This window comes from Pteronotus mesoamericanus, unplaced genomic scaffold, assembly GCF_021234165.1.
Source record: "Pteronotus mesoamericanus isolate MK-2021 breed Mesoamerican mustached bat unplaced genomic scaffold, CSHL_Meso_final scaffold_118, whole genome shotgun sequence".
NCBI lineage: Eukaryota > Metazoa > Chordata > Mammalia > Chiroptera > Mormoopidae > Pteronotus > Pteronotus mesoamericanus.
Window position 1 is genome coordinate 4,273,606 of NW_026555301.1, and position 70,695 is coordinate 4,344,300.

General features: G+C 46.4%; 2 protein-coding genes and 1 pseudogene across 5 annotated transcripts; 2 read left to right on the forward strand and 1 right to left on the reverse strand.

Annotated features, from left to right (window-relative positions):
- Positions 1-5,270: 5,270 nt before the first annotated feature.
- MCM2 (minichromosome maintenance complex component 2) lies at positions 5,271-26,954 on the reverse strand. The gene is made up of 16 exons (XM_054587498.1): positions 26,866-26,954; positions 25,801-26,033; positions 22,029-22,204; positions 21,652-21,912; positions 20,701-20,920; positions 20,189-20,396; positions 18,427-18,561; positions 17,916-18,107; positions 11,154-11,247; positions 10,002-10,252; positions 9,762-9,888; positions 9,065-9,177; positions 7,907-8,152; positions 6,938-7,120; positions 6,532-6,687; positions 5,271-6,057 (listed from the first exon to the last, which is right to left on the reverse strand). Exons 1-16 carry the CDS (start codon positions 26,869-26,871, stop codon positions 5,947-5,949), a joined length of 2,712 nt encoding a protein of 903 aa, XP_054443473.1. The 5' UTR covers positions 26,872-26,954; the 3' UTR covers positions 5,271-5,946.
- On the forward strand, positions 11,982-14,991 carry LOC129081692 (farnesyl pyrophosphate synthase-like; annotated as a pseudogene).
- A 114-nt stretch (positions 26,955-27,068) lies between the features above and the next one.
- TPRA1 (transmembrane protein adipocyte associated 1) lies at positions 27,069-57,760 on the forward strand. 4 transcript variants are annotated; one of them, XM_054587504.1, is made up of 13 exons: positions 42,826-42,934; positions 43,148-43,413; positions 49,489-49,539; positions 51,016-51,156; positions 51,314-51,446; positions 53,973-54,059; positions 54,154-54,226; positions 54,338-54,417; positions 54,995-55,105; positions 55,227-55,287; positions 55,485-55,587; positions 55,681-55,761; positions 57,065-57,760. In XM_054587504.1, the coding sequence occupies exons 4-13, from the start codon at positions 51,032-51,034 to the stop codon at positions 57,306-57,308; spliced, it is 1,098 nt and encodes a 365-aa protein (XP_054443479.1). In that variant the 5' UTR covers positions 42,826-42,934; positions 43,148-43,413; positions 49,489-49,539; positions 51,016-51,031; the 3' UTR covers positions 57,309-57,760. The 4 variants fall into 4 exon arrangements, with proteins under 4 accessions (XP_054443476.1, XP_054443479.1, XP_054443478.1 ...); XM_054587501.1 differs by lacking the exons at positions 42,826-42,934; positions 49,489-49,539 and adding an exon at positions 27,069-27,436 and having other exon boundaries at positions 43,148-43,225; XM_054587503.1 differs by lacking the exon at positions 49,489-49,539.
- Positions 57,761-70,695: the final 12,935 nt, after the last annotated feature.

Genomic DNA, 70,695 nt, shown 5'->3' on the forward strand with positions numbered 1-70,695 from the left:
TTTTTCTCAAGTTAGAAATCTGGTCATCATCCATGGTTTCCTCTTTTCTCCCACTTCTTATTCATTACTAAATCTTGTCTGATCTACCTGCAGAATATACCTAAAATATGTCCACTCTCCCCATCCCATAAGTCTAGACCACGACCATCTCTAGGCTACACCACAGACTTCCATTGAACTCTTCCTCCTTTCTTCAGTACAATTTACAGTAGCCAGATGCGATCATCCTATAAAATACATTGGGCCATGTTCCTCTCCTGCTTACAATCTGAAGGGATATTTATTAAAGTCAGTCTTTACTAGGCCTGTGTGATATTACGATAGTCAGAAATATATATTTTGGTCTTCGTCTCAGCTCCAGGTCAGAACTCCTAACACCCTTGTAATTTCCTAAGTGATAAGAACCATAGAAACGTCTTTTGTTGTAATATTTGGGTTTTACCATGGTTCCTGAACCAGCTCTGAAAACAGCTCTAAAGTAGTAAAGGTGGTGTCCTTTGTTTTTTAAAACAAATGCCTTTCAACCACACCTGAGTTTATTATGTTAAGGAGGTGTCTTTAGGAAAGCCTCTAAGGGTGGGGACTGGATGCCAGGGGAACTGATCCTGTGATTGAGGGGTTGGAACTTTTAGCCCAGCCCCTGGCCTCTGGGGAAAGGAGCTGGAGTTTGAGCTCATCACCAATGGCCAATGATTTAATCACCTTGTCTACCTAATGAAACCTCTATAAAAAAGCCCTAACTGAAAAGCTTTGGAGAGTTTCTGGATTAGTGAATAAGAACACATCCATGTTCGGGGCAGGTGGTGCATCTCAAACTCCCTAGGTGAGGCAGTACAGTAAGAAGTTAAGGAAATTCCTTGGCAGGTGGAATGGGGAAATTGAGACAGCTGATTTAAAACTGGCCTCATCTAGCACCCTGACTCACTTGCCTCCTCCTCCCTTGCATGACTACTCCCTTAAACATTAAGCCCTCAGAACAAGTGAGGTACTGATCAGCATCAAATAATCTTAGGAACAAAGCCTTGGGTCTGTTGACCACAGAGACAGAGTTTTGGTTAAATTAGAGATAAAGTCTAGGCCTCAGTTGTATTTCAGTACCAGGTCCAGAAAAGCAGCAAAACCAGATGAAGCGATGCCATGGCTGACATCATAACAGGACACAGCCAGGGCCCCCCCAAGGGGATTTGTAACGGGGTCCAGAAATTGGGATGTCCAAGAAAAATATAGAATATTCTTACCTCCCCCTCAAGGTGGGCTGCCATGGGGGATGGGAGACAGGGAGGAGGGCCAATGACAGTCATTTTGCATGTCAATAACAGGCTGAGGGCTATTGAGAGTTACTGTGCATGTAAATAGAATAGCTTTGTACTTCATATGCAACGATGGTTATTTTGCATATCTACAAGGCTAACCAGGAAGGTTTGTGTAACTTTAACCCTGAAGGGAACTGGGAAGCAGCCCCCCCCAGCCCCGCCCCCTCCGCCGCAGTTACAGCTACAGCTACAGTGTCTGCCTAAGACGTTCGAGATGGGGTTGCAGGGGAGGATTCACACAGATGTTAAAAACCCAGGCGTGGCAGCCATGGTAGAGGCTTTTTGACCATGCAGCTTAGGAAGTAGGATGTAACTGGGAAGTGGGGACAGGGCCTGCGAGAGAGAACATGGGACACAGACTCTGGGGAACAATGTGAAGACCATGCAGGAGGGAAAGGGGAGAAAGGACTCTGGCTAGTGGGCCATGAGAAGGTGCTGCGTGGTTTTGGATTAAGAGCTGGAGATTGTGGCGACACAGCTGATGGCGCTGGGAACTGTGCGAGGCCTGCCTAGCTGAGCCCCAGACTTACGTTATTTTTCTTCTGAAAGACGGTACCTGTGACTGGCCTGACTAGGCAAAGGGGAGAAGGCACAACTGTGTGTGTTGGTGGCTGTTTTAAAGGGATTTTGAATTTTTAACAGTGACATTTAACCATTATTCAAAACTTGTATAACTTTCGAATAGTTCTTTTCCTTTTCACCAAACTCTGCCATTGGGAGCCATAATTTTTAAGGGCAGCGGGCAAAGGACTTAGAATTGAGGGACCCCAGGGAAAGGGGGGGGGCGTTGTTCCAGTAATAGCATCTGAGGCTCCCCCTACAGTGGGGCCATTGTTCAGTAACATCAGGACCAGATGTAATGACCGATGACCTCCTATCATAACACCAACCAATCAATAGAGACCATGACCCTGACCCTATATTATACACTCATTTTGGTAGATGAGCATATTAAAGAACACACCTGGAAAGCTGATGAATATTCTATTGAGATCCTCCTGAGACCTCCCCTAAAATTCCCCCCTCCAGAAAACAGATAAAAACTCTTAAGACAAAGGACCTGTGTATGTGTCCACTCCCAGGGGTACTCGCTTTCTCTGTTTTTCTCTCTCCAGTATGCCCATGCCTTCCCCCTCTTCTTTCCTAAGGAGCTTCTCCAAGAGCCCTTTTTTTTCCCTCAGTAACTCGTCCCCTGGGTCCATACTGCTCAGCTGGCTCACTTTTTCTGTCTCTGTGACTCTCCAAAGGGCTAAGGCAGCCACACTTAGGCTTGACTCTTCCTCAGGTTTCCAAAGGGCCAAGACAGCTCGCTCAGGCTCACTCCTGTTGCTGATTTTGCCTCTTCTACCTCAAGCCCTCCCTTTGTTTCACTGTCTCTGGCTTTAATAAATGTACTCTCAAAATCACCTGGACTTCATACTGTGAAATCTTTCCTGCATGAAGTCAAGAACCAAGAGCCCAGAATGTCAGTAACATAGGGACAGAAGCTCCTATCTTGGGACATCACCCTATGTATCTCTTCATCTGGCTGTTCATCCGTATTCTTTAATATGTCCCTTGAAGTAAATCAATAATAGTAAGTAAACTGTTTCTCTGGGTTCTGTGAGCCTTTATAGCAAATTATCAAACTGGAGGGGAAGCATATGGAAACCTATTTGTAGCCAAATCTGATAGATGTTGCGAGTGACCTGGGTGTGTCTGAAATGGGGGCAGTCTTTTGGGATTGAGCCCTTAACCTGTGGCCTCTGTGTTGACTCTTGGTAGTGTCAAACCTGAGTTAAACTGTAGGATACCTGGTCTGGGACCACAGAATTGTTTGACTGGTATGGAAAACCCACACTTCTGTTTGAAGTGTTCTGCATGTAGAAATAAAAGCTTTCCTTTCAGCCTGCAAAATCAGCGTGGTCTGGTTCCACCCAACTTGGCCATCACCTCTTGCTCCTCCTCTGCTTCAGCCACATCCACTCCTTGTGGTTGGCTCCTTAGTCTTCTTAATGAGAATTCCAGCTCCACAAGGAAAACTTCCAGTCATTCCTGCTCAGTTCAGCCTCATAGTACTGGAGTGCTTCCATACAGCCTTCCTTCTCTTCACTGACTGTAGTCTACCCCAGTCCCAAAACAGGCAGAAACCATGTCTGATTCGTCCCCATCAGGGCCTGGGGCTTATTAGACTCTCAAGATGGATTTATGGAACTGAATGAGAGAATCAGACATATTCATCAAATATCTCCACGGCTTTCATAGGAAGGGTTATCTTGGAAGGTTACAGAAGGAAAAACTTGGACAAGAGATCTTTCAGGTAGATGTTTCTGCTAAACTGCAGGTATTGGGTTGGCCACAGGTTCCCCCCACCCCCCCAAGATGGCTCTGGTAGTGCTCAGTTGTCTTTAACTTCATCCAAAACAATTTTGTTAGATTGTATTGTTACAGCTGTCATATCATTGTGCTTTAAGAAAAAAAAATTGTGAATTTTTACAGCCATTTTAATATTGATGGAAAAAATATGCAACATTTTCAGCATATTGGGTTTTATTATTTCAAGAAAGATAAAAATGCAACTGAAATGCAAAAAGAAAAAAAAAAAGGTTGTGCAGTGTATGGAGCTGCTATGACTGATCAAACATGTGACAAGTGGTTTGCAAAGTTTTGTACTGGAGATTTCTTGCTGAGTTAATCAGGTACACCAGTGGAAGTTGATAGCGATCAAATTAAGACACTAACTGAGGGCAACTGTTATACCACACAGGAGATAAGGCAATATACTCAAAATATCCAAATCGATGGTTATTGGTGAAAATGAAAAGTATCTTTTATTTTACAGAAAATACCATACGGACTTTTGGCCAACACAATTTAAAAAACAAACCAACTCAAACCCTTAAAACTGTGTGTCCACCCATCCGTAGAGCAGCTGATCAAAGCTCAGCATTCCCAGGCAGGGGCTGGATGGCCACACTGATGAGAAGTTTGGACAAAAAAAGGGCCATATACTAAACCTGACAAGTTCAGCAGATGCCTGCATAGTAGACCTTACAAACTCAAGAGGCCTGGAGTAACTGCACAGGATGGTCTAAAATTAAAACTGCCTAAAGGCAAGGTCATGGTGAGTACTCATATCTTAGGCCTGTCTTAACAAAGGTCTATCTTTAACTATTAATAAGAGTCTATTGTCCTTTTGCATCTACCATAACATACCTTTGGAATATTAGACTAATTCCCTTTTATCCAGACGCTTCAGGAGTCTTCCACCAAAGTACCCAATCAGGAACCCTTCATTGTTATCTTGTTGCCCAATATGCTGTATCTCTATGTGTTGTAAATGTTTACTGTCCTATACCCACTAAAGTAAAAATACTTGTCTGATTTTACTCTTTACTCAATCTCAAATTTCCCAGCTTTGCTTTTTCCTGCCTCCTTAACCTCCACCAATGAATTTAATGTAACCTTTCTTATGCCTCCTCGTTTGATATATAATGTATGGAATAAACTGCAAAACTGTTATTCTCCAGAACATTTCCTCAATTTGTTAAGATTTTGCTTCCCAGTAATTGTCATTAGTTTGGTTTACATAAACTCATAAAAATTCTCTACAGGTTTGGACATTTCTGACATCAAGAATGTTGCACAATCGAAAACAAGACCAGGTTACCTCCAATCCTTCCTAGTGTACAAGAATGTTCTATGCTTTCCATGGATTCCACAGAGATCATACAGAGAGCAACTGCCAACTGAATTCCCTAGGGAGATCCATAGCATTTTGGCTTTCTTCATATTCACAAACAAAACAGCTCTTCTAGCCTTATCTACCTCTTTCAGAACACCACCAAAGGCAGAAGATGAAAAGGGCCTTCAAAGGAAGTCCAGGAAAGCCTGCATTATGATATGGAGACAGAATTGAGACCAACAGATACCAGTATTTAGATTTTCATTTTATTAAAAATTTAAACCACAGAAACAGAATGTACAAACAATGAGAAAATGGGGAAATGATCAGGTAGGAGAAAAAAGATTTACATAAGCAGGGTGGGTGGTATCCTTAATTACCTTATGAACCCCTCTCACCCCCCTTCCTGCAGGAAACCAAGCTGTGTCATTAGATGGTAGAGGGGTTGACACCTTTTTCTGCCCGCACGATTTCTCCACTCACAGAAGCCTAGCTATACCTGCCGGACAGAGTTCAGTAAAACACTACCAATGCCTTGAACTTGCTCTTTAGCCAAAGTGGCAAAGCATAAGGACATAGAATTCAAGCCAAAAAGGCAATAGTTCTCCTAACACCCTTATATGCTCAGTCACTTAAAAGACAGTGGGTATCTTGTACACACCAGACTCCATCCAGGATGAAGTGGAAGCAAACCTCAAACGGTGGGTTACTGAGCAGCTGAAATAGAAAACTTTTTTCAACACAGACAAATCATGCCCATCCATGATGGGGAGAAAAGAAGAAAGGGTGATCTATATAAATAACAACAATCTCAAGCCCAGCAGACTTGGGGAAGCCAGATGGTTCAGCTGCCAGCCCTGGCCCCACACTGTGTGTCCCCCAGTGGTTTGGTTTGGTGTCCTTGAAGCACAAAGTGAAGTTAGCACTGGAATTAATTCCCAGCCAGAATGAGGAGACTGCTGTGGAGGCTCAGAACTGCTGGAGGATCATCTTCTGCTTAAGGTCACGGCTAAACTTGTTCATCCGAAAGAGCTCACTGTCATAAAAGGCAGAGAGGTTGTGGATGTTGATTTGACGGGCCTAAAAGGAGAAAAGGTCAAGTGAGTTGTGGAAATGGACTCTAGAATGCCCAAGTCTACATAACCTCAGGTTCAGTTCATTTTCTAAGGCCCATGCACTATAAGCCAGGCAGGGTTGCCATCCCCATTGCAGAGAAAGCCAACCAGGGCAGTGGCTGGCTGTGTCATGGTCTGGAGCTAGACACAGGCTTGCCGTCTTAGCTCTGTCAACTGCCAGTGAGCTCAGGTAAGCTACTTAGTTATCCTGTGCTGTTTCCTCTGTAGGATGGAATGACAGTAATAGGACTTACATCTTTTGGCTAATGTCAAGATTATGAGTGCATGGAACACAGCTCAGCACATTATAAACACTTAATAAATGGCTCTCATCCAAAACCCGCCTACTCAAGGACAGAGCAAGAACCATTTGCTCCACAAAGGACTGACAGCTCCTCAGGTTGCCAACCTGGCCCTGCTCTCCCATCTGTGCCCATACCTTGTCCACCAAATCCTTCTCAGGCACTTCAATAGTGTCCTGCTGGACCCCAAAGCGGTTGCGTTGGTAAGTCACCTGCTCTGCCACTAACTGCTTCAGTATGAAGAGCAACAGCTCATTGTTATCACGCCGGAACGAAAGGTAGCGGGCAAATGTCTGCATAAGAAAAGCAAAAAAATCACCATCCCTCCCTACTAAGACACTCAAAAACACTACAGGATGTGGATATCCCACTCCTTGCCATCCTCCCTTCACCACCAGCAAAAGCAGCCAGATCGGAAGCCTCTGATGCCAGGCAACACAGCAAAGCCCAATGTCCAGGCCAGCATCTGGGATGCCCATGTGTAGCCTCCTGTGTCAAGGTGTCCTTTAGCTCCAAAGAGACTTCGCCTCAGCTCACACCTACCTTCCGCATGCTGCGCATGACACTAAACTTCTGTGTGTCAATAAAGCTCTCCAGCATCACACGGATAGCCATGTTGACGTCGTCCTCTATCACATAGTCCCGCAGGTGGATGCGTGCATGGGCCTCTGCCATGCGGATCATGGACTCAATGTGCCGCACTGTGATTGGGATGCTGCCTGTCGCCTAGAGAGAGTAGCACCAGATTTCCTCAGGCAGGAGAGGCGAGGAAAATGAGTGGCAATGCTAGCAGCCCAAATCCAGAGGGTACATCTCACCCCGCTATGGGAGAAGTGCTCAGGAGAGCCACAAGGTGAGCTCACTTTCTGTTCCTTCTTAAAGTGTGGAAATAACCAGTGGATGCCTATGCTACAGCCTGCCACTATCATGCCTGCACATTCTGCTTCCACTAGTTCACTTATATGTATCCCAGAGTCTATTATACTTGGGGCCTGCTGTCTTTGTTACTGTCGTGTACCAAGACCTGCAAAGTCCAATGCAGCATAAGTGAGAAAATAAGCTGCTGTTTCTATGAAAACTAAGTTGAATGCTCTGAGAAGACGTGATGAAGTTAAAAGGTTAAACAGAAAGAAAAGCTGCTGTCTTAATTAGGTGGGTGAAAGGATGAAGCTACAAGGATTCTGCATTCCGAATGCTTGCAAGCTGCCTTTAAATCCTTACCCCACCATGGAAGAATCAAAACTAGTTCAAAGCACCTGTTCCAAGTGAGATTTATGCAAGTCAAACATGGAACTTATTCAGTGGCCATCAAAAGACCTTCTCTATACCCACAGAACAAATGCATACACATTTAAGTGCCATCTGAAACAAAACTCTTTAGGCACAAGATATGCAAGTTTCTTTTGTAAGGCTTTCCCGCTTTAGCACTTTTTCAATTAACTGACTACCAGGGTGAGAAAGCTGCTGCCTGCTTCCTGCCCTGCTTGGCCCTCCAGCTCCCCAGGCCTGTACCATGGATTCTTTCCTCAGGTCGCTGTACATCTTGGCCACCTTGTCCTGATCCATCTGATTGAGCTTCGGGTGGACCTTCTCCTTGGCATAGATGATATACTTCTTCAGGACTTCCTGTGGCAGGGGCTCCACACCATATGTGTTGGGCATGGTGGGCTCTGGGGTGCTGCCCAGCCTCTCCTCCTCCTTGTTGCTAGGGTGGTGTCTAACGTGGCTGCCAACCACAAAACGGGCCAGCATCTCATCCTAAGACAAGATGGAAGAGGGAAGGTCACAGGGGGAGTCTTGTGGCCTTGTGGAAGTCAGCTGGCTGAAAGAAGTGCAAACTGATGTGCTTCAGAAGAATATTCTCTCAGCACTTATATCCCACACCTATTATGTGCAGCTCCAGGTACCCGGGTCCATTGGTAAATGTGACCAAGACCTCATGGAGCTTACCTCTTAGTGAGGGTAGAGAAGATAGTTTTAAAAATTAACTACAGAAAGTAACATGTGCTAAGAAGAGAAATGGGACAATGGGTGAGGGTCTGGAAAGACTCTAACTCTGTCATCTGATAATCCCCGAGAACTGCATTCCAGGAAGAAAAAAAGAGCAAATTCAAAGCTCTGGCAACTTTAAGGTGTGGCTTAAGTGAGGGAGCAGAAGGAGAAACAAGAGCAGAGATTTCGTAGGAACTGCAGCAACAGCAAGGATGGTGGATCCTCTGAGAGTTATAGGGAAAGCTGCCAGCAGGTTTCTTAAGGGAAAGTATGACATGACTTATGCTTTGAGAAAACAGGCTGGTGCTCTAAATGGGCATGAGAGTAGAAGCCAGGAGACAGACTACCACACACCACACTTCAGTCAGAGCAAGAGAAGCTGGGTCTCAGGCTATAGCAGAGTACAGCAGAAAGTGGATGAACTCAGGCAGCAAGACCATCGGAACTTGGTGGCAGAGTGTGGACTGTATTGGTTGTGCTGGGTGGGTAGCTGGGAAAGGGGAGCCAGTGAAGGAAAGAGAAACCAAGGATGACTTTGGACATGAAAACAAGAGTGGAAAACTTACCATGGTCCATGTGGTAGCCCCTTTCCTTGTGCCTGGCACACCACTGGCCCCAAGCTGCACTAGAGGTCCCCAGAACTTACTGCATGGAACCTGGGATGGGGGGGTTAGGTACCTGGACTGGGTCCACTGTGTCCCTCACCACACACAGGATGTCGAAGCGGGAAATGATGGGCTCTGTGAGGTCCACGTTTTCCGAGAAGGTCAGTGAGGGGTCGTAGCGGCCCCCTGTAACACAGAAGAACCTCTCTATCAGGGTGCATACTCCCAAAGATGCTCTTTTTGAACCACAGAAAGTTCTCTCCAACCCCAAATTGCTTCAGTGACAGAAGGGGAAGAGAACTTTGGTAGAGGAACTAGAAGATGATGGAGATTCTGTGCCTGCTCTCTGTAAGGCATTCCAGATGACAGAAAGAAAAGGGCTTTCCCCAAGCAATGGCCTAAAATAGCCTTGAGACAGAAAGCATACTTGTCTCCTGGCAGGAACAGCTAACCAGACAGGCAAGGGTGCCTGGTTGGGATCAACAACCAACTGTACCCCCAACTTAAGACAATGAACTAGATTCTGCTCTCGGGTCTTATGAGAAGAACGGCAACAGGTGGTTCTGAGAACTTAGCTCAATCCAAGGGTCCCCACTTCCCAGTCTGGCAGGATACAGATGAAAAAATTGCCTTCTGTTGCTTAATTCCTAATTCTGATCTGCCACTGGATGAGTGATGATGCAGGTTCTTGATTCACAAAGCCAGGGTCTCTCTGCGTCTTGTCCCCCTTGGCAGGCCCTGTGCCCCGCCAGCTATCGTGCCAGATATACCTATGGGGTTGGCAGCGGCAATGACGGTGCAGCGAGCCTGCAGGGAGGTGACGATGCCGGCCTTCGAGATGGAAATACTCTGCTGTTCCATGGCTTCGTGGATGCTGGTTCTGTCTTGGTCATTCATCTACAAGAGCCAAATACATGATTCTCCTTGACATGCCACAGTAACACTTGTCCCCCACTGAGGGCTAAACCAACACACTTTAAGTCCCATCACCTATAAGGTCCAGGACCCACCTTGTCAAATTCATCAATGAGACATACTCCTCGGTCAGCCAGAACCAGGGCTCCAGCTTCTAAAGTCCACTCCCGGCTGACAGGGTGCCGCTGGACATATGCTGTGAGGCCCACAGCCGAAGCCCCCTGGCCCGTGGTGAAGATGGCGCGGCTAGACACTTTCTCAACATATTTGAGGAACTGAGACTTGGCTGTGCCAGGATCTCCACACAAGAGCACATTGATATCGCCTCGCACCTTGTGCTTGCCCCCTGGAGGAGACAAGGATGGCAACAGAGGGAATAGGGACAAAAGGAAGGATATAAAAATTTGAGGGATATAGGGCTTATCTCCAATTTCTCAGCTTAATATGAATGGCAAAGGAATATTCTCTCCAAAAAGGGATGCAATACCCTAGGCCCAGCAATCCCACTTCTGAGCGATGAACCCAGAAAAATGGATACACAGGAAGGTGAGTATAAATATCTTCTTTATAAATGTAAAAAACTGAAAGCAATTTAAATCTTCTTCAACAAGAAGGGTAACCAAATACATTATGCTATGTGGACCACGAACAGTAACAAGCATGAACTTGCTCTGTATATACTAATGCCAAAAGATGTGTTGCTTGAATGATAAAAAGTAACCCAGATATTTTATGCAGTCATTTATACACACATACAGTAACTGTAAATAGAAATGTGTGTTTTACAAAATACTGTGTTTTCTAAGTATGCATGTTAAGTCTATGAACAGCCATACAAAGGACTGGGAGTGCACGTACCACACTGACTAGAGGAGTGACCTATAGGGACGGGACTAAAATTAAAAAGGGTGGTCAACAGTCACTGGCTTTTCTGGGACTCTGAACAATTTAAGAGGATGTAACATAAACACAAATTCATGTATTATTTTTAAGTTAAAACAATTTTTAAAAGATAAAATTTTAAAAAATAAGAGACGCAAAGATGTATTTGCTCATTACAAAGGAAGGCAGTGGTAGAGGTAGAGACATGGCAACACCGAAGACGCCATGCCTGTGGGCTATGTTCTCCCTGTGATGACTGAGCCTACATGGTCTGGCCACCTCTTAACACACATTAAATATAGACTCCTTCCTTGTCTGACATGTAGAACCTGGTTCCTATTAAATTCCCTGTAGAGGCTGCTCACCTGGGTTTTTGGGCTCCCCTCCAAACAGAGCGAGTGCCAGGCCTCTCTTGATATCTTCATGCCCGTAGATGGAGGGAGCAATACTGGCAAAGATCTGAGAAAGCGGAGAGGCATGGGTACGGTCTGGACAGAAAACCCACCTGTTCTGGTCTCAGGGGATGGGGAAGTCTCCAGCACCAAAGCACCCACTCCACAGCTGCTTAAATTCCACAAGGCCCCAGCATTAAGTGCTGCCCACTGACTACGGGCATTGCCATTAGCTGGCTCTTTCGGAAACTCAGCGAACTTTAAAATTTAAAAGAACTTTTTGGTTAGACCCCTTTATGTTGTCCCAGTTCAGAAAGGACTACCCTAAGGTTACAGATGAAGAGTAGAAAGGGGACAAAATCCAGGTTCTGACATTAGGAACACCCCTTACAGGATTTCTGTAGCCTGCCTCAAGCCTCAGTTTCCTCTAATGGAAAAGTAACACTACCCAATTCACAGGTGTTTGTGAACTCTAAGTGAGGTGTTTATACAAGTGTCTGGCTCCTGACTGGGCTGTGATAGAGAAATAGAATACAAAGCCAGGTCTGGCATGGAAAAAACCCAAGTGTCCTACAATGGATGGATGAATGAAAAAAAAAAATGTGGTATACATACACAGTGGAATACTAGTTAGCCATAAGGAGGAAATACTGCTATTTGCAGCAACATGAATGGATCTTGAGAATATCATGCTAAGCAAGGTAAGTCAGAAAAAGCAAAGAACCATAGGATTTCACTCATATGTGAGAGATAAAACAGAAAGCAAGAAATGAACAAAATGATCAAACAGAACTCACCAACATGGACAACAGTATGGTGGTTACCAGAGGGCAGAGGTGCAGGAGGGATTGAAGAGGCTGAAGGGGGTCAAATATATATGGTGATGAATGGAAGCTACATTTTGGGTGATGAATACATGATGCAACATACAGATGATGGACTATAATTTTGTACACTTGAAACATAAACACAGAGTATCTGGAAGACGAGGCCACCAGAAATTCAGGTCACTTCAACTGGTGAGCCAATGAAACATTCTCCATTTCTCTACGCAAAGGAGAGGGGAGAGAGGGAGAAGACTGCAAAATCTGCTGAATGTTAACGATGAAACTAGAGACATTTCTTGCTGATGGGAGCCGGCTTCCCCCTACACATGTGGCATGGTTATACCTTCACTGTTCTCTACCTTTCCACCCCTCTGTAAAGCACTGCATCTTCACAGGTCAGACTGAGTGACTTGGGAAGCACCAGGCTCTGGGGGAATGAGGACTCCGATGGAAAATCAGCACTGGAAGTGCTGAAGGAGAACCCACCCCCAAAGCACTGGATCCAGATGTCTTGCCTCTGCCAACGGCCAAGGGGAAGTTACTCTCTCTGGCTTCTCTGGAAGCACGAAGATGGGGGAAACCCAATTCTGGGCACTGGTGCTGGGGCTAGGGGCCTGTAGTACAGCCACTATTTTGTGTACAGCCACTCTCCACCACAGCCAGGAGTGTGACTGGCAAAACCTCCTGGAAACAGGACCCGCTGGCACCACTCTGGTTCTGTGCTAGAAATGCTTCCTGCCACTATTCTATGTAATATATTAGGAGCGGAGGTCTGTTTCCACAGTATTATAACTTTTCTGATTCTTTATTTGGCCCTAAAATTTACTGTAAAACCTAGTCCAAGCAGAGGCTCTCAGCACTGTTAGCATTAGTGGCTCACAGTGGTCCAGGCCTAGTGCATCTAGAGGCTAACGTTCCCAAATACTGTTTCCCACTGAAAGGAAAGAATACTTCCCACAGGGTGTTTGGAGAAATAGCTGATTCCAGGTCTGGAGAAGGAAATATACAGTGTCTGGCACAAATAATGCCCCCTTTTTATTACAAAATCTTACGATAAGCATGTAATTCTGTAACATGTCACACTCAATCACACCATAGGACATTTTGTTCCAATTTTAAAACTATAAATTATAACACCGTATTATTACCCTACCAATCACACTCAAGCAGGTGTTAATTCTGCTGGGCCATGTACAAGAGGAGCCTGCAATAACAGCAACAAAACCTCAATGACATTAAACCCTACAACTTTATAATGACAGTGTCACCTCACAAGGTAAACAATTCATCCTTTTGAACCAATTCATTATTTTGAAAATCACTAAATAAAGGGAAATCAAACATCCTGCTTTCCCTATAGGAGTTCCACCCAGAGATAGTCAATATAGTTAAGAAGAGCAGTTTCTCTATGTAGAAGTATTCCAGCAAATAAATGAAGGAAGATTTGGAATTAGAGACTGTATTTTGCACCCCTCATGAATGGTCAGATTTAGCCAAGGATCATCAGTGGCTGCTAATGTCACAGCCCTATGCACTATGCCTCCTGGGGGAAAATTGCCTCTGCAGGAGTCTTGCTTTGGCCCCCACCCAAAAAGGAAAAAAATTCAAACACAAGTCTGATGGAGCATCTATATCTGATCCCCACTTTACAGAAAACAAGCAACAAGATTATGTTCAACAAAGACGTAATCAGCAAGATCTAAACCATGAAAATGAGACAGGACAAATGATGCATTGTCTTGTTCTTTAATGACTGCGAGAAGGGATGAAAAGGAGATGAAAAATGACCAAGACAGATCAACCAATCCCAATGTGTAGACTTTACTGGGAAACTAACTCCAAGAAACTTTAAAAAAAACAAAACAGTAAGATAGTTAAGAAAACGTAGGCCAAGAACCTGTATCCAGCAAGAGTACTTTACTCCTCCCTCAGAATGAATAGATCAGAAATTGGATGGTTATGACCAAAAAATGAAGGCTTTCATCCAGCACCCCTCCCCGATTGTCAAGGTGCCGACTGAGGATGACATCGGGCACCTAGAAATAGATGCTATGGCCCATCTAAAGGAGGTCCTGGAGTACAATGTTGTCAGAGGCAAGTACACTAGGGGCATGACTGTGCTGACAGTGCTACAGGACCTGGTGGAACCAAGAAAGGTGGATGCTGACCGTCTCCAGCAGGCTGTGACTGTGGGCTGGTGTGTGGAACTGCTCCAAGCTTTCTTCCTGGTGTCTGATGACATTATGGATTCATCCCTCACCCGATGGGGAAAGATCTGCTGGTATCAGAAGCCAGGCATAGGTTTGGATGCCATCAACGATGCTATGCTTCTGGAAGCATGTGTCTACCGAGTGCTGAAGTTCTGCTGCCAGGAGCAACCCTATTACCTGAACCTGATCGAGCTCTTCCTGCAGAGTACCTATCAGGCTGAGATTGGACAGACCCTGGATCTCATCACAGCCCTAAAAGGCAATGTGGATCTTGGCAAATTCACTGAAGAGATACAAATCTATTGTCATGTGTAAGACAGCTTTCTACTCCTTCTACCTTCCTGTAGCTGCTGCCATGTATATGGCAGGCATTGATGGGGAGAAGGAACATGCCAATGCCAAGATCATCCTGCTGGAGATGGGGGAGCTCTTTCAGGTTTAGGATGATTAACTTGACATCTTTGGGGACTTAAGTATGACAGGCAAAATTGGTACTGACATCCAGGACAACAAATGCACCTGGCTGGTGGTTCAGTGTCTGCAACGGGCCTTTCCCGAACAGCGCGAGATCTTGCAGGAGAATTATGGGCAGAAAGACGCTGAGAAGGTGGCCTGGGTGAAGGCGCTGTATGAGGAGCTGAATCTGCAGGGTGTGTTTCTGCAGTATGAGGGAGACACAGCCACCTTATGGGACTCATTGAGCAGTACTCACCGCCCCTGCCCCCAGCCATCTTCCTGAGGTTAACGCACAAAATCTACAAGTGGAAAAAGTGACCTAGAGACAACCAGGGTAGGGAGGGGAGGTTCTCGACTGATTACAGTGAATCCCCACTTAATGTCATCTATAGGTTCTTAGATACTGTGACAAAATTCTGCCATTGGCTAATTTATGTGGACACGAGTTAACTTCCTAGAGCTTATTTCTGGTCACAAAAAAACCATCCAACAATGCTAATATTAAACACTGAAATGTGAGCTGTACACACATTTAAGGAATGAATAAAAACAAGATTAAAAAAAAAGTAAACACAAACCAAATAACTGATACAAAGGAATTGCTAATTATTTTGTAAAGTGTGACGGAGGTATTATGACTAGGTTTTAGTAGAGTCTTTTAGTGACACATACTAACAGTTTCAGATACAATACTGGCACTCGCTTGGAAATACTTGAGTGGGGAGTGGGTTTAAGTAGAGGAAACAAGCCTGGGCAGACTGGGACAACTGGTGAAGCCGAGTGAGTGATGTACAGGGGTTCACTATACCATTTCACAAAAACTTATGAAAATTTTTGAAATGAAGTTTAAAAATATGGCTCACAACTTGTGCTAGGTATCCCACATAACCCACAATAACTGGATACTCATATGCACCCATCCAAACTGATTACTGTATGGAGGGAGCAGAGTGAAGTCATTGGGAGACTCTGAAGCCAGATTGCCTGGGTAGAAACCCTGGCTCTGCCACTATTAGCTATGTGATGTGGGCAACTTATTTAACCCTTGTTCCTTAGTTTATTCATAATCAATAAAATGGACACAAATGACACCTGGATTATAGGATCATTATTACTACCTGGAAATTACCTAGACAATTGCCAAGCAGATGCTCCGTGCTCGATACATGTAACAATTCATTTATTAAGCCCTTATATGCATTGGGAATATTGGGAGATGGTCTTCCCTGGATCTGCCATCCTCCAACACGTTGTATGGGTGTGCTGAAAATGTCTGTCTGTGATCTCTTTATGCAGACCACTTCTTAGAGCTGTTTTTATAGTGGGCACCCTTGCAGGGCGAACTCCTGTCTCCCCCCAGCACTACAAGCAGCAGCCCAAGTCCCGTTTGCTGTGCATGGCAGGTTCCCAGGCTGTTACCCTCCTGTAAAGCATCCATGCATACAGGTGGGCCTCCCTGTGGAGCAGGAAGGCAAGGAGCAACTGTGTTAATGTTTACACTGCTTAATGTGCCCTATGGCTGACAGTTATATTAGAAGGTATCAGGCCAACTTAACAGCTGGTATGAAGGATAAATTCAAACCCAAACCTGCCAGGAAGTTATCACAGTGCTTCCCATTAATTATTTCACTTAACCCTTAAGCTCATGCTCTTACTTCTCTGTGTGCACTGCCCATTACCCCTCTGAACACCTACCCACCCACCTGTATCACCGCTGTGAGCAGGAAATAATGTGCTGGAAAGTGTACGGTGCCAGGCCCCAGGCTATTTTTATCCTTGAACTGGTCCTTTATGCTTTTTAAACACACTATCCTGGCACCTCCATCCAGTTTTTATAAACTGTCAACTTTTTAAACAACTATAATAGTAACAACAGCTAGCTGCTGAGCACTCCACACTCCACTGTGTTCATCTGTTTAATCTTCAGTAACGACTCTGCGAGTAGATACTATTATCATCTCATTCTTAGATGGGGCAGTTCATCTGATCATACAGGAGATTATGCCAAAATTCAAATCCTGATGAAAATATGAGCCCCATGAGGGTAAGGACCACGTCTGACGTTGCACCAAGATCCCAGAATGTGGCCCTGGAAGGTATTCCAAGACTGAGTATGTTGATAGAATCGAAGTCCTTGTCCTCCCGAGGCTGGCAGAACATCTGTGACTCCTGTGGGTGCCCCAAATCTTGGCAGACTAAGAAAGGCTGCCTAGACAAAGGTGAGTCCATCAGACTCTGGGAGCTTACAAAGGGAAGGATCCCATTTGTTAAATAAGCCACTAGAACCTGAACTGATTCACCTAAACTGAGGACCTGGCTCTTTAGGAGCAGAAGAGCAGAGGCCAAACTGTTCTGCATTAAAAACTGAATAGAAGTGGAGAGCTGAAGCAGAGAGAGAATGGAAGGAAAAAGAAATTAAGAGAACTGTGAGCTTGAGAACACACCCTTGGCAGATGGTGATGCCTGAGCAGGTAAAATGGCAGAGGGCTTGTATGAACAGAAATTAACATTATATTTGTTATTTGTGTGCCTATAATATTAATCCCCTTCTTCCCAAACTTCAGTAAAAATGTCTACATTAAAAAAAACAAACCCTGCCCTGGCTGGTGTGGTTCAGTTGACTAAGCACCAGCCTGTGAACCAAAGGGTCGCTGGTTCGATTCCCAGCTAGGGCACACGCCTGGGTTGTGGGCTGGGTCTCCAGTTGGGAGTGTGCGAGAGGCAACCGATGGATGTATCTCTTGTATGTCGATGTTTCTCTGATTCTTTCTCCCTCCCTTCTCCTCCCTCTAAAAAATAAAAATCTTATTAAAAAAAAAAAAAAGAGGTAGTGCTCTTCCTGGAGAAGACTGTGGGTAGGATAGAGTCTGACACCTAGGGACGCCAACATGAGATGAGTTATTCTTACTGCTTTGCTTCCATTTCAATGTTGAGCCTGGGCTCCACACGTATGATGAATCCTTACAACCCTCTCCTAACAGGAAGGGGAAACAGGCTCAGACCAATCCCTGATGCCAATATTGAGTGTGGGGACCCCCATCAAAGCAAGTTTATTGAGCTCCCACTGGGTGTAAAATAAAAAAACCCCTCAGTTTCCAATACCTCGCAATCAAGACTGAGGTTTCAAGGCAGGCTTGGAATAGCAGCCTAGGCTTGGGCAGCAAACCCTGGGCACTCACAACACACTCAGCAAACCTCTGGTTTCCTCACAGAGCACAGCAGCCCCAAGGCCTTCCACTTGCCTTCTCCCCAATCTGCTGGTCCTTCGAGAGGCTGGTGATCATCTTCACATCTTCATCAGTCAGTTCCCCCACGGCAACCTTGTTGTCCTTTTTGGCCACGTGGTTTGCTAAGATGACTGTGGCAAAGACGGGGAAGCCATTAGCAGTGTTGAGGGAACCGTCATAGTTGTTGTGGTAGATACCGGTCAGCTCCTAGGGAGAGAGATCACATGGTCAGGGAGAAACAACTTCAAAGTGGGAGCTGGGCCTACCTTCCACACCTGGCTTCATCCAGTTGCTTCCCTTCTAAGTCTTCCACACTACAGACATCAAGATGAGAAACTCAACAAAACCAAAGCACAACCAGTCCTCAACTTCGTGTTCCAGATAGCCAGTCCACTACAAGGGTCCTTCAAGAACTCATCTCAGCCCACTCCCCAAATGCCATCAATCCCTCCCTGGCTTGCCAGAAACACTCACACAAATCTTTTTAGCAACTTAGTTCCCTCCCAGCCCACTCCTGGCCACATACTATCTCGTCTCCTGGCTTGCAGCTGTCCACCAGGTCGGCGAGGAGAATAGCGTCTTTGGAACGGGGCAGCCGGCCAGCCGCCACTTTGCCAGGACTCTCCTGAATGCGAATGCGTTGGTAGTTCTGATAGATGGTCTGTGAGGGACAAACAAAAAGTCATGGGATCTGTCCCTTTGAGGCAGACTTCATATTCCTCCAAGCATTGAATTATGTCATCTGATCTTGACTGCAGCCACACGAGGGAATCAGCAGTGTTGTTATTCCCATGTACGGACTAGGAAACAGAGAACCAGAGACAGCAAGGAGGGATCTCACTGTAACCAGCACATAAATGGAAAGTCCCTGCTCCAGACACCACCACTCAGATTCCTCCTGATTGCTGAACAGTCAAGCAACTGTTACATGCCACAGAGCTGAGCCCTCATGTATATGAAGCCAGGCTGCCTAGGTTCAGATCCTGGCTCTATGGTTTACTCTGTGTGATCCTGGGCAAATCGACAGCCTCTCTGTGCCTTATCAGCAGAATGGAGATGCTAATATTGCCAAATGCAACCTCCCAGTGAGGGTTAAATCAAGTTACATGCAAAGTACTTAAACTGATGTCAAGCAACAAACAGTATTAGATTATCAAGTATGTGCCAACATTGTGCCACGCAATTTAATGTCCCTTATTGCACTTACTGTCTAGAAAAGAGACCACATAACAGAGCAGTTTGCTCTGGGTCAAAATGCCTGACTTCTAATCCTTTGAGTCACTTCTGGGCTGATCCCAGCCAATTTCTTCAATTGGCAAAACAGGGTAATATTGCCTTCCTTATAGGGTATGATGAAGACTACATAATTTTCACCTGGCACCTGAAAAGTCCTCTAGAAATGTAGCCTCAAGCTCTGCTCCTGTGCAAGAGATTTTTGTGAAGGTGGAATATATAAAGTAGAGAAGTTAGACAGGGCAGGGAAACCTCAGGAGAGGCATAGGCTCAGGTCAGGTACAATCTGGCAGCTGTCTCTCACCAGCAAGCCGTACCTGAACTTTTAAACAGGTCAGTTTTTGGCTGTGGGCTATCACAAGCATGATTTCCCAGGCATTTTCTGGCAAGGCAGCTCTGGAAAGGGAACTTCTCAGAAGTGTAGAGCAGTAGAGGTTAACAGCCAACGCTTGGGGCAGCAAGGCACAAAGGCGATCTGTGCATCCACTGCAGGTGCCGTGACTTTACAGATGAAGTTGTTGAAGTACAAAGGCATATGTAACAAGCCTGGGGTCGTAAGGCACAGAGGCTTTCAGCAGCATCTCTCGATATGCCACAGCAGTGTCTAAGATAGTTATAATCCAGAGGCCCCAACCAAAGGCCCAGAGAGGCAGGTACCAGATATGTCAAGAGGAAGTCTCAATGGGACTAGAGGTGCCCCATGTAAATGATGGATTGAAAAGCAGGTGCCCTGCTAAGGGTGCAGGTGGGCAAGAAGTGAGGCCAGTTTAGCCAGATCTTCCCATTTTTTTAAGAGAAGCCATAAACTTTTGTCTTAAACAAAAATTGTCCAATTTTTAAATACTGGCTTGAGTTTTTGAGAACACTATGTGGGCAAAACAGGCTGGCCAGACAGATGTGGTTTGCCCTATGGTGTGCCCAATACACAACGCCTTCTTGCTTCCCTCAGCTGCCTATGCTGGTTTTCCAAACTGCCTAAAGTGTCAAGCAGGCCCTACACACCAGGGACTCCTGAGAAGGGGACAGCCAGCAGCCAGTGCTGTGCACTTGCTCACCTCTTCCATGTTGACTTCAAAGGGGCCAGCTGATTGGCACTCAGGGCAGGAGCCAGGCTTCACCTCTTGGTTTTGGGACTGACAGAAAGGCCCCAGCACGAAGCTACACTTGTTGCAATTATACTTGACCATGCTGAGTTGGGGCAGGACGCCTGTGCAGCTGGTCACCACCCCACTTGTACGGATCAGCTGGTTCAGGTGCAGCTGCCTGTGGAGATGAAAGGGCACATCAGGGGCCTGGAGTCCCGATGCTCCTCCCATGCACTCCCTCTGTAGAGGTGAGGACTGCACGTGAGGAGTGCCATTGTGAGGTACCAAAAATCTGGGGCCTGGCACCACCAGATCAAATCCATTACACCTCACGCTGTGCAAGCCAAAACTCATGGCTAAGGGCTCTCCTTGGCTGCACCTATCTGCCCATACTACTGCCCTGTCAAAGTTCTCTGGAATGATGCCCGAACCAGAGGGTGTCGAGGACTGGGCTCTCAATCCCCACCCTGCCCTCAGCTTACCTCAGTGAGCGCAGCTCTTCCACCAGAGGCAGATGGGAGATGCGCACATGGATGTGGCTAGCAATGCGGTCATACTTGGGGTACATGGCCAACACGACCTCCAGAGCAGCCTCATCAAAGATCTGCAGCATCTCTGATGGTGCTTCCGGCAGGAAGTATGCCAGGACATGCTCCCTGGCCGCCAGGTCCTCATAGTTCACCACCAGGCTCTCACGGTTCTCTAAAGGCAGAAACAAAACTGAGCGTCAAGCCAGAGAAGGCAATTTCCATCTCACTGTGTAAGCAGAGCCTGGCCCACTCAAGTCCTTGACTTCAAGCTGGAAAGCTCATCTTTCATTTCTAAGTCTACCTTGTTTTGGCTATGTGACTTACATTAAGTGACACAGCTTAAGCCTCAACTTGCCAATCTCTAAAATGAGAATGTCACAGACTATTAAGTCACTGGGGAGATTAAGAAAAATAACACCAGTAAAGTGCCTAATACAGCAGGGTTGCAAACTGAAATGCCTGTAAGGGCCAGGAAGAAGACCAAGGAATAAATTGTGTCAAATGTTAAGACAAAGGGAGTGGAGGGAACAGCAGGAAACCAAGTATCGCATGCCTCCTTTTAAAATAATTCCTGTCACAAAGACACATGTGAATATTTTCTGATGAAAGTAGTATTTTTACATACAACCTGCCAAAGTTTAAACATGTTAAAATACACTTCTGTGATATAAATGTGCTCCCTGGACAGTCGGTGGAACATCCTACCTCAGAGCCGCAATACTTTTTGTATTTGTCTGAAAGACGGACATGGTAGGCTCCAGGCCCTAGCTCCTGTCCAATAACAGGCAAGTTATTTAATGTTTCCTGTATTTCAAGTCTCTATTTAATGTGCTGTTACAGGGTCAAAGTGCTAACTTTCTGCAGGAGAGTTTTGCAAGGTGGACTGGTGAGCAGAAGCCGAACCTTTGCACATGTCACTGATTCGCTCCTTGAAGACGTTGTGGCCATGGCCATCCACATGGGTGCGCAGGAAGTTCTTGAAGCGGTGGTGGATCTCCAGTCGGGGGCCTGCCATGCTCACCCACTCGCGCACAGAGTGGCCCTTAAGGTCCTCCAGGTTTTCAATGCTCTCGATCATCTCCTCATCCTCTTCACCATCCTCTGTGGCTCGTTCCACCTGACGGCGCTTCCGAGCAGGGCGATCCTCATCCTCCTCATCGCTGTCTGGGGATAAAAGGGACATACATCCTGGATAGATGTCTTTCCCAGCACTCTTTCCAGCACTCAGAGGCTCTGGAAGCAGGACTAGTCCCGTCAGGGTTGCAGACATCTCAACCTACCATACAAGAGCCCACGTCGCATGCGACCCAGGCCCCGGCTGGCCTCACGATCACGCTGCCGCATGACTCGCTCCGCTGCCTCCCTCTGACTGGCTGTCAGTTCCTCTATATCCTCATCATCCAGTGCCAGTCCGTCAGCTTCATAGGTGTCTATCTCTGGGATAGCACGGTAGTCCCTGAGAGAACCCCAAATGAACCCTATTAGCATTGAAAACAAAAACAAAACAACCCAAACTCCGCCCAGGAACCAGGCCTGTTCCAGAAGGCTCAGAAGCCCTGGCCTGGGTATCTCTGAAGAGTCTCCAGGCCAGAAACACAGAAGGCTCAATAGGATACTACAATATGGATGAACCTCAAGGACATTATGATCAGTGAAATAAGCCAGTCACAAAAAGACAAATAATGTATGAAATCCACTCTGGTAAGAGGAGAAAATTCTGGAGATGGTGACAATGGTTATGTAACAATGTGAGTGTACTTAATGTCACTGAACTGGACACTTAAAGATGGTTAAGATGAGGAATTTTATGGTATGCATATTTTTCCACAATAAAAAAGGGCTTCCCCAACCTAAATGCCCATCAGTAGATGATTGGATCAAAAAATTATGGTACATATACACAATGGAATACTATGCAGCAGAAAGAAAAAAAGAACTACTAACCTTTGCGACAGCATGGATGGAAATGGAGAGCATTATGCTAAGCAAAATAAACCAGGAGGCAAAGGACAAATACCATATGATCTCACCTATAAGTGGAACGTAACCAACAATACAAAGATACAAGGAAAATATGACCAGCAACACTGAAAGGAAAAGAAATCAACAGAGACAAGAGGGAAGGGGGGGGGGCGGGGAAAATGAAGGGAAGGGGAAAGTCAAGGAACATATAGCAAGGACTCATGGACAAAACCAAAGGGGAAGAGCTGAGGGAGGGAAGGAAGGAGGGGGCAAGGGAAAGTGGTGGGGGGTAGGCAGAGACAAATGTATTTGAAAAAATAAATTAAAAAAAATAAATAAAATCAATACTTAAAAAAAATAAAAAAGGGCTTCCCAAATAGCGTTAAGCACCCAATAAGAAAGAGGAATTGGAGGAACCACAAAACCTTCACATAGAAAGGTCTGTCAGAGAGCCAACCCAAACTCCCCCAGAGGGCAGGAATTTCCTCTCTCAGATAATGTTGCCTCAAACCCCTTCAAGTCCTGGGGAGGATCTTTATTCACATCAGCCAAACCAGCCTCTCTGATTTGCCCTCCAAAGGCTCAGGTCTCCTGTTCTCTAAGACTACTAAGTACTCATTTTCTACAATGTCATCTATGTGCAATTTGAAGGGGAATGATTCAGAAGATGAGGAAATGAGCATTAGAGGGTGATATGACTTTTGCCAATGGGTGTCAAAATACAGCCCAACTACAAATTGCAAAGTTTTTTCCCTGATACCACACCGCCTCCCTAAGATAATCCTCTTGAATTCTTCCCCTTTTCAGTTAAGTGGTAATTAGTGGAACTGCTACTATTTGGGGTTTTCTGGTTGTTTTTTTACTGTCAAACTACATTCTCAGCACAAATAATCCTATACTGCTGATGCCAGAAACAGAAGCCAGAGACAGGTACATTTCTAAGCTCATCTATTCTCAGGGAAATACATTCTCAGGGAAAAGGTACCTGACTCTTTTAGAATTTTCAGTCACATAAAATGTCCTCAGAAAAATTCTAATTAGTCCATAAGAAATTGATAAATCGGACTTGACCAAAATAAAAAACTTTTGTTTCAAAATAAACCATTAAAAAAAAAAGACAAGCCACATATTGAGAAAGTACTTGCAAATCATGTATCTAATAAATGACTTGTATCCAGAATAAAAATTTTTTAAAATTCTTACAAGTCAAGAAGGTAAAGGATCTGAATAGATATTTCTCCAGATATACAAACGTCCAATATGCATATGAAAAAATGCTCCACATTAAGTAACAGAGAAATGTAAATCAAAATCTCAATGAGACACTATCTCACACACATTAGGAAGGCTATTATAAAAAAACCAGAAAACAGGTGTTGGCAAGAATGTAGAGAAATGGGAACCCTCATACACCATATGTGGGAATGTAAAATGTTGCAACTGCTTTGGAAAACAGCCTGGCAGTACCTCAAAAGATACCACAGAGTTAGCATATGACCCAGCAATTCCATCCCTTGGTATTTGCCCAAGAAAACTGAAAACACATGTTCACACAAAAACTTCATAGCAGCATTATTCTTAAGCAACAAAAAGTGCAGAGAACCCAAATGTCCATCAAATGACCAAGGAGTAAAAAAAATGTGCTCTGTCCCTGCAATGGAATATTCTTCAGCCACAAAAAGGAATGAAGTACTGACATACACTACAACAAGGATGAACCTTGAAAACCACACCAAGTAAAAGAGGCCTGTTGTGAAAGCCAGTCATGTATTATGATTTCATTTGTGTGAAATGGCCAGAATTGGCAAATCTAAAGAGACAGATTATTGGCTCCCTAGTGGTAGGGATGGGAACCAGGATTAACTGGTAAACAGGACCAAGGGGATGAACATTCCCAATAAGGAAATGTTCTAAAACTGGACTGTGGTAATGGTTGTCAAACATAGTAAATTGACTAAAAAGCACTAAGTTGCATTCTTACAGAAGTAAATTTTAGAATATATTAATTATAGCTCGGTAAACATGAATGTTAAAAAGCCACAACAGCAAAGTCTAATTGGGCCCAGCTAGCTCAGATACCTCTATCCAGAGGCCACTGCAAAGGACCTCTCCTCTTGTCCTCTGCAGGGAAGGGGAGGCAGAAACAAAGGGTAGAGGATGATGGGGAGGGTTGTACTGCTTGAACAACTCCACAGAACACAAGGACCTGCCTAGGACTGATCTGTCCCCAGACTCCTCATTCTTCCACAGCATGGAATGTACTGCACACTAGGTTTGATTGTCCTGGATGACAGTGCTTAAGGCAAAGATCCAAATGGTCTAGAGTGCACTTGACAGTCCATGGGATGGCTCACAAAGGGCACTCCCTGCCGACTGTGGGATGGTCTGTACAATCCTCTCACACACACTAGTCTTGGAATCCCAAGTCCCAGAAAAGAAAGACCCGAAGCAGACTCCTCATGAGGCTCCTGGGCATTCATATAATTCTATTACTAATACACCTACCAAACGCTGGTTGTAAATACGAGGGTAAGGCAGCAGAAATCTAACCTTGCTTCTTTGCAAAACTTACTCCACTATCTTAGTATTAAGCCTCAATAACCTTTAATATGTTTAAATGTTTACTAACAAGTGTGAAAGAAAGTAACACAGGGCCTGGTAGAGATTAAGCACAATACATGTTTGCTGAATTGAATCTAAACCTTGGTTGATCAGAAGGCCACCCTCCCCCCCCCACACACAATGTTTCTTTGAAGTTGCAGGAAAACACTCAGCTGCCTGCTTCCTGTCCTTCCCAGCTGACATCTCTGATATGGTCCACCGGGTTACAGACCCCTTGTATCTTCTGGGGTACACATCTCATGGAGCTGGGGCTTACCCTGATCTCAAGAGTGCAGTCTTGGATTCAGCCAAGTTACATGGACCTATATTGGGGCCCCATGAACCTGTCCCCCCCCACGCCGAGAATCAAGATGCTGTCAAAGACCAGGTGCTCTGATTTGTCTCCTTTCCTAGTACCCAAAGCAAGGTCCCTGACACACAATGGGCTCTCTACAAAACTGTTGATTGCAGGGCCTCGAATGAAAGTACCTCTCCATGCCATCTCCAATAAGTTCCTCTCCGTCCTCGTCCTCTTCCTCCAGGGGCCCCTCTGTGCCCAGCAGCCCCTCAGACTCATCCTCAAAGGGAGGAAGGTCACGGCCAGGGCTGGATGTCAGGGCATCTGCTCTCCGGGAGCTTCGCCCAGGGCTGGAGGTGAGAGGATCATTGCTTTGCCCACGGCGGGCGGGGCTTGAGGCCATGGTGAAGGACTCAGATGATTCCTGCAAGAGAAGACCGAGAAGGTGAGGGCTGATTTAGTTTTCTATAAGGTGGCCCTCCCCACCAGTTATCCTGTGCTCGGCCACACCAAACTCCTTCCAGCCTCCTGACTTTGCACTTGTGTTCCGTCTACATGGAATGCTCTCCTCTGAGCTGAACCAATAACTTCTTAACATACAGGAACCAGCTCAAAATATTATTTCCTTAAACATCTGGTCACTCACAATACCCTGTGTTTTCTACATAACAAGGCACTGAAGATACCCCATTTGTTCATATACCTGTTTATTCCTACCTGTAAGCAAGCATTCCCACCCCTTTGAGCACCCACACTGTGCCAAGCACTGTGATACTAGAGCAACCAAAACATAAGAGGTCTGATGCTTACATATTGGTGGAAGGATCAGCCAATAAATAAGACAGAGACAAAAAAAATTACAGTAACAAGCGCACGAAAATGCGGAATCTTGTCTGTCCTGTGTTACAGCTAGTTCCAAGTATAGATACGGGGCCGAACCAGCATGTGCGTAGTGAGTAAATTATAGCGGTCGTGCGGCCCGAGAGGCTTTGGGATTCCAACGCTCCCCCGAGCTGGAGCGGGAGAGCCGGCATCACCAGGACTCGAAAGGCGCGGGGCCCGGTGGCTCTGTAGACCCCGAGAGAAATCAGTTCCAAACCAGAGCCTAGGGGCCCAGCCTCAGCCAAGGGGCCGATCCTGGGCGGCGGGGAGCAGGGCAAGAGCCCAGCGAAGGAAAGGACTAGAGGCACGCAGCGGCATCCCTCACCTCCCAGAGTTGCTGGCTGCTGAAGCGCGCCTCGCACGCCTGAACTCACCTCCATCTTACCGCCGCACTCCTCTCCGCTCCTCCAGCAACAACCAGCTTTCGCGCGAAAAGTGGCTCACGTGACCCGCCAGCCCGGGAAGCGCCAGAAGGAACGTAGCGACCTGACGTAAGCGTCTACGTGCGTCCCCCGGCGCAGGGGGCGGGCCAAGAGGAGGGGCCGCGCCCAAGGTTGCGAAGGCCCCGCCCACGACAGCTAAATGGTACGTGGCTGGTAGGCCTACACTGAGGGTCCTGATCAGCAGTTTGGGAGCTGAAGTTGTTGGTGTGGGCAGTGAGGACCGGCCCCAAATGCCGCGTAACCAAGCCATTTTATAGATGAGGCAACTGAAGTTCAGAGCCTTGCTTTGTGAGGTCTTACCGTTTTATGAGTGGACGATTTCAGCTTTCCCGAAAGCTCTCAGGCTGAATACTTCAAGCACGGAAACGCTTAGGGAATGGACTATAGGAAGCCACTTCGGATGTTACAGTAGGAGTTATCCTCACGGAGGGGGTTAAAAGTAGCGGGATGTTCCTGGTTAAAGAACGAGATTTGTAAAGATGTAGCGAGCATGGATGGCACAGTGAGTATCTGCAAACAATTTCATAGTTCAGGTTACACAGCTTGTGATGCCCAGGAAGGGAAAAGACTTGAGGTCGGAGAGCCCTGGTTACGAAAAATCTCCCAAGTCGTTCTAGGGAGTTGAAGCTTTATCCTGAGGGCAATAGAGAACCACGGAAGAGTTTTGAACAGGTGAGAGAAGAGCCAATGTTGGTTTTAGGAGAATCCCCCAGGCTGCCCCTGGATGGAGATGTATTGAACCAGGTTGGAGGCTGTTGCTGTGGTTTTTCTTCCAGTTGTAGGCAGCCCAGGCACGTCCCTTGGTGAGAGAGGCAGGACTGGTTCTTAGCCCTTTTGTTACTTTTGTGCAGTGTACAAACACCACTGGATGGGACCCAGAATGTGGGGCAGGAGGGGTGATGAAGACTGAAAATGTCCAAGGGATATTTGGCATACGGAGTCTCTTGGCTTTGGGGATTGAGGACAGCAAAAGGGAGAAACCTTGGATGACACCAGGATTCTGGTTTAGGAGACTAAGCAGATAATGACACAACCTCTGAGATGCAGAATGCAGGAGGAAGACAAATAAGTTTTGGGGGAACGAGGAAGAGTTTGTTTCTGGCCATGTTAAATATGGGTCCTGAGTGGAGATATCTGGGACTCTAGAGGGAGTTTGGGTTATAGCTGTAAATAGCCTTAGGAGTGGTCCTTAGGAATGAGTGGTTGGGTAACCAGATAGAGAGTGCAGTGAAGAGGGAAGAAGGTTCAGGCCTGGGACCCAAGAAACCCTAACATTTAAGAGGCACCAACAAAGAACGGTGGTCAGGAGTTGGGATTCTGGGAACCACTGAGGGAGAAGCCAAAGAAGAGATGGCAGATGGAATTGTATTATTTATTTAAGTGTAACAAATTATCTGGGAATCTAGCAGGTTAAAACAATCACTGCATATTATCTCAGTGGATGTGGTCTGGATGTGAGTTTGGTTTGGCTGGTGGTGCCTTTGCTTCAAGGCCTCTCACATGCTACACTAGTGGCATGTGAGAGCTCTAGTCTAATCTGAAGGCTCAGTTTAGGGAGGCCCTGCTTCCAAACTCCCTCCTGTGGCAGGTTTCAGTTCCTCCTTGAGTGTTTGATGAGGACTCTGTTTCACACTGGCTCTTGGGTGGGGGCCTTCTCAGTTTCTTGCCATGTGGACCTCTCCATAGGGCACCTAACAACAAGGTAGCTCACTTTGCTTGAAGCAAGTGAACAAGAGGGTAAGAAAAGCCATACAAGATAGAAGCCATGTCTCGAAAGTGATATCCTATCGCTTTTGCCATATCCTGTTTGTTAGAATTCAGTTATTAGGTTCAACCCACCGTCAAGGAGATGGGATCATTGGGGGCCACCTCAGTCTGCTAACCAGGGAGGTCAAGATTGTAGATGGGGTCAGTAGGTGACAAGCTGCCAAGAAGTCAAGTCTGGTAAGGAACCAGGAGCCACAGGTAGCCCTGGCAAGAGCAGGTCTATGCTGGGTCAGTGTCATACCCCACATTGGAGTGTTGTGGAGTAGAGAAATAAGACGGGTACATTTGAACAGTTCTTTGGAGAGAGAAATTCCTTAAGTATCTTAACCCTATGGCCTGGAAACTAACATGGGCCCATTGGATACTGTAGTCAACAATTAGATCCAGTGGCCAAAGGTCTCCCTCCATGTATGAGAGCTATTGTGGCCACTGCCAATTTACTACAACATGTAGAATAGACAATAAAAGTCTCCCCACTGACTTCATGTGCCTCATTTAGTGGAAGCCTTACTTAACTCATCATACTCAGCACCTTTCTGCTAGCAGACTAACCTATGAAGTTCTTTCATTGTCTTTATTTAATGTGAATATTGATCCCTACAGTACTCTGAATTCTACTATTCTTCTTCCTCTGTCTCCAATGAAACCCATCATGACTGCCTGACATCAAGACCAACTACTAACTCCTCACATTGATTTACAGGAAACAACTCTTGAAAATGCTGAATTAGTTTGGTTTATTGATGGTTCTTACCTGAAATGTAATAAGTTGCTATGGAGCAGGCTATGCAGTTATCTCAAACTGAGACTATTGAGGCCAGTCCAATGCCTCAGGAAATTTTTGCTCAACAAGCAGAGCTTTATGCATTAATTTGAGCTTGCAATTGGCCAAAGGTAAAACAGCTAACATACATACTGAGAGCAGGTACACCTTTGGTATGCCCTGTAAACAGAGGATTCTTGACTTCTTCCAGACAAAAGATAAAAAACAGTTCTTATGTTTTAGAACTCTTAGAGGCTATATCTTCAGCAATCTATAAAAGTCCCTGAACATTCATTGGCAAACACAGATGAAAGTAAAGGTAATCATTTGGCTGACACTGCTGCTAAATTAGCAGCATTAAAACAATCTCAGCCCCAATGGAAGGTAGCAGCACCTATGCTACCGGCTGAAGCAATTAGAGATTTAAAAGGTACAGAAGCACAACATTTAGATGTTCGACAAAACAGAAAGTAGTGGTTAGAACAAGGCTGTAAATTCGACCCTAAAAGAAGCATTGGTAAGTCCCAGCAATGACCCCCTCTTCCTTGACCGCATACATCATGTATAACAATATGTTCATGACTTAGTTCACTGGAACTTTGACAAATAGGTTTCTTGGGGAAAACAATACTATTAGAAGTCATCTCCAAATATAGCTTCCTGTTATACAAAAAAAAAAAAGGCAAATCTGCTCAAAGCATCACCCTGGAAAGCTCATTCATACCTCTTTAGGATATTCTTCCCTTGCCTCTTTGAGGTCTAGCAAATAGACTTTATTCAGTTGCTGCCTTATCAAGTATATGTTAATGATTTGTTAGTTTTCTCATTGGGTGGAAGCATTCCCATGCCAGAGCCTCAACAGAAGTAAAATATTCCTAGAGAAGATCTTCCCAGCTTGGGGAATTCCCACAGACCTTCGTAGTGACCGGGAAACTCATTTCACAGAACAAATTATACAATCTGTTTGTTAAGACCTGGCTGATTTTGCAATCATTCCCAGTCCTCTGGTCTTGTAGAATGTACTAATAGGGTAATCAAAACTCAGTTGGCGAAACTCATGGAGTATTTTCATCTGCCTTGGCCTAATGCTCTTCCCTTGCTTGGTATTGCTCAACCAAAGATCTGCTCCTTTAGGCAAATGTAGACTGTCTTCTTTTGAAATTATTACTGGCAGACCGATGAGATTAGGTCAAGGAATATATGAACCTGAACTATTGAAAGGAGACCGCCTGATTTACTGTAAAGAACTAATAAGGGCCATTAAGACTAGCAGCTCGTGGAACAATCTTTCCATTCATTGTGTGTTCCTGGGAGTTGAAGCTTTACAATGTCACAATTTTCAGATTTTGCCTATTGTAAACAGCATTCCCGTAGAGATGCCCTTCAGCCTTGATGGAAAGGGCCATGTCAGGTATTGCTAACAAACTCTTCTACTGCTTAACATAAGGGTATTGACTCATGGATTCATGTTTCCCTATTAAAAAGGACACGTGCCCTGGCTGGTGTGGCTTGGTTGGGTGTCGTCCTGCAAACCAAAAGGTTGCCAGATTGATGCCTGGGTTGTGGGTTCAGTCCCCAGCTTGGACATATGATAGATGTTTCTCTCCGCTTTCTCCCTCCCTCCCCCTCTCTAAAATCAATAAAACATAAAAATTTTAAAAGAACACTTACACTTGACTGGTCATCTCAGCCTTTTCGAGATCTTAGGCTGAAAATCTCTAAATAACCCAAGACAACCCCTAGAATTCTCATTCTTGAGTCAAAGCAGGCATCATGTGATATAAACGGTTCTCCCGAGACCTCTGACCAGGCCAGTCATACACAATTCCACCCAGCAACCCTTACATTTGGTCTTTCCTTTAACCACCTTTGCTTCATTTACTGATTGTATTGAAATCATAACTTAATTTTTGCCTGAAGAAACATCTTGAGAAAACATTCATTCTTTTCCTAGTTCTTTAGTCTAATTTCAGTATGAACACACTGATTCTTATGTCCGCTTACTGCAATGAATACCCTATTTGACCTTCGACACTGCTATCCAACAAATATCTAACAGTGCCAATTTAACAAACTGTTGGGTATGCACCTGAGCTAACCATATCCATGATGAACCAGAATTAGTGGATTGGACCTTAAGCATTGAAAGCTTACAAAACTTAACTGGAAGTAGCACTGATTTAAAGTCCTCCTATATTCTCAAACCTCTAAAAATGTTGATGGAACACATGACATTCCTGTAGCCAGATCCATCCATAAGTTCCCCCCAACCCACAAGGTAATATCCATAAATACAGTCCAGACTGTTACTGATAACTTCTTTGTTTTGAAAATAAAAACAGTTCAGGCAGAGTTTTGAGTTTTAATTTGCAACTACACCCTTGTATGTCTCTGATTACCTTTTGTTCACACCTCAGTGGGACTTACGTGAATACAATGTTACTTCTTACAATGTCTCTCTAAAGTGGGGAAGTCAGAGAATAATACCACTTGATCCTGGAAAGCAGATGTCCTTCCACTCCCAAATACAACTTGGGGACTAGATAAAAATGTGGTATTTGATGGAAAACAGATAAAATCTGTCTCTTAGGGAATACCAGTCCCAAAATTTGAAACAATCAAATCCAAGCTAATCTTTCAATCCTAACCCAAATATATAGAAGCCTCAGGTGCTCTTTAGGTCACACTGATAAATCACACAATGACTTTAATGTTGTCTATGTTTATGATTGTGATCATCTAACATACGGAAAACATGAAATCCCTGCTTCAGAAATAGGCTTAATACTTCTCTCAGAGACTGGGTTTAAGGGCCTAATTATGCACTCTCATTTGGGGGCATCAGGTGTTTCTTCTTGTGTGGGACTCAAATGTATGTCACCTTGACAATTTGATCGTAAGGGAGAAGTGGTATTGTCATGCCTGGTGACCTGATGCTGTCACCAGAAAGATTCTTCCTTCCTCTGCCATTAGCTCTAGTCTAGGCACTTTGTCTGTAAACTTTGACTAACATGGACCAAATGCCACTGAGATTTTGAGCATGGTCTTTGGTTTTTTCTCTTCACCTGAAACCCCATAACAGATCAGAAAGGCTTTGGGCATGCTTTCACTAGAGTTTTCCTTCTTTGGTATGGAGTAGCTGAACTAGAAAAGTCTATCAGAAACTTTTACATTCTTGGAATACCATCATGGAATATTATTGCAACTACTCTTGAAGAACAACAAGGAATGACTGACAGTCTGGCTGAGGTAGGATTACAAAACCATAGGTCTCTAGATGTGTTAGCTGCCCAGCAATACAGTACTTTGCCCTATTGGGTTATGTTAAGAAATCAGGTAAAGTAATGCAATATTGTGTAGTTCTGAAACAAAACATTAAAATCCCTTGAACAGACAGAACATTATCCTGTAAGTTGGGATTGGATAGACTTATATAGCTGGCTGCCTGCAGAAATGGGAACCTGGTGTTGTTCTGTATTACAGGCCTTAGCCATATTTGCTTTTGTAATTATACTGTTAACTTACCTTAACTCGTCTTACCATGTGCATCCAACAATGACTAACAGCCGCTACCAGAATAATGGTATCCTAACACCTAGAGTTGTTACAACAAATAAATGTGAGACCACCTCTACAAAGGAACTTTTTATGGGAGGAATATGTGACTTAGCCCTGCTTCTGACAAGCCTCCTGTTGCTCAAATGTGTCCCTAAGCTCTCTTCCTGTGTACTCAGGAGACTATTTTCTCCCTACGTGGGACATGGCATTCCTGGAATGAGCCTTCCTAGAGACAAGAGATCAATGTTGCTTTTTCAGTGACAGACCAGTGATACATCCTGATGGTTGATCATTGATACTTTCTAAGGAAAATCTTGATCAAAAAGAGGAAATATAAAAGGAAGACAGCAAAATGAAGTTGATATTGTCAAGAGAGCAATCTAAAATGGAGTCTTGCAATAGACATAAGAAATTAATTGTGTATAGCATAGTGTAAGTCTGCTTGTCTCCACCAATCATAATTCTTTCAAAGCAACTTGTGTAACTCCTTTGGGACTCGCTCCCCTCTCCTTATTTCTGTCCTTATAAACTCTGCCCCTTTATTTTCCCATAGGAATGCAGTTGGATTTCTACCCAAATCTGTGTCTCCAGATTTACAATTCAAAACAAAAAACAACAACAACAAAAAAAAACAACAAAACCCAAAAAAACCTACCCAAATAAAGCTTTTGTTTGCCTTTCAGTTCTCAAAGTTAATTGACCCCACTAGGGCTTGCAATAACCTTTACACAGCATCTTTTCCCACCACATGTGCTTCTAATATCATAGGGTCTGTGAGTCCTGTGGCCTCTGGGATGGCCCTTTCCTGTTGTGAGCCTCACTCCAAGCTGGAAGTCTTTTGTGTCACACAGAGATGTATGGGACAGAGCAGCATTCCCAGGCGTGGAATATACTGCCTCCAAAACCCAAAGAGTGGGTTCTTGCATTGTACTCCCTTTCCTGTGATGGTGTGTGCAAGATGTAATCATTTGTCTTTTGCTTTGGGAGGGATATGCCCCAGACTACTAGGCCCCTACAAACTTCACAGATGTGGCAAGCCCCCAACATGGGGTTTATCTACCACCCTTGGGAGGAAAAATGCCTCATTAAGGTCTTCATCTACTTGTTACTTTTTGTTTATCCTGCCAGATCAGCAAAATATCATTGATATAAACCAGTGCAGTATATTGCAAAATGTCCAGACAGCCAGAGCCCTTCAGACTATATTATGACAAAATGTGGGAGAGTGACCATAGGCCTGGGGCAAGATCCTGCTGTCCCTACCTGTGAATAACAGTGGTTCTTGATAGTGATGGTTAGATCAAAGGCCACCCTCCTGAGGCCATGTTGATCTGTGCTAGCCATGACACTGGCCCAGTAGCTATAATTGGGGCTACTACTTGATTGCAATCCACTACCAAACTCTATTCTTTCGAGGCCACACTGATGAATTAAATAGGGATGTAATGGGGCCCAGCCCTTTCCACATGTGTTAGATCTTTAAGGGTGGCACTAATTTCTGCTGTTTTCCCTGGTATAAGATATTGGATTTTTTGTTTTTTTGTTTGGTCCTCACTGGAGGGTTTTTCTTACCTTGCTTTTAGAGAGAGAGGAAGGGAGAAAAAGAGAAACATTGCTGTGAGAAAGATTGATTGGTTGCCTCCAGTACATGCCCACACTGGAGATAAAACCCAAAGCCTAGGTATGTATCCTCACTGGGGTTCAAGCTGGCAACCTTTTGGTTTATGGGCCGATGTGCCAACCAACTGAGCCACACTGCCAGGGCAGGATATTGTTTTGTTTTGTTTTGTTTTTCTTTAAATTTTATTTTAATTTATTTTTTGAAATACATTTGTCTCTGCGTACCCCCCACCACTTTCCCTTGGCCCCTTCCTCCGTCCCTCCCTCTGCTCTTCCCCTTCGGTTTTGTCCATGAGTCCTTGCTATATATTCCTTGACTTTCCCCTTCCCTTCCTTTTCCCCACCCAACCTCCCTCCTTCCCTCTTGTCTCTGTTGATTTCTTTTCCTTTCAGTGTTGCTGGTCTTATTTTCCTTGTATCTTTGTATTGTTGGTTAGGTTCCACTTATAGGTGAGATCATGTGGTATTTGTCTTTTGCCTCCTGGCTTATTTTGCTTAGCATAATGCTCTCCAGTTCCATCCATGCTGTCACGAAGTTTAGTAGTTCTTTTTTTCTTTCTGCTACATAGTATTCCATTGTGTATATGTACCATAATTTTTTGATCCAGTCATCTACTGATGGGCATTTAGGTTGCTTCCAACACTTGGCTATTGCCAATTGTGCTGCTATGAACATTGGGGTGCATAGGTTCTTTTGTATTGGCGTTTTGATGTTCTTAGGGTATAGTCCCAGCAGGGGAATCGCTGGATCAAAAGGCAGTTCCATTTTCAGCTCTTTGAGGAAATTCCACACTGCTTTCCACAGTGGCTGCACCGGTCTGCATTCCCATCAACAGTGTTCCCTTTTCTCCACAGCCTCGCCAGCACCTGTTGCTTGTTGATCTGTTTCTGATGGCCATTCTGACCAGTGTGAGGTGGTACGTCATGGTGGTTTTGATCTGCATTTCTCTGATGGCTAGTGATGCTGAGCATCCTTTCAAATGGCTCTGGGCCCTCTGTATCTCCTCCTTGGAAAAGCGTCTGCCCAGGTCCTTTGCCCATTTTTTGATTGGATCATTTGTCTTCTTGGAGTGGAGTCGAGTGAGTTCTTTATATATCTTGGAGATCAAACCTCTATCTGATGTATCATTAGCGAATATATTTTCCCATACGGTTGGCTCCCTTTTCATTTTGCTGATGTTTTCTTTTGCCATGCAGAAGCTTCTTGTTTTGATGAGGTCCCACTTGTTTATTCTTTCCTTTATGTCCCTTGCTTTAGGAGACATATCAGTGAAAAAATTGCTGCGTGGGATATCTGAGAGTTTCCTGCCAATGTTCTCCTCGAGGACTTTGATGGTGTTGCGACTTGTATTTAAGTCTTTTATCCATCTTGAGTTTATTTTTGTGTATGGTGTCAGCTCCGGATCCAATTTCAATTTTTTGCATGTAGCCGTCCAGCTCTCCCAACACCATTTGTTGAAGAGGCTATTATTGCTCCATTTTATGCTTCTGCCCCCCTTGTCAAATATTAGATGCCCGAATAGACCTGTGCTTATTTCTGGGCTTTCTATTCTGTTCCACTGGTCTATGGGTCTGTTCTTGTGCCAGTACCAGACTGTTTGAATATAGTGGCTTTGTAGTAGAGTTTAATGTCCGTTACTGTGATCCCTCCTACTTTGTGTTTCTTTCTCAAAATTGCTGCGGCTATTCGGGGTCGTTTATGGTTCCATATAAGTTTTTGAAATGTCTGCTCTATTTCTGTGAAATATATCATTGGTATCTTAATAGGGATTGAGTTGAATCTATAAATCGCTGGGTAGTATGGCCATTTTGATGATATTAATTCTTCCAATCCATGAGCACAGTATATGCTTTCATTTATTTGTGTCTTCCTTATTTTCTTTTTTCAATGTTGTATAGTTTTCTGAGTACAGGTCTTTTACCTCTTTGGTTAAGTTTATGCCTAGGTCCTTTATTTTTTTTCTTGCTATAGCGAATGGTATTTTTTTTCTGATTTCTTCTTCTTCTATTGAATTGCTGGTGTACAAAAATGCCTTTGATTTCTGAATGTTGACTTTGTATCCTGCTGTTTTGCCAAATTCACTTATTAGGTGGAGGAGTTTTTTGGTAGAGTCTACAGGGTTCTCTATGTACACTATCATGTCATCTGCAAACAATGATAGCTTTACTTCCTCCTTTCATATTTGAATGCCTTTTATCTCTTTCTCTTGTCTGACCACTGTGGCTAGGACTTCCAATAGGATGATGAAAAGAAACGGTGAGAGCGGACATCCTTGTCGTGTTCCCAATCTTAGTGGAAAAGTTTCAGTTTTTGCCTGTTGAGTATGATATTGGCTGTATGTTTTTCATATATGGCCTTTATTATGTTGAGGAATGCCCCATTTATTCCCATTTTGCTGAGCGTTTTGATCATAAATGGGTGCTGTACCTGATCGAATGCTTTTTCTGCATCTATTGAGATGATCATGTGGTTTTTGTCTTTTCTTTTATTTATGTGATGTATCATGTTTACTGATTTGCGTATATTGAACCATCTCTGCATGCCTGGGATGAATCCCACTTGATCGTGGTGGATAATCTTTTGAATGTATTGCTGGGTGCGGTTTGCCAATATTTGTTCAGGATTTTAGCATGTATGTTCATCAGGGAAATTGGCCTGTAGTTTTCTTTCTTTGTAGGGTCTTTATCTGGTTTTGGGATCAGGGTGATGCTGGCCTCATAGTAAGAGTCTGGGAGTCTTCCCTCCTCTTGGATTTTTTGGACTAGTCTGAGAAGAACAGGGGTTAGCTCTATCTTAAATGTTTTGTAAAATTCTCCTGTGAAACTGTCCAGCCCTGAGCTTTTGTGTGCCGTGAGTTTCTTGATGACTGCTTCAATTTCCCCAGCTGTTATCGGTCTGTTCATGCTTTCTGTTTCTTCTTCCTTCAGTGTTGGAAGATTATACTTTTCTAAAAATTTGTCCATTTCATCGAGGTTTTCAAATTTCTTGGCATATAATTGTTTATAGTAGTTTCTGATGATCATTTGTATTTCTGTGGTATCAGTTGTTATTTCTCCTCTTTTGTTTCTGATATTATTAATTTGGGTCCTCTCCCTTTTTGTCTTGATGAGTCTGCTTAAAGGCTTGTCAATTTTATTTATCTTTTCAAAGAACCAGCTTCTGGATTGGTTGATCCTCTGAATTGTGCTTTTTGTCTCTATGTCATTCAGTTCTGCTCTAATCTTGACTATTTCCTTCCTTCTACTTGCTCTGGGATTTATTTGTTGTTGTTTCTCCAGTTCTTGAAGTTGTAGTGTTAGGTCTTTTATTTGAAATGTTTCTGTCTTTTTTAGGTAAGCCTGTATTGCTATGAACTTCCCTCTCAGGACCGCCTTTGCTGTGTCCCATAGGTTTTGGACTGTTCATTTTCATTGGTTTCCAGAAATTTTTTGATTTCTTCTCTTATCTCATTATTGACCCATTCATTGTTTAATAGTGTACTGTTCAGTCTCCATGAGTTGGCAAGTTTTTGAAGTTTCTCTTTGAGGTTGATTTGCAGTTTCAAGGCCTTGTGGTCCGATAAAAAGTTTGGTATTATTTCAATTTTCCTGAATTTGCTGAGGTTTGCTTTGTGTCCTGTCATGTGGTCTATCTTTGAAAATCTGCCATGAGCATTTGAAAAGAATGTGTATTTTTCTTCTTTGGGATGTAAGTTTCTATATATGTCAGTTAAGTCTCTTTGATTCAGTGTGTCATTCAGCGCCACAATATGTTTATTACTGTTTTGTTTGGAAGATCTGTCCATTTTTGACAGTGGGGTGTTGAAATCCCCTACTATCAGTGTGTTGCTGTCTATATCTTTTTGGAAGTCATCCAACAATTTCCTTATAAACTTGGGGGCTTCTATATTGGGAGCATATAAGTTTTCAGTGTTGATGTCTTCTCACTGGATTCTTCCTTTACGTATTATAAAGTGCCCCTCTGGGTCTCTCCTTATGGTTTTTGTTTTGAAATCTACTTTGTCTGATACAAGTATGGCAACCCCGGCCTTTTTCTCACGCCCATTTGCTTGGAATATTTTTTTCCATCCCTTTACTTTCAATCTGTGTAGATCTCTTGCTCTGAGGTGGGTCTCTTGTAGGCAGCATATGTGTGGGTCATGTTTTCTTACCATTCAGCTACCCTGTGTGTTTTGATTGGGGCATTTAGTCCATTCACATTGAGAGATATTACTGATAGAAACTTACTCATCTTTTCTCTTTGTACCTGTGTTCCTCTCTCTCTCATTCATTTCCTTCATCTGCTTAAACCAGTCCCCTTAGCATATCTTGGAGTGCTTGTTTGGTATAGATGTATTCTTTTAGCCTTCTCTTGTCTGGGAAACTCCGTATTTCCCCTTCTATTTTAACGGAGAGCCTAGCTGGGTAGAGCAGCCTTGGCTGTAGGCCCTTGCTTTTCATGGCTTGGAATATTTGTTGCCATTCCCTTCTGGCTTGTAGTGTTTCTGTTGAGAAGTCAGCTCCTAGGCATATCGGGGCCCCCTTGTATGTTACTTTCTCCTTCTCTCTTGCTGCCTTGAGGATTCTCTCTTTGTCTTTGACATTTGCCATTTTAATGATGATGTGTCTTGGAGTGGACCTCTTTGAGTCCCTCTTGAGTGGGGTCCTCTGTGCCTCCTGGATCCATGAGAGCCTTTCTCTCCTCAAATTAGGGAAATTTTCCATCATTACTTTTTCGAGGAGGTTCTCTATCCCTTGCTCCTCCTCTTCTCCTTCTGGTATCCCTATTATACAGATATTATTGCGTTTCAGGTTGTCCTGCATTTCCCTAAATGCCTCTTCATTCGTTTTGAGTCGTTTTTCCATTTCTTGTTCTTTCTGGGAGCTTTTTTCTACCTTGTCCTCCATCTCACTGATTCGATCCTCGGCTTCATCCAGCCTGCTTTGGATTCCTTCTACTGTGTTCTTCAATTCAGAAATGGTATTCTTCATATCCTCTTGTGTCTTCTTGATAGTTTCTATGTCCTTTTCCAGGCTGATATAGTTTGCTGTAAGATCCTGATAGTTTCTCTGCAGTTTCTCATAGTTATCTTTGATCTGGCTGAGCTCATTGAGCTTCCTTAGAACCATTGTTTTGAATTCAATATCTGATAGTTCCCTGGCCTCTTTTTCATTTAGCTCTCTCTGTGGGGAGTCCCCTTTTCCACTCATTTGGGGGGAACTTCTTTATCTTCCCATTTTTGTGAGAGTCTGTTAAGTATTTTTGTCCTTTACTTTTCTTTCTGGGTCTGTCTCTGATGATGTCAGTTGTTGACCCTATATGACCTTGGGTTGTTTGTTTGAGCCTTCCAGGAGTCTAATGTCTGTGTCTGACTCCTGCCTGGAGCAGCTCTGTGACCGCTTTGGTCAGGGCTGGGCTATTTTTTGGGATCTCTCTGCACTCTCACGCAGGCTCGTTGAGCGGGCTTCCGGCCTTGCACGATCCCCCGCCTGCCTGGGCTCACATGTGCTTGCCCCAGACCCGGGGGCTTATTCGCGACCTTGCCTACTCATCTGGCCCCACTGGCCGGCAAGCTCCACAGCACTGGTCAGTTTAGGGTCTTCTATTGTGTACTTTCCCCGCTTTTGGCTCTTTGGGTGCGTTGCTTGCCCTCGCCAAATGGGGACTACGGAAATGGGAGGAAGTCAGCCTCAGGACTCTCCGGTTAATCCTGTCTCCGGTCTCTCCTCCAGGGCGCCCTATTTACTGCATCATGGGCACTTGGACAGCCAGTGGTGAGTGGGCCATGAATGCGACTGCTGCTCCGCACTGCTTCTGCGGTGGTGGCGCCTCGGGCTGGGGCTGGCTCCTCCTCCGAGGGTAGCTCCGCGGCCCTCCCTGGCTTTTCAACCCGGGCCACAACTTTATTGAAGTCCTGACTTCCATCAGGGAACCTTCATTTCTGTGTCCAGTGGCTCTCTCTTGCCAGAGGAGGTGGCCTTGTTTTTTTATTTATTTTGGCTGGAGAAGGTAGGTAAGGAGAAGCATCAGGGACTTCCACTTTACTTTCACTTCTATGAAAACTGTTACCACTTAAACCAAGGAACCAGAGTGGGCATTCTGCCAATTATTCCAGTGATCTATTCAACCTTCTGGCTGCTACTGTGACCTCAATGGTTATATGACGATTGCACCCACTTTTTTCCTAACAGCTGAGCAATACCATCTTGTCTCTATTATTTTTGGACCCTGATTGCTATCAGTGAGCCATTTCTGTAGAAGGATCTCCTTCTGTGGGCCATGGCTTAAAGAGGATAACCACTTGATACAGGAACCTGATGTAGGGCAAGGAACAGAAACTGAAAGTCAGATCTATGTTTATTAAACTAATTTAGTTTAGTTTAATAAACTATTTAGTTTATTAAACTAAAGTTTATTGAAATTTGCTGATGGTTTACTCTGTTTTCTGTATGGAAATACTGCAGTGAAGTAGCTACTGGCTGCCATGAAGGGAGGGAGTGAAATAGAAAACCTTCAGTTATTCTACAAATGAAGTCTCATAGGAGCCTAATTGTGGACCTCAAAACTCAGGGTATAAAATGCAGAATTGTGCATTGTGATAGTAATAGTACAGTTTTTTTCCTACCCGGAAGTCTGTACTGTCTCAAAAAGCACAAAAGCTAAAGATGGAGGATAGCCTCGTCACAGATACTCCATTTCTCCTTCTCTGGCATATGGTAGGAGAGAGCTTTCCTGCCCTTGGAAGTTAGAAGTGGCCCAGAACTTGCCTTTACCAATTAAGTGTGATTTGGAGTGTTGTCTGTAACTTCTTAGGAGAAACTCTAGTTGCTGACTTTGACTCCCCACAGCCCATTCATGAAGACAAGTATGGGCATGGAGCACAGCCTCTGCTGACTGATACACAAACTGTCCAAGCTAGCCTAGGGCCAGGCTGGGACAGTCCTAGATAAACCAAGTCATAATTGGTCATAAGGTGGTGACATTCTAACTCTTCCCCTCTTTTATTTTTTTTAATTTTATTTATTTTTTAGAGAGAGGGGAAGGGAGAAAGAAAGGGAGAGAAACATTAATGTGAGAGAGAAACATTGATTGGGTGCCCCTGGCATGTGCCCCAGTCCAGGGACCGAACCCACAACCCAGGGATATGCCCCCACTGGGCATCAAACCAGCAACCTTTTGCATTGCAGGATGATGCCCAACCAACTGAACCACACTAGTTAGGGCAACCTTTCCCCTCTTAGCGCAGGAGCTAGGCAAAGAACAGAGTCTAGTCTCATTTTAGCCCAACTATGAAGCAACTTTGTTATCATGGGATGTGTATGTATCTTGGACTTCCTGTGGTAAGTAGGAGTCTACAATTTGCATGAGGCATTGAGTCAGCCTCAGGACGATATAGGGAGTGTGTGACAAGCACGTTCTGTCATTCTGAATATAATCATGTTAGTGAGATGATCCTCAGAAAGAAATAAAAGGGCATTATGGGACAAAGACTGGACAACTATTTTAGCTAGAATGCCAAGAAGGAGGATGTTATGTGACAAAGAGCCAGCCAGGCAGTGGACAGATGCAGGGAACTGCAAGCATGAACAAGTTTGGTATAGTCAAGGAGCAGAAACAGAAACCATTGTGGCTAGAATGAACAGGGTGTGGGTGGGAGGTGAGCACTAGGGGCTGGAGGGAGGGCAGGCCATAACGAGTCAGTGGGAGAAGAGCAAGGAGAAAACACAGAATGGATGTCAGGAAGGCATGGACAGGGAAGTCTTCATGCAGCAAGTTAACTGAAGAATTGTTGAAGTTAAAAATGTGAGTAGGGGCAGTTCAAATCCAAGCATCTAGGCTTTGTCATTTCCTAGTTGTGTGGCTTTGGACAAGTTACTTAACGTCTCTAGGCTTCCTATTCCTCCTTCGCAAATGCTACTAGTATTGTAGTAGCCGCCCTGAAGGGTTGTGAAAATTAGCGCCTGTAACATGGATGGTGCTTAATAATACCAGCACAATTTGATGGAGGCCGTCCAAGCAGCGTGGCAAGCAGGTGGAAATGAACAGTTCAGGGGTGGGGTTGTCCCTACTCTTCCTTCCTCGCTCAAGTGTCCAGAGGTCAGGCGAGACTGCCATTGTGAAGCATGCAGGGCGGCAGCAGCGGTGGCGCAGGACGGGGCTCTCCGCCTATGCTCCTCCCAGGACCGTCAGGCCCCAGTCTGGCGGGGAAGAGTATCTCTGGCTGGAGTGAACTGGTCCGTTGACAGCTGTGGACAGCTGGCAGGAGCGGGGGTGGAGAGGTGGCAGCCTCCACCAACCTGGCAGCCTTCTTGGTGAGAAACGCAGCTGCTCCCCAGTTACGCAGCAGCTTTCAGTCCCCGCCTGAGTGTTGTCTCTTTAAGAGGGCCCCGCCTACTGGGCATCTGATTGGCTCCCTCAGTCGCTTGCATCCTCTTTTCCAAGGAGCACCATTTTATAGGCTGTTGGGGGCTGGGGCGGGCCCGAGTGCTCCAAGTAGAGACCTTGGCTTTTTTTTTTTGTTGCAGTTTTGGCTGGAAGGAAAAGACGCGCCTTACTTCCGGGTTGCCTCTGCGGGGAAGAGCCGCACGGTGTCCTGGGAGCCGGTGAGCCCGGCTCGCTGAATCACCTCGCATTCTTACCCTCGTTTCCGCGGAGCCGGCCGCCGTTGGCTCTTCCTGCCCGGGGGTGCTGGAGGTCGGAGTCCCGCGGCCTGTGCATCAGGGTCCGCGCACCAGCGGGTGCGGATGGGCAACCGGGGCAGCGGGGCCTGAGCGCGGCCTGGGGCCCTCAGGTACGAGGGGACCCTCTGCTCTCTCCAACCACGGCACAAAGCCGTACCTGCAGGTCTACTGTGGGGCTGACATCTCTACTCCAGAGAGATACATGGCCTCCGCGGCACCTGCAGCCCTTCCCAGACCCTTCCCCGGCGGGTAGGCCCCGGATCCTGGGTGTATCTAGGAACTACCCGTAGCAGTTTTAAGGGAGCCCGGAGCTGATCGGGAACTCCGTTCCCAGCACCACAGCTGGACCAAGGCCCATCTGTCCTCACTCCTTACTCCGAGTTGTGACCACTTCCCGCTCATGGCACAGGCCCCAGAGAACACCCTTAGGGAAGTTTCAGAAGGCCAGTGGGACCTCTGGGTATGAGGTCTTAAAGGAAGAGGGGACGAGGTGACTGAGAGTCCCATGGGGGATGGGAGGGAGGGGAAGCCCTTGGATTGATCAGTGACCATGCACAGCAGCACAAGCCCAGGGCTGTGGCTAGTGAGTAAGGCTGGCCCACCCTGCAGCTTGAGGCTGTGCCGGAAGAGATCTAGGCCAAGACGTCCCCATCTACAAACAGGGCCATAGGACCTACTTCCAGCTTTGTTGTGGCATTCAGTAGCCTGAAAAAGGCAATGGAGTACTGTTTATGTGCTGAGGCTGCAGTCTCTAGATTCTGCTGTTGCATGAGAGGCTATCTGGAAAGCTGGATTCCACTGGACTAGAGGAAGGAAGTGGGGACTGACTATGCCTTTCAGTTCTGCAGTGGGGATGGGGCTGTGGGGTCCTAGAAGGATCTGTCTCATCCCAGAAGGTCTTAGCTGCGTTGTGCTGAGGATTTGTCCAAATCATAACATTTGTTGAAAACTAATTTTGTGTGGGGCCCTGTTCTAGGCGACTGGGGTGGACAGGCAGTAACCAAATAAGCACACAGCTAGGGCCACTTCAGACAGAGAGAGGCCAAGCGCTGTAAAAAAAACAGGGTGAACTAGCTGTGAGAGATGGTTGATGCTCTGAGAAGGTGGCTGGAATGGTGAGACAATGCTGGAAGAACAAGCTTGGAGAACAAGATGACAGCCAGGGGCTGAAGAGTGGAAGGGAATATGGTGGAACAGTAGGTAGGGGTCAAATCAGGTTGGTTCTAGAAGGCTAAGGAAGGGTCCCAGGGCAGGATCCTATTCCTCCTGGGGGCTCTGGGCTGGGCTGCTGGTAGTTTACTAGGAGTTGGCTTCTCTAGGATTAGTGTCCACCAAGGCTAAGGGGTTTAAAAGCTCAACAACCTGCTAGGGTTTGGAAGCACTGATAGGCCTTACAGTGGCTATGAAGAAGTATAGCCTCTCTCTCCTCAGGTCTTTCTGATTTCACGTCTAGTAGGGGTTGCCCCAGGGCACTCAGCATCCCAGGACTTCTTCCTCTAAGAATTCCCTTCCCCATTCCTTTGGTCTGGGCTCCACCCCTTCCTTCTTTGTCTTCTCTAGCCTTCCCACCAATTCTGTTTCCTGAGCCTGCAGACCCCTTCTCTGTCTCTTTAGGGCTTCTGACCCCAAGGCAGGGGCCCAGCGTTAGAGATGTGGGGCAGTAATTTTTTTAATTGATTTTTTTAAAGAGAGAGAGGAAGGGGAAGAGGGGAGAAAGAAAAATCAATTTGTTGTTCTACTTATTTATGCATTCATTGGTTGATTCTTGTATGTGCCCTGACTGGAGATTGAACCTGAAACCTTGGCATATTGGAATGACACTAACCAACTGAGCTACCTTGCCAGGGCCTGGGGCAGTAACCTAACTCCACTGTGCCTCTCCTTTCCTTCTCTGTACAATAGGGATCCTAGGAGTTTAGAGACTGTGTGGTGGCTAAGTGTGTTACCAAATGTAAAGCACTTGGCCGTCTGTCTCTAGATAGTGTTCATAGTTGTTTTCTTTCCTTCTGAAGATTTTATTTATTTATACTTAGGGAAAGGGGAAGGAAGGGAGAAAGATAGGGAGAGAAACATCCATTGGTTGCCTCTTACACACACCCCAGCTAGGTACCAGGCCCAAAACCCTGGCATGTGCCCGGACCAGGAATTGAATCAGCGACCTTTTGTGGGACTACACCCAACCAACTGAGCCACACCGGTCAGGGCATGTTTTATATATTTTTAAATTATTGCTTCAGTTATTTTATAAGCTTTTACACAGAATGGCAGTTCTGGTATGGGTGACAGCGTCTTAACTCTGAGCAGTGGCACCACCTGGTAGTGTATTAGAAATGTGGACTGTCAGCCCCACCCCAGGCCTACTGGATCTGAACAGCACTCAAGTCTGAGAAGCATGGCTTCTCATCTCAGGTAGAGAAACGGGTCCGGAGAGGGTCACTTGGCATGTTGCTCTTTGGGGTCCTGGGCTCTGGAGACAGGTTGCAGGCCTGTAGGTGATTACCCGTCTCTGAGATCTGTACAGGGAGGATAATATAAGTACTTCCCTAGGAGAGTCAGAGGGCTAAGGGAGTGTTCTCTGCTGTTATTGAATTAGCAGGGGATTGGAAGGAAGCAGCTGATGCTCTCATTTCTTACCTCAGACCTTGTAGCATGTGTGGATTTGCCAGGGGCCCTTGGACCTGTGACTGAAATTCTCTCCACGCCCCTGCCTTTCCTGGGAAGAAGAACAGCAGCTAATTTTGTGTGTGTGACCTTTTGTAGACATTTACTTCTCTGGTCTTTTTTGGTCCTTACAGCAACGTTGTAAGGTAGGTGTTATTGTCCCTGTGACACTCAGAGAAGGGAAATGACTCATGCAAGGTCACACAGCAAGTATATGGCAGAGCCAGAACTGCAACCATGTTTGCCCAACTCTATAATTTGTGTAGCTTGAAAATTTTCAGTGGTAAATTAGAGAAATCAGATTCAAACAGGCCTAAGCAGAAAAGGAAATTTTTGGATTTTATAATGGAAAGGTCCAGGGGATAACTTGCTTCAGATGTGACTGGATCCATGACAATCTTTCTCCAGGATCTATTTCCATCTGTCTTTCAGCTGTACATTTCTCTGTGTTGGTTTTATTCTCATGTGGGTCTCCATATATAGGGTCAGAGTAACACAGGTCTGGCTTACTTCTCTCAGGAGAAAGTGGGTATCTTTCTTAATAATTGTAGCAAAAGACTCAATACTGATTCTCATTGACCAGGACAATGGAGCATCTTGATTGGCCAGGCTTAGATCACATGCACATTCCCTGGAATTGTGGAGGAGAAGAGTCAGCTGTACCGAAACTAGATGGATAGATACTGGGGAAGCTGAGGTCCTCCTCAGGAAAATAGTGTTGGGCAGGCAAAGCCAAGAGAAGCTGCTGACCCTTCACACTCTGGACTCTTTTCCATATCCCCCTGCTCCTGGCCCACTTTAATCCCCATTGATTTCTCTTTGCTATAGGGGCCTCAAAACTTCCTTGTGACTGCTAAGTGTTTGACCTGCACCCCAGCCCTGCCCCTGCTGGGGCTGCTCAACATTCCTTATGCCAGGGCTGGTATGGGGCTAAGTCCAGAAGTTTGCTCCATAAGGAGTGGGGAAGGGGGCAGAGGGAGCTGTGGAATCTTCTTGTCTCACATGTCTCATAGTCACTTCCAAGTTATCTCAGGTCACCAGAAGACTTGAGGGAGGTAGCATATCTCCTGCCAGCTGTAAGCCCCCTGTGCTTAGCATGGTGGCCTTTTCCTCACATGGGTACAGCATGGCCACTGTTAATACCTCAATAGTCATACACATGTGCAGAGAAGGGGGATTTTGTCCTTGGGGCTATCTGCTTGTCAGGGAGGAACACTTATCTTAGGCGATTCCTAAGGGGCATCACATGTCCTGCCTAACAGCCGCTGACAAGAAAAGTGGGCTAACTCTTCTTGACTGACCAGAGCTTCTTTGCAGTGCAAAGTCAGCCAAAGGGAGGAGGATCATTTATTTGGTAGACTGTCTCATGCATTACAGTGCATTTGGCAGTCCTGGACTCTGTCAAAGAAAAATTCATAGCACCCTGCCCCTAAAGTCCCTGTGTCAAACTGGAGCACCAGTACACACTGCTGAAGTGTCCAGTATTGCTCTGTATAACCACTGGCTTATACCCATTGAGGTTCATTCTCTGATGTTGGGGAAGGCCCTGCCCAGAAATAAGGGGATTACGGAGGGACGTCCTGGAACAAAATAGCAGCTTGTTAGCAGAGAAGTAGGGGGCAGTGTCTGATGGAGATGTCATGGGCAATCGTGGCCTCTCAGCTGCTAAATAACCAGGAGCTCAGGCCAGATACTACATCTGCTTTCTTTGCTCTCTTTTTACCCTCTGCAAGTCTGTCAGCAGGTCTTGTGGCCTAACTTCCTTAAGGTATCCCACATCCCTCCACTCTACTACTCTGCTGCCACTAGTGAAGCTACTGTCCTCTTGAGCCCAGACTGGAGCCAAAGCACCTGAGTCTCCCTGCCTCTACTCTTTTCCTGCTTTAGTCCATTGTCCACAGCAGCTGAGCTATCCTTTCCACAGGGAAATGGGATGCTTTCCCCTGCCTTCGGAACACCTTTCTTGGTGCACTTAGAATAAAATCACATTGCATGTGGTCATATGGCCCTGACTGACCTGATCCTGCCAACCTTTCTGATGTCATGTCCTGCCACCCTGGCCTGTTTTTTGCCCTTTGAACAGGCCAAGCCTGTTTCTATCTCAGGGCCTTTGCACCACTGTCCTCTCCCTGGTATACTCTTTGTCCAGATTGTTCCAAGGCTGACTCCTCAGTTATTTGGATCTCACCTCAAATGCATCCTTGTCTGACAGCCTGGTCTGAGGTAATACCCTTTTATGTTTCCTGGGATTCAGGCTTAGCTGTTCAAACAAAAGCTGAGATAACATGATGAATTATTCCTGTCTTTTGCATGATAGTCTGAGTATAAGCTGTTCAGGACATGAATGGAGCCCTGTCATGTCTGGTACACAGACACGTTTCTTATTGCCCTGTTATCCTTTAATACATGGCTTCTGTCTTGTGATCTAAAATTGTTGCTCTTGTTCCTACCACCACATCCACATTCCAGCCAGTTGGAAGGGAGAAGGGCACAACTTGAAATTGACAATCCTCACTGCTCATATCCAGTTGGATAAAACTTATTCATGTGGCCATGGCCAGGGTTAGGGGGCCCTGGGAGAGTGGCCATTGTTCTGGGAAGGCATGTGCAAGCTAAAATCCCAGGGCTCTAGTAATCCAGGAAAGGATGCATGTTGGGGATTGCAGCAATCTCTGCTGTTTCCTGTCCTTCTGTCCCACGCTTCTGTGCTCTTCTTATCTCAGCACTTATCTCTAGACATTTGCTTTTAAAATATGGGCTTTTGTACTGGCTATAGGCCTCCCCTCCTAGAGTGAAGATCCTATGGGGGAAGGTGTGTACCAGCACCCAGACTCCTGCCTGGATCACAGCTGATGCTCTGCACGGCCTACAGGTGGTGAAGAATGCATGAAGGAAGGAAGGGGTGGGGTTCTTTGGCCACTTCTCTCATTAGTAGAGAACAATGAAGGAGCCAACTTCTTTCTTTGGATCTAATATGTGTCAGGCATATGTTCTCTCTCTTTTATTAAAAAAGATTTTATTTATTTGTTTTTAGAGAGAGGGGAAGGGAGGGAGAAAGAGAGAGAGAAACATCAGTGTGTGGTTGCCTTTCGCGTGCCCCCTGCTGGGGACCTGGCCTGCACCCCAAGCATGTGCCCTGACTGGGAATCGAACCAGTGATCCTTCGGTTCACAGGCCGGCACTCAATCCACTGAGCCACACCAGCCAGGGCAGGCATATGTTCTCTAATGTTCTTCACTGTTGGTATGTCCTCAAGTTGCAGGTGGGCATGTGATCCCAGAGTCAGTCAGTGGCTTGTGGGGAAGAGGGATGGATGGCCTTGAGCCCCAGGTCTTGCCCTAACCCTCTGGAGTCTTCTGTTCCTTTAAGCAGGTAGCACTTTTGTTTCAGGGCTGTGAGAAATAGTGAGGATGTCCCTTCATCCCCTCCAGCTCTGCCTTGGGCCTGCTACTGTTCAGGGAAAGTGTTAGTGACAGGTAAGCACTGATTCCTATTGCAATGCTACAAATCCTTCTTTCCGACAGGTGTTAAGTATCCTGGGCTGCACCTTGCTGAGTGAGAGACCTGTGCTCTTGGTGTGTAAAAGAACATCTCAATTTTTAAAAATTTACTGAGGTGTAACCCATACAGACAAGTGCATGAATGGTAGGTCCATGAGTTAATGAATTGAGACACAGTGAGCACGTCTGTGTACCACCACCCAGATGAAGTAACTAGAAGCTGGTGTGCCTCCCTCCACCCCTCTGCCTTCCATCCTCCACAAATGTGACTTTTACCCATCTGTTTGGCTGGGGTCAGACTGCATGTCTGCCCTGTGCATGGCTCCCACAGCATTTGTATCTGTGAAGGCTTTTCATGTTGCTTCCTGTAGCAGTAACCCATTCTTCTTATTTTTGTGCAGTATTCCACCATTCGTGGAAACTGCCATTCTCATGAGGATAGCCCCAAGCCTGGGGCTATTAGGAACTTTCCCAGAAGTGGAGACTCGTAATAGGGTCCCTGTTCAAGTCATCATTTTAAATGCTGGCCTCTGTTACATCATGGTGGCCAGGCCACAACTGGCTCACTTGCCCTGAGTCCCCCAAGTTCCCTGTGGAAGTCTCTGCCATGGTCATTGCAGGACCAGCCCTACTGCTGCCCTCCCCAAGTCCTGTGACCTGCAAGCCTGCCTCAGTTGTCCAGGGTGGCTCCAGAACTCTTAAACTACCAGGTTTCCTATCTTCCAGGCCGGACTCTGACCTCATTCTTAGATCATCATGTGGGTGCTTGACTGCCAACCCTTTCCACTCATATTGCCTCAGCAGCTCCCTTTACTTCCCTCCATAGCACCTCTTATTCCCTCACCTCTCCACTTAGAGACCTCCATGTTTCTTCTAGGGACAGTGCAGTGTTCCCTCTATTTGTGCCTATCTTTCCAGGTTGGGCAACAGAGGGAGACAAGGGCTTGAGGGCCACCTCAGGTATGCACGATACCCTGCTTTGGCACTTGGTGGCTGTGACTGCACTTGGCCTTCAAGTGGTTCTGCATGGTTTTGGAGGGTTGGAACTGAAGCTCAGCTACTGAGGACTTCATGTGTGTGGGCTGATGGAGGCACCTGATGCCACTTATCTACAACCTCACAGGGTGGACACTATTGTTACCCCCATTCAAGGGACAGGGGAAACTGAGGCACAGGGCAAACAAGGAAATAAGGGGCAGACTGGGACATGAACCCTGTCTCTTGCTACCCTCCCCCCTGCCCGCCAGGATTCGAGGAACTAACTGGGATGATGCCAAGTAGCTTCCATTGCTGTGTCTGGCACAGAGGCAGGCTCAGTCACTGGAGGGGGAATGCTTTTATTGTTTGGGGCACAAGACAGCCTGAGACAAGGGTCTGGGTCCCTGTGTAGGGGTTGGGTTGGGGCATGTGCGGGGAGCACCACACCTCACCTCTTGCCTGGTATCATGGGGAGTAGGCAGCACTTCTTGTATTCCACTGGGAGCCTGAGACCCAGAGGCCCAGGGCTACACAGCCTCTGCACTGCTAACATGGTGACTTTCACACCCCAAGGCCAGCTGCTGGCGGGATGGAAACACTGCAGGAGGAGATTTGGGCCAATGGGAGCACAGTGCTGCCCCCACCCCTGGCTCCCAACATCAGTGTACCACATCGCTGTCTGCTGCTGCTCTACGAGGACATTGGCAGCTCTAGGTAAGGCAGTCACAGCCTTGCTGGGCTGGCTGGCTATGTGTGAGTGGGTTTTCCTGGCGTGTGTGTATGTGAGGGATGGAGAGAGAGAGAGAGATGGGTGGGGGTAGGAGGCAGACACAACCTCACCAGTGAGCTGGTTTCTATACCTGTCCACTAGGGTCCGATACTGGGACCTCTTGCTGCTCATCCCCAATGTGCTCTTCTTCATTTTCCTGCTCTGGAAGCTTCCGTTTGCTCGGGCCAAGATCTGCATCACCTCCAGCCCCATTTTTATCACCTTCTATATCCTGGTGAGTTTACTCCAATTGGTGATAGAAAACCCAACTCCAACTGACTTAAACAAAAAAGGGAATTATTAACTGCCTCTGTAATGACAACCAGCTTCAGGTATGGCTGGATCCAGGGGACTCTGGACTCTGTCTGTCTCTGCATCTCTGCTCACCTCTGGCGTTATCTCAGAAGAGTTCTTCCCATATGGTGTCAAAGGTAGCCAAGAGGAATTTTGAGCTAATATCTTGCCTCCCTGCCAATCTAGCAAAGAACCTCCAGTATAGACCTGGGCTTCCCTCTCATTGGCCCACTTTGGATTCTGTGTTCAGCCTTGAGCCAATTACTGTGACTAGTGGGGAAAGAGGTATTTTGGAGTTGGGAAGGTTGGGGGTCAGCTCAGCCAGACCAGCAGAGGATGGTGGTCCCTGGAAGAAAATTGGGTAACCATTACTAGAGGAAAGACAAATGGAGTCTGGATAGGGAAAAATACCCACTAAGCCTCCATTCATCTGCCCTTCCATCGACACATTCTGTGAAACTCTTTGGACCGGACTTCCTGCCTCTTGGGAGAGCATATATTCTCCTTACTCAGTGTTCTTGGTGGGTGTTGCTTGGGGAGAGCAGGGCTATGGCTGAGTAGGCAGACCCAAGATATGGGTTATCCAGCTCCTTTTCTTCAGGGCTCAGGCCTGACTAACTGGAGTCCTCCCCTCTCTATGCCTCTTAGCTATCAATCACTACATGAAAGCTGGGTGGCTCCCTGGTCTTCCCCTTGTGGCCTGGGTCAGAACTTCCCAGTTAGAGGAGTGGCTAGTGGACAGGCAGAGAGGCAGGGGAGGCTGTTGGTGGGTCTGCTGACTAGATCTCCACCCCCGTGAGGTGGTGTTGGATAGGGATGGGGATCAAGGCCTGCTTTCTGCTCTGCCCTCTCCCACAGCCTCTCTGACCATTTATTTTGTTTGTGTATTTCAACAAATATTAAGCACCTACTGTATGTCAGGCAGATGCTCTTTCTGGGGGAGCAGGCAGGGGAAAGGGACCAGGGCCAATGCCCAAGAACGTGAAACAAGGCCAGGGGAACCGGCACTGGTCCTGCCCTCTTTCTCTTAGGGACTTGTCCTGGAGAGGAGGCAGCAGTAAGTGCACTTAGGCAGACCATCTCCAAATCCAGCTGTGCAGAATGAGACCTTGGGCCAGTGGCTTGACTTCTGTGTGCCTCAGTGCCATCCTATGTGATGTGTCTTGGATTTGATTTTGCTTGTGGCACTCTGGTGACCTCCAAATGACAGCGTGCATAGCTCCTGCCCAGTGGTGGTTTGACATACAGTAGGCACTGGGCAGTTTGTTGCTTCTGCAGTCTGCCCTGCTGAGTGGTGTAGGCCTCCCCAAAGCTTGGACATGGCTTTCATAGCACAAAGGACAGAGTATGTATGTATGAATGTGGGCTCTTTTGTTTGTATCTGTCAGAAAACTAAACTTAAACCCACAGAAGCCAGAATAAATGTATTGACTGAGAAACTGACGATCCTAGGGCTTTGGGCATGGCTGGATTCAGAGATTCAACGATGCTGTCAGCACCATCACTATCTCCTCAGCTTGGTGACTTTCTGATGGCCCTGTCTCTAGCAGTCTCCTCCCTTATGGCACTCAGGCAGCCCTAGCATCCCCAAATGCTTTTGGGCTTATATCCCCTCAGTTTCCTTTTCCAGTGATTGTAGCTGAAGTCCTGGCTGACTTTCACTCAACTCCCTTGTGTCCCACCCCCACCCGCAAATCAGTGGAATGGCATATAAGAGTAGCCAGCCCTAGGTCACAGGTCAATCTCCGAAGCCAAGAATGGTGGAGTCACCCCCTCCCCACAAACCTTGTGAAGGAGGAGAGTGGGAGAGAAATGAGGCTGTTGCAGAGGAAAGGGGTGAATACTAGGCTGACAGAAGCCACAGATGCACAGGCACTTCTGAAAGGCCCCGCCTGCCTGCAGAAGTGCTGCCCATTGAGGCCTGCTCTGACCTTCTGTGGCACCTTCCTTAGGGTCTGTGATGCCTCTTCCCCGTGGCCTCCTTTCCTCCAGCCCCCACGTCTCAGAATTAAAACCATTAATGTGACAAGACTAATGGCAGATGTGAACCTTGACCCGACTGGGTGCCAGGCACACTTTTACATTGATTTACCTATTTAATCCCCCTAGTGATCAGATGTAGTGGGTGCTATTATTACTCTTTTACAGATGGGGAAACTAAGACGTGGAAGTACAGTTACTTGCCTGAGGTCATAGAGGCAGGAGGCAGCAGAGCTTGGATTTGAACCCAGGCAGTTTGACTCTACCATGTCACTAAACAACCATTCCATAGCTGGGTCACTGAGGCCAAAGAGGGGAGGACCAGGCCAGTGGAGGGTGGTCTCCCTATCTCCTGACTTGTTTAGTTTGGAGTCCTTCCGTTCTTGAGGAATCAGAACATTGCAGATGTGAGATGTGGGTTTGCTGTCCCTGTGATTCCCAGAGGTCTTGTTCCCCAATTCCACGACACCCCCCTCTCGCCCACCAGGTGTTTGTGGTGGCGCTGGTGGGCATCGCCCGGGCCGTGGTCAGTATGACGGTCAGCACCTCGGATGCTGCAACTGTTGCTGATAAGGTGTGGCTGGGCCTGCTGACAAGGGGGGTGCTGGGCACTGGGGAGATGGGTGACCGGGCCCCTAGGCTGACACTCTACCCACTCTTGTGTCCAGATCCTGTGGGAGATCACCCGCTTCTTCCTGTTGGCCATCGAGTTGAGTGTGGTTATCCTGGGCCTTGCCTTTGGTGCGTCTGCTGCTGGGGCCAATATTCTTCTTGCCCCTCCCTGGCTGGGGGTCAACCCTACCACAGTCACCTGGGCTGGCCCCCGCTGACTGACCAGCATGTTTCTTCCAGGTCACCTGGAGAGCAAGTCAAGCATCAAGCGTGTGCTGGCAATCACTACTGTGCTGTCCCTGGCCTACTCTGTCACCCAGGTAAGAGGGGTTGGGTGGAGCAGGGCAGCCTTGGGGGTTCCCTGGAGGAGGCCTGCAGTCAGCAAGGGCTAAGGTATCCACTGCCTCCTCGTCCTGGATAAAGGTTTGAATGTATCAGGTGCAGTGTCCTCAAATTTTAAATGCATCTAGGGAATCCTCTGTTGTGCTTATTAACAAGGCAGGTTCTGAGGGCCCTTCCCAGATTCCTGTCTGATAAGGTGGGGTGGCAGAGGGGAGGGTGCCTATCACCTGCAGTTTTAACAGGCAGCTCAGGTAGAAGAATGTAGGTCTGCAGACCACACTGAGCCCTGTATCGAGACCTCTTTCTTAGATTGGGACAGGGAATGTCCCTTGCCCAGCTCTGTCCCCTGCCGCATGCTAGGCCTGCTGGGTGCTGGAGCTAGAATGGGCAGGGTTTGGCCAGAAAGCAGGCTGCAGCAGGAACCTCTAGTGGCCAGGCTGGGTCTGGGCTTGGTGTGGTGGAGAGCATCTGGAGCTCTGCATTGTGAAAGGCCCCAGGGAAGGGGCTTTCCAAGTGGCAGAAGCCTGTGAGACTCTCTCCTGCCTGCTCCTGCAGGGGACACTGGAGATCCTGTACCCCGATGCCCATCTCTCAGCTGAGGACTTTAACATCTACGGACATGGGGGCCGCCAGTTCTGGCTGGTCAGCTCCTGCTTCTTCTTCCTGGTGAGGCAGAGGGTGGGCCCCGGCCTGGGCACCCTGGGGGTGGCTGGGTGGGCTGGGGCCTGGCCTAACTCTGGGCCTGGTTCTCCCCAGCACCATTCTCAGCTCCTCTTTGTCTCTGCAGGTGTACTCTTTGGTGGTCATGCTTCCCAAGACCCCTCTGAAGGAGCGTATCTCCCTGCCTTGTGAGCCTCTCTGGGACAATCCTGGATTGGGGGAGGGATTCTTTTTGGGCCACTGTGGCCTGGAGCTGGAAAGCCTTGGGTGGGAGAGAAGGAAAGAAGGATGCACAGGGGACCGATGGGCCTCAGGCACACACTTGGGATGAAGTAGGGATGAATTGTGGGGGAGAGGGCAGGACCTCACACCCCCCACCTCCCAGCGCGGAGGAGCTTCTATGTGTACGCAGGCATCTTGGCACTGCTCAACCTGCTGCAGGGGCTGGGAAGCGCGCTGCTCTGTGCTGACATCATCGAGGGGCTCTGGTATGGAAGCTTGGGGAGCTGGGACTGGGAGGCCCTGCCCGCCTGGGGAGGTCCCACCCAATGAGGCCTGCTCTGACCTGCCTCCTCCCCCAGCTGTGTAGATGCCACCACGTTCCTCTACTTCAGCTTCTTCGCACCCCTCATCTACGTGGCCTTCCTCCGGGGCTTCTTCGGGTGAGTCCTCCCACAGGGGCCCATGGGGCTGGTGGGCTGGAGGTCTTTGCAGAGCTCAGGGCTTTCCCGCTCACCGCTGGGGGTTGGAGGGCTGCAGGAGCCCCTGTGTGGCTTCAGGCAGAACCTTGCCTTCTGTTTCTTGTGCTTGTGCACCTGTATAATATGGCCTCTAGAGCTTCCCTGCTCCAGATGCAGTCTAAGACAGGACAGACAAGGCAGATGGAGTGTACGTGTATGTATGTGTATATATAGACATATATACATACTCGCACACTCACATATACATACATACACAGATATATGCATACCTATATACCCACATATGCATATTCACATACATATATGCACATATACATACATATACACTTTCCCCACAAGAGAGACTGGCTATGCACATTGTTTTGCACTTGCTGTTTTTCATTTCAGAATAGATTAGTCATTCCTTTAGCATACATTCACTGCCAGGCACTGCTGTAGCCACAGGTACAACTGGGAACAGAATATACACAAATCTCATGCTCACGGAGCTTGTATTTTAGCTGGGGGTGACTGGGCAGAAGAGCAGGCTTAGGAGGAGTTCAGTGTGTATTTGAGCTTGGGATGGGTGCATTTTTGTGCAAATGTTTGTATGGAGGTGTATTAGGGAGATGGGATGCTAATGATGTACAAGATTAAGGGTTAGACCCCAGGCCTTTGAGGTGGTGGAAGTTCAAGCATTTTTCCACAACCCCACCCTTCCCCACCTGCCAGGTCTGAGGGTGGGGTGGGGTAATCTTCCTCCGGAATGGGAAAGCTAGGAGAGGGCTTTAGAGGTGGAGTGAGAAGGACTAGATAGATTGCAGCCTAGCACCAATCTGGCCTCAGGCTACTGTTTGTAAATTAGGTGCAGTGCTTTCTCCCTCAGAAAGTGATTCTGAGGATTGAGGGATTGGGTGAGTTCAGAGTGAGTAGTATGGAAACTGCAGAGGTGGAGATCGGAGCCAATGCTTGCTGAATACATTGGGCCAAGTACTGTTTTAGGCTGTTCACCCTCCACAAAGGGCCTCTGAGGCTGGGGTTGTTGCACCCATTTGGGGTGAGAAAGCAGACCCAGAACATTTTACATAAGCGCGCACAGCCAGGAGGAGGAGGCTGGGTTTTAGCTTTGTTGGATTCCATAGTTCAAGAAATAGGGACCTCAGGTTGTGTGTTAGGCAGCCATTAGCATATGTCCTCCCGGTCTGATGGCCTCATTGCCCAATGGGGGAGGTCCTTTCTGGATTCAGATACTAGGGTTCCCCTGCCCCTCTGTCCTCCCTACCAGCTCAGAGCCCAAGATCCTCTTCTCCTACAAATGCCAAGTGGATGAAACTGAGGAACCAGACATGCACCTGCCACAGCCCTATGCTGTAACACGGCGGGAGGGTCCAGAGGCAGCAGGTGCTGCCAGCACACATTTCGACTCAGCCGGCGGGGTATCCTACCTGGATGACATTGCTTCCATGCCCTGCCACACGGACAGTATCAACAGCTCGGACAGTGAGCGCTGGAAGACTCTCAATGCCTGAGTGCAGCTGTCTGGAAAAGACTGCTGGGGCCCATGGAGGATGGATGGGAGAGGAGGCCAGGTAGCACAAGATCCCTGGAGGAGGAGGATAAGGTCATGACACCTTGTTTAGGTGGCACTGGTGTGCAGGCTCTGTCCTTGTTGCTGGGCTCCCAGGTCCCCTAGCCACCTCTGCCCTAGCTGTCCCTCTCCTTTCCATCTTGCCCTTGCCCTGCTCTGCAATGTGGCCCAGACTTTGATCTCCCAGGGCCAGTCCTGGCTAGGCTGGCTGAGGGCACTTCTTTTCTCCAATGGAGAAAGCCTGGGCACCCAGGACTGATCTGGCCCACTCCCTACAGCACTTTGGCCTTCCTAAAGCCCACTCTTGCAGGTGGGCTGAATCGTGTATATTTTCTTGATGTATTTTTTAATAAAAAGGAAAAGGAATAGGTGTTGCTGTGGAGACTGCAAGAATATGTGGCTGATTCCTTTCAGGGGCTCAAGGGCTGGGGTATTCAGATGTCCTGGCAGATCCCTCTGTATCCTGAGCCCAGGGAGGTCCAACCAAGGAACACTGGCCAGTGTGTAGGCCCTGCTGGCTGCTGGGAGGTGGAATGAAATCTGACCCTAGCCATCCCTGTTTGAGTGGAAGAGACAAATATGGAAAAAGATTTTTCTGTGGACTGTTTTTCTGCCCTGTTGAAGAGTGTAGGGATTGGAATAAACCATCTGGGTTTTGTCCTATCTCTTCTGCACTGTTGGCTTGAGCCAGCCACTCCCTCCTACAGCTCCAGTTTTACCATCTGTAAAAAGGGATAAAAAGCCCTGTCCTGCAGGGATTTTGTAAGAACTAGACACTAATAAGTGTGAATGACTGGCATTTGGGAATGGAACAATAATGATAGTAATTGTTTTTAGCCTTTAGAACAGAGCTTGGCACACAGTAGGCACTCAGGAGACAGGATACTGGGGAATGACATTCATAATAAGAATGGGTGCAATGAAGTGAAAATGGGGAAAGTCAGAGTAAAACACTGGGATGGGAAAATGGAAATAGGAAGATTCCATGTGTCCATATTGTTGCTGGTATAGCTAACTTTGGCTTTGAGTTGTTTGGCAGCCAGAGAAAAAAGGGAGTTATAGTTATGTAATTACCACTGTCAGAAAGGAGGTGGTCTTAGCTGGAGCAGGGGCTATTGAGGGTGAGGCCTGGCACCCACCTCCACTGCTGCCCCTTTTCTCAGGAGGGTGTGAGAGCACCAGCTCCAACACAGCTTGTGACAGTGGGGACAATGTGCCAGGCTCCCCAGGACACTGGGTCCAGAGGGCTGATAGTAGTATGAGCATGGAAAGGGCAAAGGCACAGCCAGTGAGCTGCGCTCCCAGCTGAGGGGACCCCAGGGCTGCTGGAGAGTCCTGGCAGGATTCTCCACATGGTACACTTTGCTGCAACCTGACAGCATTTGAAGAATCCTGTTGGGCAAGGAAGGAAAGCCTGCAAGTGGTGGAGGCCACACAGGGAGATTGACAGTTAAATCCAGAGCTGGGTTCAATATTGGGAGCCTTTGATGTTTACACAATCTAAGGGGTCATAGTGACAGTCTAGTTTACTCAGTGAGATTAGTGAGTAAGGAGACAAGTCATCAGGTGTCAACAGAAGAAAAGCCTGCTATTTTTTTGTTCTGATTTTAAAGTTTGTATCTTTAAATAAGTAATACATGTAGGTGGCAAAAAAAGTTCATGAAACAAGGGTTATTCAGTAGGACGTGAATCTCTGTGACTTTGACATTCAGTTTTCTACCCTGCCTCCTAGAAGCACTGTGAGGCCTGGGTAGGGGGGCGGTCTCCGTAGTCCTATGGAAGTGCGTGCGTGCGTGCGTGCGTGCGTGCGTGCGTGTGCGTGTTACCCCTGGTTTGGAAATGTAAATGCTCTGTAGTTTGTTTTCTCCACTTGATAATTGATATGGTGATGATCATTCACTTTGGCAGGGGCATGTATCATTATGGATACATTGCAATTTATTTAACCAGTCCCCTTGGGATGGACTTTTGTTTCTAATATATTTGGCAACAACAAATTCTTATAAATATGCTTTTGGTAACTAATGTAAGGGTAATTGCTAGAACACACAATCTTAATTAAGTTGTTTTAATTAGTCATATAGTTTTCTGGCAGAGACTAATAGCTGCCCTCCAACATATACTCTCCTTTTCCTCCGCTGTAATAGAATCTGATTTTTAGCTGGATACACAGCTGCCTGGAATAAAGACTCTATTTTCCAACCTTCCTTGCAGGTGGATGTGGCCATGTGACAGTTCTGGCCAATGGGGTGTAAGTGTGCATGTGACTCCCTTAGAAAGAGGGTAAGCCCTGTTCTTTCCCACTAAACTGGGTTGTAGTTGCAATGGCTGGAGTGTTGCGGCTGTTTGAATCATGGGGATATCTTGGGAAATGTAAGCCTCTCGTGGCAGTGCAACAAGATAAAAGGAACTCATGCCCCTGACATCCATTACATCCCTGCATTTCCTGCCTTGAGATTATTTTCTGAATGTGAGAGAGAAATAAAACATCTATCTTGTTTAAACCACTTTGTATTTTCTTCTTATAGTTGAACCTAATCTGAACCAACACACCTTTCATAAAGGCTGGCTACTAGTTTTAACTCCTACCAAAACAGCCTTACCAACACTGTGCTATTCAAATTTTTCAGTCCTGGAGAACCCTATTAACGTCTGCTCTGCTTGGTTCACATCTTGTGTGCTGTGCCTGGGTGAGAATAGACATTATGTAGAGGAATGGCCAGGAGGTACGGGTTCTGGCAGCCTCTGTATGATGATCGAGTTCACCAAATGTGGCCCAAGTTCCAGTCTTACCTCCTCAGTGCTGCTGCTCATGGGCTGTAGACCTTGGGCAAGTCAAGTCCTTTCTTAACCCTTAGTGTCCTCATGAGTGACATGAGAGAGCAGATGACTGGTTGCCATCTGATATCCATTTTCCCTCCTTTAGTAACCACACCCTGATGTTTTGTGGGTCAGTGAAGCACCTGGGTAAAAGGTGCCTCCACTGCAGTCATTCATGTAACTAAGTTCTGGCCAATGGGATGTTAGCAGGAGCAGGAGAGACATTTTAGCAGAGGCTGCTTAGAGGGTGCTGACTCAGCTAGATGTACTCTTTTGTCCTTCTGCCTCTCTCTTTCCTGCTTCATGGAATGCAGATATGGTAAGTGACTCTCCAGCAGTTATATTAGATGATGAGGTGACTTTGGAAAGCTATTCACCAAGAATGATTAAATACAGGGGTCCCCAACCCCCAGGCCATGGCCTGCTAGGAACCAGGCTGCACAGCAGGAGGAAAGCAGCAAGTGAGTGAGCAAAGCTTCCTCTGTAGTTACGGCCGCTCCCCATTGCTTGCATTACTGCCTGAGCTCCACCTCCTGTCAGATCAGCAGCAGCATTAGATTCTCATAGGAGCACGAACCCTACTGTGAACTGCAGATGGTGGGATCCAGGTTGCACGCCCCGTTTGGGAATCTAATGCCTGATCTGAGGCTGTGATGCTAGCACTGGGTGGTGACTGCAAATACAGATTATCATTAGCAGAGAGATTTGACTGCACAGATATATTAATCAGTTGCTTACAGACTCATATTAAAACCCTATCAGTGAGTGGCAAGTGGCAAATAAGCTGCTTCTGGTGGCAGGGTATAAAGCCATTCCCCCCAACCCCAGGCTGTGGAAAAATTGTCTTCCACTGGTTCCTGGTGCCAAAAACGTTGGGGACTGCTGATCAAATAGATGAAACAGTATCTGTCGCTAATGATGATGGTGGTGCCACACCAGCATTAGACTGCTACCAGCAGACTTCTTTTACATGAGACAAAGAAACTATCTTGTTTATGGCTAAGCCCAATCCCAACTGAAATGTGAGGATGATGGTATGCCTCCCACCATGGTTGTTTAAGGGAGACAGGATAATTTTTCAAGAAAACTAATTGTGTCTTTTTCTTCTGAACTTCACCCTTCTCCTATGTCAGCAGTAGTTTGATTTAGGGCTTTCTTGCCCAAGGAACTTTGATGCTGGTAAATTACTTTGTTTTCAAATGCCTAGGATTACAGAGGGCAGCAGGGACTTATGGAAAGAAACAAGTGGGAATTCCCTCGGAAGTGAGGTCTGTGTGGCCCAGAGCATTACTCTGTCCAGCCATGGTAATGGTAGAGCTATGTCAAAAGAGAGCCTCTGTCCCTGAGGGATCTGCATGAGAAGAGTGCTTCTGCTAAACTGATGAGAACAAGTAGCCAGAATAAGAACTAAACCTTGTCCTTTAAGTTCTAATGTTTGGGGTTGTTTGTTGCTGCCGTATATCCTGCCTGATGGAAGGGTTAACTGAGATGGGCCACTTGGTACACAGTAGGTGCTCAGTTAATTTGGTTTCCAACGAAGAGGGAAAGCAAGACCTCAGCTGGGAACAATGAACATCTTAGGATTTCCAAGATCATCCTCTCATCTTCTGCCTTATGGACCTCATTTTCAGACCTCATAGATCATTTTGTCAGCTTCACACAGAAGTTGTCTCTCCTCAGAGACACCTGGGCCAGGCTCATAACCCAAATACCATAGCCTTTCACCCTTCCTTCAGGTTCCAGCAGCCTCACCTGTTTGGGGACGGTGCCTATTTGATCGTGGGGAGGAGTAAAGCATTGTGGTGGCACAGGCCTGTTTTTGGAGATGGGGACTGTGAAGTTGAAGAAACACTGACATCCATGGCTAGCATTTATTAGAGCATCTCCAGTACCCTGCGCTGAGCTACCTCCTGGAATGCTGACATAGGAAGTATTGTCCCTTCCTTGACAAGGTTTCACTGACAAGCTGCCTGTACTTTGTAACCCCAGGCAGGCATGCTCTCTCCTAGGGAGGAGGGGAGTCACCCCTCTTAGAGCAGCTAGCTTTATGGGCGGGTCTCCAGCACCACCCAGGTTGCCTGCATCTGTCACCTGTGCTGTCCAGCACCATGTCACCAAGCCTGTGGCAGATGGGCTGCCTGAGAGAACTGCTCCCACTTCTCCCTGTAGACGACCTGCCATTCTGCCTCCCCAGGTTAGGCTGTCACAGGGGGCTAGGATGTCACAGTAGGGCACAGCCAGCCCAGAGAAGCAACTGCAGAACCATCAGAAAGGGAGCCACAGCCACCAGCAATGTGTGTCCTCTGCCTAGGAAGTGGGTTTGTGGAAGAGCAAGGGGTCAGAGATACCTACTTGGTTCCTAGTCCCAGTGAACAGATTGGTGTGAGCGGCCTGAAGCAGACTGGCAGTCTTACTGAGCCAGAGACGACCCACATTCCCCAGAACTACAAAAACAGACCTAAAAGATGTAGGCCTTGAGTTCCCTGTGACCCTGGGAATTTGTACATGTGCTCTGCCGCCAGCTCCAGTCCCAGCAGGGCAGGGGTAAGGTAAGCTCTTCTGGGTTTCATGGGGTTGCTGTGACTCAGTGGGCCAGTCTCCCCTTAGAGCCAAGTTACCTTCATTCATACCCGTGGGCCATCCAACAGAGATCATCCTGCTACAGTCTTGGTAAGTACTCTGCAAGACAGGTATTCTTCACTGATCCCCACTTTACGAATGAGGACTCCAAGGCTCAGAGAGGTCCAGCTATTGTCTTGTGGGAGGTAGAGCTGGGAGGTGGGCCCAGGGAAGAGAAGCTTTCCACACTGCACCTTATCAGCACTGAGTGTGGAAGGTGTGAACTGGAGCTGGTGTCACATTGAAGAGGAAGGCAGGGCCATCTGGAGGGGCCCTGTGTTGGAACTGAAGGCTGGTAGTTGGCTATCCCAGGAGATGACATTTATTTGTCATTCAGAGGGCCGTGGTCTTGGTAGTTCTAAACATTACATGTAGGTTACACAGTCCCCTGCTATTAAGACACACACTTAACAGATGAGGAAGCTGAGGCATAGAGAAGTCCTACGGCTAGGTCAGGGTAAGGTTTGACTTAGGCCTCTATCCACTGTACACCATGGCCAAGACTCACAGAAACACCTGCATAGAATGGTTTTCAAGCCTTGTCTCTGGGGCCACTGCAGGTGAAGAAACTGCAGCCACTCCACAGCCAGTCTCGGGGTGCAGAGAAACCCCACCCACCAAAGGATTGCCAGGGAGGGGATAGAGAGCATCCTGGCATTTATGGCAGAGTGGAGTCCAGAATGCACACCATTTGTACGTGGAGCAGACAACCCAGTTCTAGTGCCAGCTCTGCCTTTCCCTCACATGTGACCTTGGCAGGGCCCCTTGCTCTCTGTCTTGGTTTCCCCACCTGTAATGTGGCACTGATCAGGTCTCCTAGACCTCTATGGAGCCTCTTACACCATCCTGTGCAGGGCCTGGCACAGAGCAGCTTCTCCATCTAAGGGGGCTGCCTACCCTCTGTTTCTAAGCAGGACCTTGGCAAGGGTCAGGGTGGGGAGCGCTGGGGCAGCTTGTGGGAACACTTCCTGTATCTAAGGAGGTACTGCTAGCCCCAAGTGTGGCCAGTGTTTTATTTCTCATATTGGGAGCTGGTGACTCAGCTGAAATGTATCCAGCAAATCAAGACACGATCACCTGCTGTAAAGAGTGTGTAAAGCTGCCTCAGTTAAGCTGTCATCAGTGACTGGGATGCCCTGGGATGCAAAGCGAGTTCTAATCTGCTGGGCTCAAGGGCATTCTGGGGAAGACAGGCCTGATTTCAGGTGGAAAATGTGAGAGCCACCCAGGGCAGATGACCCTCCTCTTGGGCTGGGCCCTCACACTGTTGCCTGCCCCTGGGGTTTGTGTGAGGTAACTGCCCTCTCGTAGTCATTCAAGCAGTCCTCCACCCCAAAAGGTGGCCTTCTGGAAGGCTTCTAATCCTCCCCTCACATTCTAACTTCAAATATTGACTCTCATCCTCAAAAGCAGAGATGACCCAGGGCGTGCTTAAATTTTTTTACATTGTCAGAATTTAAATATTAGATTTCACATACATTCCCAGATAATCAGTTTCTTTAAAAAAAGATGCAACAATCCCAAAACTGGGACATTTTTCTCTTTAGTTCTGACAGGTCCCATGACCTGTACCAATCATCTGTTTTCTGCCTGGCCCCTGTATATATGGGAATTGAAATATCAGAGAAATTCTAATGGCACATGATCGAAGTGATATCTCCCAGGCTTCACCTTGTATTCCCCCATTTGTGTCATTCCACAGACTTCCTGAGCACCTACTTACTGTGTGGTGGTCCAGACAAAGACAGCAATCAAGAAAACAAATTTCAGCCTCACATTGTTGTGCTCTTTTGTGACAGCTTAGTCTCCTGACAGCCCCATTCTCACTTTCCTGGACTGGCCCTCCTGCATTCTCAGGGCCCCACCCTCCCCTAGCTCACCAATAAGCCCCGGCATAGCCCATGAGAGGCTGCAGTAATTGGCTCAGAGATGCAAGTGAGATTTGAGCCTAGCTGATCAGAATCAGTGAGCCACTTCTGGACCTTGAAAACAAGGCTTCTCTTTCTTCAGGGTTGGCTGGGCTGGTGGAATATTGTCTAAAGCTGCTGTTACATCTTTGATAGTACCTCTCTGAGGATGAAGCCAACCCAAAGTACAGCAGAGCAAATACAGGGAACAAAGCACTGAAGTGAATACCCAGCACCTGGATCCTTCTGTGCCTGAGTGTGATCCTGCTGAATTTTCAGGCACAGGGGCCAATGCATCTTCTTTTTTGCTCAAGCCACTTTGAATCGGGCTTCTGTGCTTTGTGACTAGAGGAACCCTGCTGAATGTGAACGAAGAGGGAGTGACACCGGGGCTTGGGGACCAAAGGCATGGAGAAAGAGACCCAGCTCTGCTACAGGCAAGATCCTTTTGCATTGGAGACTCTGGGCGGGCTTGAAGGGGGAGCCGGTGTTAGTAAAATGAAGGGGCACAGAGTAGGAAGACATTTTAGGGGACAGGGGAACCTCATGAGCAAAGACTGCTAGATCAGTGTTGATTTTAATGAGACAGGACTCTTGGCATCTTGGTTTAAGTACGGAATTCAACGTCTTATTTGTAATTATTTTCCTTTTTGTAAATGGCAATAAGCTTCTTATGGTTTGATCCAGAAATTCTAGAAAATAACAGGTCACATTAAATATTACCTGTAAGTATTGCCTGCAGAGTGAGAAATGATCACAATATGACTTTCCATATGGGCCTTGCAACCTTAAAGGGGATGTAGGTCCCATTTCACAGGACACAGCAGCCAGGCCCAAAGGCTCCTTGGTACAAATAACCCTTCTAAGGGCATTTTTGTATGGACAGAAAGTAGAACAGGAGTTTACACTTTCTCATCAGTCTCCATACTGAAGACGAGAACATATATACTTCTTTTGGTGAACATCTTAATTATCCACTTACTGGAACCAGCTTTGTGATTCCAAAGAATGTCTGAGTTCTTCCAGCTGTAGGGGAGTGGGAACATTTTCCTTCTAATCTTGCTGAGATTTTTTTCTTCCTTCCTTTCTTTCGATTTTATTTATTTTTTGAGAGGGAAAGGGAGAGAGAAAGAGAGGGAGAGAAACATCAATGCGTGATTGCTTTTCACACACCCCCTCATGGGGACCTGGCCCGCAACCCAGGCATGTGCCCTGACTGGGAATTGAACTGGTGACCCTTTGGTTCGCAGGCTGTCACTCAATCCACTGAGCCACACCAGCCAGGGCTTGCTGAGATTTCTTTTACCAACATAGGAAAGACTTAGAGTTTTTAAGGCTTAATGCTGAAATTTTATTATTTGGCAAGAAAAGGAGGGGGGAAACAAAAAGGCAGGCTCACCAAGTTTGAACCGTAGACTCTGGAAAGGCAAAGAGCAGAAGAGGATTAGCAAGGAAGGGACTTGGGACATCTATTGCCTGCATTCATAGTAAGAGATGGCAGGCCCTGAGTGTGCTTTGAGGAGTCGTTGCTGTCTGTGGCTACATCCCGATCCAAGGTGCTTAAATACAGAAATTATTTTCCCCTGATAAAGTGAGGTCAGGAGGCAACAGTTGAGGGCTCATGCCAGGCTTCATGATCTCATCAGTGCCCAGCTCCCTCTACATTTATGCTCTGCTATCTTAGTCTTGGCTCCCATCCTCAAGGTGGCCTTGCTGTCATACAATGGCAGCTGTAGCTCCAACAGTCCTGTCCTCTCTAGTCTTAGGTAGGAAGATAGAGGAAGGGCTAGGGGTGAAGAGTGAAAAGAAACTATGCTGTCAGTTGTTACAGCCTCTGTTTGAGGAGCTTTCCCATAGGCTTCCGTTAATAACTCTTGCTTTCACCTTGTTCACTAAAAATTGCTGATTTGGCCTCCACACTGTAAGGGATCCTGGAATATGCAGGGTTTGTTTTTTTTTTTCTTTTGAGCTGGGCACATGCTGCCCCCAATAAATCACTAAGAAAGAAAGAAAGAAAGTGGGTATTAGGGAGGCATCTGGCCATCTTCACTATTTGTACTCAAGAATATGAAGAATCAGTAAACTAACTGGTGGTACACCTACCACCAGCTTGTCGCAGTTTTACCATTTTCCCACAGTCACTCATATAGGTATTTTTAGAACAACTTTATGAATTTAACATCGCAGATAAAATGAAACCATCCATGTGACCTCCCTTCCTAATTCCCTCCCCTGACTCCCACAGCAGGTAGCTACTATCCTACTATCTTGAATTTTGTGTTTATCATTGCAGCAAATAGACATGTATTGTTTGCTTTAAATTAATCAAATGGGTGCCTACTGATCCTTTTCTTCCACAACTTGCTGTTTTTCACTCAATTTTGTTTGAGGGACTTTCTGTGTTGATACTGCTAGCTACTGTATATATAAACAACATCATTTACTTGTGAATTCTGTCAGACAAGTTGTTTCCAAACTGTGAAACAAATGACATTCTGATGCACAGACTTGTGCCTGACTTTTTGGTTTACTCGTGTGTGGGGAAGAGCTCCTTCAGCTGTATCTGGGGAAACAGAAGAACTGGGGTCATGGGCCATGCATCTTCAACTTCACTCGCTGCTGCCAGAGTTTCCTTCCAAGTATCACAGCCATCGCTGAAGCAGGGAGGTTGCATACACCACAGCATAATTTCAGAACAGTTATACACTCTCACTTTTGAGTACCTGCGTGTCTCATCCACAGTGACTATCAAGTGCCTAGAGAGTGGATCCATAAAACAAACCTTGATGAGGCACTGTATTTAGCCAGCTCAAGCATGACACATGATATATTGGTATTAAAAAAAAAAACAACACACACACACACAACTGTGTAGAAGCCAGTTCAAGATTCATTTACATATTTAAAGTGTTGTATTTGGAAATTTAATGCACATCCAATTTTGAATATCTTTTATTTTGTATCCTGTTCTTGTTATGCTTTACATACAAAGAGTCATCCTTTTCCCCACACCATATGGAGGTTGCCCCTCCCTCCATCCCTTCCATTTCTTCTCATCCAGGTAAATCATGATATGCAAAGGTGGGAGGTCCAGCCCTGAAATGCCAGCTGGTTAGGGTCTTGCACATGTGGCTCCTTCTGCTTGGAATGCTTCTGCTCTTCTTTCATGGTTAATTTTTATTTATCCTCCAGCCTCTGCTCAAAAACTAGACTTTCTTGACCTACCAAGGAAGATAGGTGCCCCTTCTACCTATACTCAGGTGTTCGCTGAACAGACACATATACAGTTTCTGCCATGGGCTAGGCACTGCTCTAAGGTACTTCACCTCCAATGGCCCATTTAATCCTCCTAGCAGATGAAAATGGAAGGGGCTGCTATTATCCTTACAGATGATGAAACTGAGGCTCAGAGAGGTTCAGTGACTTGGCAATACTCACTTCACTGGTAATTGATAGAGCTGTGATTCAAACGCAGGTAGTCTGGCTCCACACCCATGCTTCTGTGTTATGTTGTCCCTCCTTCATCCATCACTCTTTGTAATGCATTATTTATTTCTTATATTTGATTACTATGATCTCTTTCAGGGTACCAAGCACAAGGCCTGCTCCTTTTTAGTTGCTCAATATACACTGATTGAATGAATGTAAACATTTTTGTTTTTAGGTGATCAAAATATCCACTTCACCCTAAATTTCTCTTTTATGGACTGAAGGGATATGAGGCTGGGGGAAGTCAGAGGCTTAGACCACGTCCCCAGAACAGAGCAGTGATAGATGACGGATGCTCAGAGGACAGAGGTGGGTCACCCTAGACCTGTCAGTGGACAGAGATACTAACTCTGCCAGAGGGAGCCAGGGAAGGCTTCCCTGAGAAAGCAACTTTGGGTTAAGTTTTGCAGAATGAATAGAAGTTCACTGAAGCACAGAAATCCTGTTGGATTTCTAGCCTGTTGGAACCTGGGGTTGGAAGCATCACCTATGGTGAAGGTTCAGTCTCAGCCTCAAGTGACCTCCCTTCATTTAGGTTGAGAGGGACCATGAAGGAAAATAGGAACAGTAGTGGGACATTTACTGATGTTTGAGTACCAGTGAAGTAGTCAAATGTTTCCCAGTTACACCCCTTTTACAAAATTATTTAGTGCTTTGCAAAGAAAAGCAAGTCAAGTCTTGGCTGGATGGCTCAGTTGATGGGAGTGTCACTCTGTGCACCAAAAGTTGTGGGATCGATCCCCAGTCAGGGCAGATACCTAGGTTGAGGGTTTGATCCCTGGTTGGGGTGTGGACAGGATGCAGCCAAACAATGTTTCTCTCTCACATGATGTTTCTCTCCCTCCCTCTCTCTCCCTTCCTCTGTCTCTAAAATCAATAAATATGTACTCAAGTAAGGATTTAAAAAAATAATTGAGGCTTCTTCTTAAAAGAAAAAAGAAAAGCAAAGCAAGTCAAGCCTTGTTCTCTGTGATTTCTCTCACTTGAAACCACGCTTCTTCCCCCTAGCTCCTCTCCTCTTGTGTGGCTGGAAGCCTTTTGGATTTCTGGAAGTCTCCTTTGAGACTGCAGCTATCCTAGGGGTGAGACAACTAGTGAGAATAATTGACTGCTGACCTCTTCATTGTTGACCTGCAGGTGGGCAGATGTGGGCAGGGACACAGTGAACAAGGTTGGGCTCTGGAGGTTGCTTTCAGAGTTGGGCTGGGTGGAGCAGATGGGCTACCTCCAACCTCTGGAAGCAGAGGTGGCCTGTGGCCCAGGCTTGGCCAATGAATGCACCATGGTCCCTTGGATGCAGTGATAATTCAGGGCAGTCATATGATCTTACCTGGTCCCATGAGAGGAAATCCCAAGCTTTTGTTTGCACCAGTAGGAAAAAGAGAAGGTGCTGGGGTCATAAGTGAGAAGCTGTATGCCTGGAGCTCATTGCAGTCAGTCTTTACCTCTACGTGGGAGGGCCAGTACATGAATGCAGCTGGCACAGATGAAAACTAGAACCCAGGGACAGGCTTCTGAATGGACTTTTTTCATCATCTGCATCCTAGTGGGCCTGAGGTCCTGGACTTCCAATGACTTGGACTTCTTTACCATGTTATAAAGCCAGTCTGGGTTGGGTTTCTGATGCTGGCTACTGAGAGGGTCCAGGACAGAGGAAAGTTGGCTTAATTCAGGTGTGTGTGATAGACAGCACACACGCCCATTCTTGCAAAGCCACACAACAGATTCGCTTCAGTACCTGCATGAACTACAGGCACAGGCCTACAGACGCACAACAGAAACACACATACACAAATAAATTTCAAATGATTTAAAAATGTGCAACCAAAACAAAAGTATACATCCTTTGACTTAGAAGGTCCATTTCTGGGAAGCTGCTCCAAGGACAGAATAAAGGATATATACCCAGTCTTGGCTTCAAGGAATTTTCCTATAGTACAACTTATAATAAAAAGAAAGTTGGCAACAATCTGGATTCCACTAAGAAAGTGGTTGAATCGCTGTAGTAGAACACAATAGCATGCTAGTCAGCCCTCAAAACAAAAGGCATAGCTGTTTACTTAGGTGGCGGATGAGCATCATTTATTGTTGAGTGAGAAAAAAAGTAGCTTGAAAATAGTCTGAATGCTACAAACCCATTTGGGTAAAATAGAAGTCAGAGTTAGCATGGAATAGGAGCTGGGTGTAACTGAGGTTATTCCTAAATCTTATGGTTGTGGTAGTCTTCCTAGTCTCGTAGAATGTGAGTGTTGCTTTGCAGGTGGGAACAAACAAACTTGATTTTGAAAAAGAATATCAATTCTACACACATATACCCTCCTACATGGGAAAATGAGGTAGGTATGTGGATTGAGATAGAGACATTGCTTATAAAGCATCAGGTTGGAAACAACCTTGATGTCTAGCAATAGGAGATTGATGAAAGAAATCAAAGGACAGTTATTCAATGGTATGATGATGCAGTTGTTATAAAGAGAGAAAGTTCTAGATAAG

Coding starts and splice junctions, on each gene's coding strand:
- MCM2 (XM_054587498.1), bottom strand. Junction 18,108..18,426: donor GCAAGCCAGGAGACGAGATA/GTATGTGGCCAG, acceptor CTCTCTCCCTAG/GAGCTGACCGGTATCTACCA. Junction 8,153..9,064: donor ACACAGTGGACCCAGTCCAG/GTACCTAACCCC, acceptor ATCTTGTCTTAG/GATGAGATGCTGGCCCGTTT.
- TPRA1 (XM_054587501.1), top strand. Junction 51,157..51,313: donor GAGGACATTGGCAGCTCTAG/GTAAGGCAGTCA, acceptor CCTGTCCACTAG/GGTCCGATACTGGGACCTCT. Junction 55,588..55,680: donor GACATCATCGAGGGGCTCTG/GTATGGAAGCTT, acceptor CTCCTCCCCCAG/CTGTGTAGATGCCACCACGT.